Source organism: Nothoprocta perdicaria, unplaced genomic scaffold (assembly GCF_003342845.1).
Source record: "Nothoprocta perdicaria isolate Ctin4 unplaced genomic scaffold, notPer1 scaffold_132, whole genome shotgun sequence".
NCBI lineage: Eukaryota > Metazoa > Chordata > Aves > Tinamiformes > Tinamidae > Nothoprocta > Nothoprocta perdicaria.
The window spans coordinates 1,833,268-1,894,291 of NW_020454450.1; the positions used below are offsets into that span (position 1 = coordinate 1,833,268).

Sequence of the window (61,024 nt, forward strand, 5' to 3'; positions counted from 1 at the left end):
TAACCATAAACTAACAGAGCAATGTCTCATTTTATAATTAATACATATTGTTATTAATAGATTTAAACAAAGCTGGCTTTCATTCCTTTATTTAGTGGTGCATTTGGTGAAGCACTTAAAGGGGGCCATTCCAGTGTACACATATAACTGTTTTAATTACATCCTGTGAATTTATTTTTCCAGGGAGAAATATTTCTCAGGGAAAATGTCTATAAAAGTAACTTTAGAAGCAATGTAATTTTGTGTGTGTTTCCTATAGGAAATCTGTTTAGTTTAAGTCCCAGGTTCTAACACTCTCTTTTACGCAGCAGTGTGACCTGAAGAATGATGCTGACAGCTGTATTAAATCCTGGTATCTCTTCTGCAATGAAATTGCTAATGGATTTGCAGGTTGTATCTTGACAGGACTCCCCTTTCTCCCTCTTGACTGATCTTGTCTACAGGGCGACTCCTTCACAGTTCTCCAAAAGGAGGCACCTTACCCTAATGGACACTCCAGGCATCGATCTACAYGTGCACATCGGTGTTGCATGCACAGGCTTGACTCTTAGATACCRGGGCAAAATTTTTATGCATTTTACAGCCATCGAAGTGCTAGTTCCCAGGAAGTGTGTCCAGGGAGGGTTTTGATCAGGGTTGAGAGTTCATTATTTCTCCCAGGAAGAGARAACGTAGAGTTGGAAACTCCAGGCCACAGCCACTTTTTTCTACCCTTATACATCTCGTTTCCRAGACCTGCATAGGTCATTTTGTTAAGGGCTTGAGGGTAGAAGACAATGTTAATTGTTACTGTCACATATCAGAACCGTGCTCCTTCTTCTCTACTTAACTAAGAGAAGAGCATGTAGCAAGGGCTCTTTCACATATTTTGATACGCTCACAGTGAATTCCTTCAGCTCTTCCTGCTATGAGGTTTTGTCCACCTTGCAAATTATGTTGTTCCAGAACACACAAGGAAAAGGATGGGGTTATAAGATAGAAGGAAAAAAATAGAGAGGAAACAGCTTTCTCCAAAGCTATTATAAGTTCCAATGCTAAGGCGGGATAGTGTCAATCAGCTTTACCAGCCATGAAAACCAATCTTGATTTTTCAATCATTGAGTTGATGGGTTTTTTTCAATATTCAGCTGAGATAGTACATTGTTCCTACTACAAATAAGTCTGTGAGGACCATTCTTTAACTCCAGAAATGTGAATCTGTCAATATCATGAAATGTGGAGCGTACTTCACACTCTTGAACACACTTAGGAACCTGCAGAATACCTTATGTTAGAAAGCAAGTGTCCAACACGTGGAGAGACTAGTCACTATTAACCACTATTAATTTCACTCTATTATTATTAAACTCTATCTGCACTGTTGCCAGACCTTTGCATCGCAGCCTATACAAATACAGTGCTGTATACTGTTACTCGTTCAAATTGAAGTGATGGAAGAGAGATGTCCCTCCCCAGATGACAGAGATATGAGGCAGAACTGGAGGAAAATCCAATATCCCAGTGCAGTGAATGCAACTGTATTCCCTTGGCATTATTCTTATTGCTTTGATCTACACGACTTTGGCAGTAGCTAATGTCTGGTCTAAATTTATCTGGATTTTGGACTAAGCAGGATGGAACAGCAGCCGAACTGATTGTTGTCATATAAAAAAGTCTCATCCGCTCCCACTTAGGTCTAAGAAAAACTGATTATTGGACCCGAAGTCATCTTGTAAGGCTGTATCTTCACCATAGGAGGCAGTGAGGTTATGGCAATGACCAGAAAGTATTGACTTACCTAATTAACTCCTAGCAGTCAAAGAGAACGGAAGATACTGTGTCAAGCAGATGAAATGGAGGACAGCAAGGCTCACAGTTCCTAAATGCTTTCCAGTTGGACTGGTTTGAAGGAAAAAGCTGAGCTTGGAGCCAAGGAATGAATAAATGTCCAGGAGCTCTCCAGAGCTCCAAGGGATGTAAGGGCCAAGGCTGGAATAGAAAGATGGGGATTGGAACATCCCATCCCCCTGCAGTGGGTGACCTCAGAGGGATGYTCCAGGCTCATGCTTTCTGGGAAAGCTTTTTCGGCAGGCTGGGAGGGCACAAAGAGCAATTCTGCTGGTGGGAGAGTTACCTGTCCAATGGATGCAGTGCTACCTCTGCCTGGACCTGGAATGAGAACAGCCATTCTGGGTCAAAAGGAGATGGAAGAACCAGGCCCTGCTTGGAAAGGCTGGTGAGAAAACCTCAGCAACCCATCCTGCCCTGTGGGAATTTGAAATGGGTCTCTGTGACTTCCTAGGTTAAATTAGATCCCTTTACCTCATTAGCACATAGGAAAACAACCTGCTGCTTCAGACAGAAGGCAACATTTTTTTTTTTCCTCCTAGTAAAGACAAGGTTCCAGCTTTCGCTTGCATACATGCTGTGCTCATTTATGAATTTGTTCATGCCTTGGCTACTGGAGATCCAAAAGAACCCCTAAATCTCAAGTTCTTTTTCCACTGCTTCTTGCCAAAGCAAACTGTGGTCTACAACCCAGACATTTGGTTATATGCCTACAACCAGGACTTTGCTGTTCAGTGGAGGAGTCCCCTGCAGAGTCCATGGTGTCCAAGACCAACAGTCTTGGCTACCAGACTTTCCAGAAAGTTGTCAGTGTGCTCCTCTTTACTGGAGCAGAGGACCCTGCTCCAGGGGACTGCATCCATGCTCCCAAAGGAAGATCTACAGATAGAGAAACACCTCTAATCAACTTCCTCTGCTGCTTGATTATTGCCTACTGTGGAAAGGAAAAGGACAAAGTGCTACAGGTTGCAACTCTCACCTTGACTGAGGTCTTTTTTGGTGGTTTTCATGCATCACATCATTCAGGCAACAGGCAAGTTCTCCAGGGCTGGTATGCTATTCCTGGCTCTTCTGACAAGGCAAGAATACTCACCACCTCTGCTGCCTGGGAGAGATAAGAAGTTGGGAGTTAGATCTCCCATAACCATGCTGGTCTCTCCAGCTTCTGGCTTGCTTCTCTTCTTTGTTCCTGTCCCTGGGCAATGACCATCTTGTCACAGTGCTGGGACTTTCCCCGTGTCTCTGCAAGGGGTATTAATTAGCATTGCCATTGTACTTCCAGTAGGCTTCCAGCCTAAGGCATTTTTTTCTTGCTATGAGCCCTTTAAGACCCAGCTGTAAAACTCTACAGACCATATATCATAACACTTCATAATCACACCTACATTTTAGTAATGCAACAGAAATCAGCTCATTCCTCGTGACCGAGATCCTTAAAGCAGTACCTGAGCAYGCATTAATAACAGAGCTGGGTGCGAGGTGTCAAGCTGGAGCCGCTCTGCCCCCCTCACTTCACATCACAGACCTCCTGGGAGGATCCTGGTGGGCTGAGGACAAGGAGAACGGAGTCAGACATGGCAACAGGYAAATGACATCTCATTGCAGGTCCTCGTCGAGCTACATCAGTTCTGCCCAAAGCTGGGCACTCTTCAGTTGYGTGTCTTGTCACTGGGGCTCTGTAGTTAACCCTTGAGATGCACTAGGTTCCCCAAGGCAAGATGGTGGGGTCCTGCATTTCCATCAAGGATGCATGAAGAAAGGATCAAACAAYGAATTGTATACCAGTACAGAAAATCATCCACAGAAAGGGGACTTTCACATACTGAACATTTCACTAATTGAAAAAATAAATGTATTTTCTTAWTTATTTTTACTGAATCCTCCCAGTAGAGGAGTCCCTTGATTAAAGAGGCCTCCGACTTCAGTAGAAACTCGTCACAGATAAGAGTGGTTGAGCTTGGAAGGGACCTTTAGGGATCATCTAGTCCCATCTTCTGCTTAAGCAGGTTCACCTAGCAGCCTGCCCAGGACCATGTCCAGATGGCTTCCGAGTATCCCCAAGGACATAGACTCCTCAAGCACTCTGAGCAACCTACCCCAGTRCTCTGCTACCCTCACAGTCAGTAGCAAAGAGGACAACTTGACTCTGGGACCCTATTCCTACCTTCAGCAGTACATCCACTAGTTTTCAAAGCAATGGACAACACAATTGAGGCTCTCACCTGGTGCCCACAACGTCCTGCAGCACAGCACTGGTGAGCTTTTCCTCCTGGTGCACGTTTAAGGCTCCAATCCAAYGTTGGGAGGAGTCTGCAGACATTTGCCATTGACCGGAGCAGGTTTTGGATCAGGTGCTGCATATAAACTGTGTCAAGATACCGGTCCTGGGGTAATGTTTGAGTTTAAGCATGGAAGCACAGGCCTGGGTTTGTCTACCCYGGTGACCTTTCAGAAAACCTCTTCTCACTTCGCTTGGCTTCTGTACAGGTCCTGGAGCCGCCTGTGGGTTTGGAAGTGGTTCGGGTTACTTGAYGATGGCCTGTTCTTGTACCTGTGCCTTTCAAGAGGGGTTCACTTCAGGATTTATAACAGGCTTTTGGTAGCACCCTCTATACTTAAATCTGTAAAATCGCTTCAGTTTAACCACCTGTTTTCACACGCTCATAATTTCATAAAGCATCCACCTTTTGGGAAAAAAATTTCCATGCTTCAGCTATTGCCCAAGGGCCTTTTYTTTCTCTTTCTTTAAATAAATTTCCAAAATAGAAAAGAGAAAAAAAAAAAGGTTGGTTCAAATCCATTCCACATTTCTCAGCTYGGCCTGGGGCAAGAAATTTCCCCATTCAGAAAAATTCTAACCACACTTCTTGTGGTTGAGGAGAGCTCAAAAGAAAAAAAGCTGGTGCCTGGGAGCTGCCACAAGCAGTGGAGCAGATGACTGATGCCTGGCCATGGGCTGAAAAGCCTGATCCACCCCAGACACTCCAAACTCTGGTGCTGCTCATTCCCTCGCTCCCAGGCCACGGTATGTGCCCAGAAGCAGGGTGAGGTAGCCCTGCTCGCTCACAAGGCTGGCGTCAGCAGTGACAAGGAGGCCAGAGCAACGCCCTTGGGGACAGTGGCATCCTGCAGTCCCACCAGCAACACCAACGACACCTTGCAGTCCCACCCGGTGTGAAGAGACAACTGGAGGTCCCTTCCCCAGCACCGCTGCCCTCCCAGGAGGGGCTGGKGTTGGTGTGACCAAGGTAGCTCCTTCGCCAGGGAACAATCAGCCTCGCTGTGACCAAGCCTCTCCAGGCCTGGTCCAGCATCTCCTGGAGCTAGCGGGAGCTTTTCCACCGAAACAGCCTTTCAGGAATACTCGTCCCAGCGCTGATACTTACGGCACAGATCCGAAGCCCCCTGAAGTCTGTAGGAGCCTTTCCACTGACCTCAGCTCTCCGAACAGCTGCGGTTCAAAGGGTTGATGGGGTCTGGGGGAGAAGCCAGCACAGCTTGTAAAATACATGCCAGGTTTTATTTTATTTTTCAGTCCCTGCTCTTCAGGACGTCTTAGGAAATGAAATGCAAAGAAATAACACCAGGGCAATATTTGGGCTGTAAGATCAAGCAGTCAAAGTAATCAGGAAATTGTTTAAAAAGAAAAAAAGAAACCCTTATATGTTGCTCCAGAAATGTTGTCTCAGCTTCATCAAGCTTTTTCTGTTTTCCTCCAGTGTTTAAGGTAACATATCGCTTGTCTTATTTGAATCTGTCCTCATTTCTATTACCACAGTGCACTGCTCCCAAGACACCTCCAGGGCCCCAGGCATGGCAAACAGAACAGTCCCAACCCCGAAGTAGGRCTCTATCTGCCTCCAGAAGCTTTATCTTTGATACTGCTGCCCTGTACAGGCTGTCCTGAAGAGTTATCCTACTTGTCAGGCCCACAAATTAACTTCTGGTTGAGTCATTCTCTCATCCAAAGCCCTGCCTTGGAAAGCCACGTGTCCAACTTACCATTGCCAGAAGAAAAAGGCATGGGGGAAAGGAAGCCTGTTACCACGGCTGGAATTACGAAGTGCTGAGACACAGGAGCACTCACGAACGACACACTAAGGCAGGGACACAGCAAAGAGCAGCCTGCGATGCTCCTGTGTCCTGGCCAACCCGTCAGCCCACCCTGCCTCCAAACCTAAGGRCACAACACAGCAGAGCAAGGCCCACCGAAGGCAGCCAGCCTTCCTGCAGGGTGCCCACGCAATACACATGGCCCCTGGCCCCTGCTAAAGCTGCTCTCGGAAATCAGGAGGCAGCTTAGCGGAGACAGCAGCACAYCACCAAGGAACATTGCCTTCTTGGATGCCTTTTCTGCCAGGAAAGGCACTGAGTTAATGAYACGTTCATTACACAGCTTCTTCTCTAGGATTTCTGCCTCATAGCTCCAGTAATAAGCTGCTCTTCCAAATCCTGAGATTTTGGCTGCCTGCCTTTGATGTCTGCAAAGGTGTCAGCCTTCCTGGCCAGATAAAGCCGAGGACTATACCCAGCGCCTCTTCTTTTCCTGTTACAGCAAAAAAAAAGTCTGAAGACCTCTAAGACAACTACTTCCAAAGGAGTTCCAGATTATCACATAAAAACATAARGCTGAACGTTGATTAATCTTGGTTTTTAAGTCTGAAAGCAGACTCTGTTTCCATCTACCGAAACGTTGGAGAAGACACATCTCAGAAAAGGACAATTTATTCAACCACTCCAGCAGTCTGCTAGTGGTCTTTACCACCTGTAGATGTCAGAGCAAGCAATAGGACTATGACCAAGCAAGATGCAGCAGTGGTTGAACTTCTCCATCAAGAACTGCTCGCCTTCCCCAATCAAGAAGCGTGTCTACAACCCTGCCAACAAGTCTCCCCAACCCTTTTCTGCACAGAAATGCCAGCAGGCCACTTGGGACCCCAGCCCTGTTGCAGCATGAGACCCACACCGCGTGCAGGCGCTGGAGCAGGACCCCGAGCACATCCTGTCCCCCGCGTCACGCAGTGGGTTTCCCATTAAGCGCAGCCACCGGCGGAGCCRGCCCAGACAGCAGCAGACACGGATGCTGGGGCCGGCACTGGGAGCTCGTGGGCGCCTTTCCTTGYGGGCCGGCTCCCCTCCGCAGCTCTACATTGGAACCACCTGGATGCCTTCGGGTGGTCCTGTGCTCCGCTCGCTCTCCACGGTCGCACACTGAGAGCCCACAAGCCCCGTGCAAATACAGCCCATGATACTTGAGAAAGTGACACTTTAACATAATAACACATTTAATGCACATTCCCACGCGGCTTCTGATCGCTCCTACCAGCAGATATAAAATCCAGCACAATAGAACAGTATTTAGCTGTGCGAGGCCCTGGTCCCTCACCCTCCATTTTGGCTCCTAAAGACAAGTATCCTGTTAAGGCAGGCTCTGAGTTTACAGCACTCAGCCTCACAGAGTTAAACATGAAACCAGCCCTTTCTTGACACTATTGYGGGAACAGTAAAGAAGAACTGAGATCCAGAGAGCACTAAAACTGCAGAACACCTCTTCTTACCCCCAAATTACCTGATGGGTGTCAGTCTGAAAGGCAAAATACTAATTAGCCATTATACAGGCAATTAATCCCTCCCAGCTCAACAGYTGGCCTTTGGGGCAAGCCACCCCTCAGCTGAGATACCCCTAGGGCCACCGGGACCCCATGGAATGGTGCTGAGGCCACTGAGGGGACATTTCTTGTGCTCCTCTGCCTTGTCCCACTCTTCCCAAGYGCTGGGAAACCCACATCTCCATCAGACCAAGAACTTGTTACCATCAGAAAACTTCTTTCTTCTCTTTGACCTACTCAGCAACTCCTTCTCACCAAGGCCACTCAATCAGCCTCTGTTGGGTGATGCTACTTCAAAGCCAAGCCTCTTGGTGCATYCCACTTTGCTCTCCTTTTGGGATATTGGATCCACAGTACACTGTTTGCTGAAGGCCCAAAGTGTTCAGACACAGAGGTACTTTTATTCAGCTCCTGCTCTGCCAGGAGCAACAACAAGTATGAATAAAACTCTTAGTGTGACTAGAACAAATAAATCTTCCTGCTGCATCAAGCTGCACGCCCCAGGGATGGGCTATACATCTTTCGCCAACCTAAATAACATCTATCCCTCCTTGCAGTCCTCTTCAGTCTAAAGATACGCCTGGAGAGGGAGAAGACTGGCCCGCAGGTCAGGTGAGCATAACACAGTGAAATCTGCAGAAGATGCCAAATGGAGGACAGGAAGAAAATCCCTCTGGTGAGGACTGCAGAGGAAAACCCAAAAGCAGTTCGCTTGCACTGCAAAAAGACAGGCTCTGTATCAGGTGCAGAAATATCTTACTGACAGTTAGGAGGAAGCAATTCTTTCCTCTCCCATCCTTTCTCCCCTCCTCCCGAATCTCTGGAGAGACAATGGACAGAGCACCAGGTGTGAGTCTGCAGATCTGACAAGGGCCACGAGGATTTGGTGCTGCAGGTGTGTGTGCTGCACTGGCAGTGAATCAGTCRGGATGAGGCTGTAGGTGACCACAAACCCACGCAGCTATAAAACCAAAGCAAGCAGGAAACGAGGTCTCAGCTTGTTCCAGTAGAGGCTCAAGTCAGATACACTATATGAGAGTTTGCATATGTAAATCTTGCATATTTTCACATTTTTTAAAGTCAGAGCCACCACTTCCCACTACTCCTGGTACTTCGCACATACACACATCAGTGGGGTGACTGCACCTTTAGTTATTTCTGTTGAGGCCAAGCTGAAAGTGCTTCATTCCAACACTGCGCTCTGAAATCCACATATACTTTTACCACCACTTACCTTTACAGGCATTTTGTTCATTTGCCCAAATTTACAGGCTTCATTATCCATGCAAATGAAGGCCAGAAGAAAGGAGTCCAGCACAACCTTCTTATATTCATTCTTGTCCCTTTCTCCACAATGGAAGTTTAGTACATGTTTACCCATGCAATGGCCACACATTTGAGTGCTTTGTTAATAGCATCCATCGAGTGCACTCATCTCTAACGTCATTTATCTCATTGTGTCATCAGACTCACAAGACAGTTCAAGTTGCTGAAGTAATCACTTTGTCTCTGCATCCTCAGGCATTATCGCAGTTAGACACCACCAAAACATCTCCTATTTCTTTCCCATCTGACCTTAAAAACGAAAACTGCATCATGGTATCTATGATGGTCAATGAAGTCACTCACACAGCGTAAAAGGGACCCATCTTGGACCACTTTTCTTCCCATTGCCTCCTCTCCAGGAAAAAAAAATACAGACCAAGCTTGTATTTGTTTAGGAAGATGAGGTGAGACAATGTCCAGCATTTCTTTGTTTAGGCTGTTCATTCAAAGTCTTAGTGTCACTTCTGGTTCATACCTGTCTCTTTCCATGCATTGATAATGACATATTGCCTACCTCAGGTGGATTCCATTTTCCAGCTTTGTAACGTGCACTGCAAGTACCTCCAAGATTGTTTGAATTGGACGAGAAAGACTTCCTCCCTCTCCCTAGGTTAAAGCCAGATCAGCTTGAAGCCTCCTGCTCTGAACAACTACTCCTTATCCAAACAGCTTCTCTTTCCCAGGCAGCTCTGCAATACCCGGAGCAGCCCCAGCTCCTCCAAAGGGAGCTGACAATCCCGTTCCAAAAATCAGAGAGCCCTGAGAGCACAGAAGCAAGTGCCTCTTGTCACCACTTGAATCCAATATGAAGTTGTTAGCCAGAAAGCAGTCCCTGTGGCTAGGCCACAAGCCCAGGAATGGAGAGATACTGTGCAACACCTTTGCTCTGTTTGCCTGCACCATTTCCCATCCATTTCCTTCTAGAGCAAGTCAGGGTTTCTGAAACAAAAACAGTTCTGTTAAAATATGCCTTTTCCATTAACCTTTTGGTTTATATCACGGTCATGTGGAACTGGAACTGGCTCTTCTGACTTTTTGGGGAGAGAGGAATTCAGACGCTCGCTTAGCCTTTCAAACAGGAGCAGTTACACCAGATGGAAGCTAAGAGCCACCCCATTGCAAAGCAATGGTGCTCAAAGAAAATGAGCTATCTTGTGTTTCCTCTCAATTTGGGGTTGTAGCAGTTGTTTTGTTTTGTTTTTTATACAGTTTCTATTGCATGGATTCTCTTTTCTTTTTTACGTTATTGTGATTAACCTTTAACACCTCCTGCAGTAAAGACAAGCTTATGGATCCTCCAAGGTAGATTTGATTTCTGTTTCTGTTGTCACCTATGTGACATCTTATTCGGAGCAAGGGGGGAGCAGGGAGCTGCCTCGACTGCACGTCCAGGGGTACAAACCTGTAGGGTTGTATCTGTCCCCAGCTCTCAGAAAGGAGTTACCTAATGTGCCYCCTGCATACAGGGAGACAACATCCCCATCCCTTGTTCAGCCACCACTGAATGCCCATTGCCTACATGGCAGGGGACCAGCTGCCCTAACACAGCCCAGGCTGCCCTGCCTGGTCCTGTCCCTTCACGGGGCCAGCGCACACTAAGCAGGTCCTGAGAATTAGAATCTTTTTCCCATACRGGGGGAAAAAAATGAAAAAGATGTATACAAGAGGGAGAAAAAAGCCTTTCCACCAGGACACTCTTTTTAAAAGACATTTCCTCTTCTTCAAAAGTCTTAGTATTTCAAATGGAGAAAAAAAAAGATTGAAAATCCATCAGGAAGCAGGTTTTTCTTAGGAATGAGACTTTCCACTGTGTGGGAACATTGGCTTTCCCCGTAGGAGGACACTCTTTTGCAGGACACGGCTGTTTTCTCAGGGCTTCAAGGAGAAGGTTTTTGCTCTCTGTTCAGGCACTGCTTTCCACTGTCTGGAGATGACTTTCTACAGCACTTTGGCCTCTCCAACTCATCCCGTGCAGGGCAGCGTGTGCCTAAACCGCAGTGTGTGGAGTCCCTCTCCTTGAGGGCTGCACGTGCTTTCTGCAGAGGGATTTGGACTTTGCCGTGTCTCCCACACAAAGAGCACACGCATTGGCTTTAAAAATCGCTGTCTGGGAGAAGAAGGGTTGAGCTGGGGGGTGTCTAAGACATGTGGATTATTTCCCTCCCCGAAACCTGCCACCAAGCTGGCTTGGGGATGGCAGAGGGAAAAGCCCTATCGACTCAGTAGCCCAGGGGACAGCTCTCCTCATCTATTCCCAACAGATGCTCCTCAACCACTTCAACAATCCAAACCAAAGTCCCCAAGAAGAGCGAGCTGGGGACAGAAGCAGCCCACCTAGCAGGGGCAAACGTGTGCTCCATGCAAAGCCTAACACAATGCTGCACTATTTGTAGCTACCAGAGCCGTAGAGCCGCAAAATCACACCTGAGCACACAAGCGACCTGTGAAAGCAGCTCACAAAATCAGTTTTCAGCCCATTCCCAAGCTCACAACAAAGTTGAGTCTGTGGGACCAGCCCAGCATAAAATAATGCTAACCCGTGCAACCTCTGCTTCACAAGTCATAAATCTGAAGTGGAATTTCTCTGTCTTTCCTTCCCGGTAAGCATTTCCCTTCTGTGGTTGTCAGGTATAATTCCAGGCCCGGCTGCCATCATTTCAGGTTGGGATTTAGGTATGGGGCAAAGGAGCTGATCCTTTTTTTCGTCACATTAAATTAAACCATAAACTATGTATTTTAATTCTTTCTAATTAAATTTCTCACTGGAGAGAAAAAAAAAAAAAAAAAAAGAAAAATACAGCAAGTATTATTCCTTAGTATTTTCTCACAATACCTCTCGGGAAGCGCTTGGGAACAGGTATGTGCCAGTCCTTGGGGCATTGCAGTGTGGGTCTGTCACTCCCAGGTAGCTCAGATCCCCTCAGGGCTGGCAGCTCCCCGAGTGACAGGGTCCAGATGAATCTTGCTGCAGTGACCTAAGAAGTCTAAGGTCCCAGTGTTAACCCAGCCCCTCAYAGTGTGCTAGTGGAGAAGGATGGATGTCTAAAAGCACTAAAAACGCCCATGCACAGCCCGACAGCCCAGCTCTGACCTGCTGCTTCTGCAGCCCCAGCAGCCGTGCCAAGGGTGGTGGTGGCTTCCTCAGTGGATGGGCACATGGCRCTTTGGTAAATGACTGGATCTGTCTAATTATTAAAGCAAAGCTGTCTGGGAGCCCAGTTCCGATCAGCTTTCAACAGGCTGCATCCCCTAAATCTTACAGGCATTGGCTGGCTTACAAATGCCAGGCTTTTCTTTGCAGATGAAGAAATACTGCTACAGCTTTGCAATTATGAAGTATTTAAAAGTAATTGGCATTTCCCCCCCTTACGTTCCAAGATGTGCTCGAGGGAAGTAACCCAATAGGCAAGAGACTGTCCTTGAGGTCTCTAAACTATTCTGGCTTCATAAAGGAAGAAACCCAATACAGCAAATTGCRCTGAGGAGTCAGCTGAAAGCGGCGTCTGGCTAAGGAGGAAGCAACAGCGTGTCCCTCGCTCAGCCCTCCCGACCTAGCAAGCWTAACTATGACTCTGCGCCAGGAGTTGTTTCCATCTGGTCTTCAGATCCCCAGGAGCAGCACAGCAATCCGGGCTGGATCAGGGTCATTACAYTGCAAGGTCAGGCACCAGGTCAAAGGGATAAAGAAACACACAGGGCAGACTTGATGCAGGGACGTGTGCTCCGTGGTTGTGTTGGAGGTGGCACGTCCGGGATCGCTCACACCTGATCTTCAGAACTTTAGCTTTCCTTGCAAAATAATGATGCTGGTATTCCCTGCTCCCAGGCTGCTGGGGATAATGAAACGTGCAGCGTGGTAGCGGCAACTTCCCGTGTCAGCAGGCAGCCTGGAGCCACGGTCCAGAAAGAGACAAACCGCACAGCACTCACCTCCAAGGCCGAAACACGAGCACTCAGGGCCAGCTCCAGCAAGAACTGCTAATGTGCAAAATGCACCAAGAAAAGAAGTGTTAAATCTGTTTAGCCTTAGGCACCAGTGAAGTAAACAGCTTTCTCTGAGATTTCCACCCAAAGCCACTACTATGGACAACACAAATTATTACTTGTAGGTAGCAATTCATCCCATTTTTGACCTCAATGTGACAATGAGATGAACAAAGCACATCCAAAGTGATGAATATAGAATAAGCCTGCACGGCAACGGCCAGTGTTTCTGGAYATGGGACACCTGGTCCATGTGCCACTGGAGCTGAGGGGTGAGAAGAGCAGGGTTCCTTCTGCACCACAACTGGACCTTCTGACACCTAAACTCCAGCCAAGTCCCTGGAGCTTCACATGAACCATTCAGAGAYGGACAGAAGCCTCTTCCATTCCCACCCTAGGGAAGGGTCTGAACATCTGGAGAACTCACCAACGTCCTCAGATGAGGCTCCTCTAGCACCTACATCAACTAAGAGGAGACAACCCACCTGAGGCAATGTGCAGCCCTCCCATGTGAGCTCATCCCAGCACCTGCCCTCTCCCCCAGGCTCATGCTTGGACTTGAACCCCTTTCACCTGGGAGGTCCCATCCCTGCTGCCCAGCCTGCACCACTCACTGCCCAGCCACTGGGTTTCAGGATGCTGACAAGTGTTGCACCTTTTCATTTGAAAAATAATCCCCAGACCTAAACCAGAGGGGCTGGCAGCCACCTCACAACCTGCGCAAGAATGTCAGGCACGTCGTGAAACACAAGTTCTGCCTCCCAGAACTGTCAGATTCCATTAGCTCCACAAGGACCTGACAATGTAAGGGCTTTTAAACCCCAAACCACCATGCTAGAAAGTTTCCCTTGCTAACGAACCACCCACAAGGTAAAAATGCAAGTCCTGTGCACAGGCAAGGTGCTGCACGCAAGAGAAACTCAGGCAGACCCCCCCACACACACAGACACACTCYGCCCGGGCTGTTTTCACAGAGGCTCTGTCCCTCTGTGATGTGCAGATGCTTCTCTGCTTTTCTAAGTGCTGCCTCTTCAAACTGCTTTTAAAGAGGCAGCACTTTATGCTCTTTATGCTTTTAAAGCAGCCCTGGCTCCGAGGCACTATTTTCATTCCTTCAGTCTGCAATGCAAAAGCTAAAAAAAAGACCAAKGCACAAAGAGTAAGCTAGGACTGCAGGAGATATTATATGTCATTCATTAAACCCTAGCATCGATTGATTCTTGTTTTAAAGTGATATATGATGCAGAAAGTAAATAGTCATGTAGGGAGCGCAGCCAACAAGTTATTATTGCTCATTATCACTGAGCAGCAGCCCAGGGCTGGGATCCTTCCTAAGAGCAGCCACACAAGCTGAGACCAAAAAGGTGTCTCTGTCCCAGTGTCCTCCCTCTCCTTTTCCTGCCTGCTGAATGGAGCATTTACAGCCCCACTTGGGATACATCCGGCCTCACAGAGAGGCAGAGCAGGACTTCCACCCATTTCATCAAGAGAAAACGGGTGCCTGAAGATCCAGACTATGTCCTTGAGGTCTCCCAGAAAGCCTGGCAAACGGGAAACTGAAGCAGTGCCCCCGACACCCAGTTTAATGATGAGCACCAGACTTTCTGCCCCTTTTCACTGGACAGTCCCTTCTAATGCAACTCGCAAAGCACAGACCTCAGAGCTGGTAGGCAACAACATCAAGAGTTTCAGCACTCCAGGATGAAGTGGCTCTAGACACCCAAGTCATGCTAAATGGTGACAATTCCAGTGTCTCCGACTCACCTGCTTCTTCCAAAGCTGACAGTACAGATTACATGGAAATCACACTGTTTATACCCCCACAGTTGATGAAATAACCTGGCCCTGCAGAAAGAAGAAGAGTCCAAACGCTCAGGAGTTACATATCGTCCACCTGTTCCTTCTCCATCAGTTCTGTGGCTCTGGGGCTTCTGATGGACRTCCTGAAGCCCTTTCCCTTCACACGCGCGGCAAGACCAGGAGCACAGTGGACAGGCTCCAACCTTGGGTGAGCAGGAAGGGTGATAACACAGGGCCCAGCTGCAGTTTCACACTGGCAAGCGTCAAGTCTTTCTGAACACGCAGAACACGATGATTTTTGCTTCACACTTGAAGTTCAAATATTGAAATTAAAAAAAAAATTAAAGCAACAATTCAAAAGCAAAGAGTATAATGTCATGGACAGTTAAGAACACAGCCTCGAGTACTTACCTTATTCCTTCCTATGTCCCCTACTTTCTCTTCACCATCCAGGCACCAAAATCCCATGCACCAAAGCATCKTGCCCTTACAGTGCCTGAAGCGAGGACACAACTCCTCCTAGAAGCAATAAACTGCTGATTGCTTTGGGCCTAGAAATGAGTCATTTTAAGCACCAAGTTTCTGTCACAGTCCCAAGTCCTGGTGTGAATTACCTTCAGGGCTGACCCCAGCTCGCTCCGCAGCRACCAAAATAAAAAGTAATCCTCCCCCACTTCCTCGTTCATTTAAACACACATAGAGCCCTTTGAACGGCCATAGCATACTAAACAGTAAAGCTACTTTGTGATTATCCATTTGGTTGATTTTTTTTTTTGACACGTGCTAGTCTCTCTTGCAATGGCTCCACAGTGTCAGCTGAATTCTCACAACATTTCCCAGCATAAAGGTTGCCAGCAAAGTCACAAAAAGCTTTCAAGACAAAGCCTTGCAAAGCTAATCCTCCACCCAAGTCTCCCACCGATGCTTTCAAAAGATGTCGCTGCTGTTCTGTATCCACTTTAAAATGTGAATTTTACAATGCAAACACATCAATTCCTAGAAAAATAGGCAATCATTTTTAATGATTTTATATAAAAGAAAAATAAATGTTATGATACAATCTGATGCTCTGTACAGTTACACTCACATTACAGTGTACTTGCTATACATTTCTACAAAACCAGTCCTACTCATATTTACATACCAAGCAAGAGACTAAGCAAATGTGAAGAACTGCAGGGGACTTAAGTCATGAAATACATTGCAAGAGAATTAATCTGATACTCAACTGCCAAGCATCAAATAGGATATTAGTTACAGAACAACTTGACACTTTATCTAAGATTTCTCTGCCTACTCTTGCATTAAAACRACAAGAGATTTTGGTAGTTTTCACATTGGTTTTCAGGGAAAGTATTCAAATGAATGATTTTGCTTATATTACATGCGAAAAGCAAAACAAAGTGGTATTTGTAAGAGTTATGATAAATGAGTATTTGGTTCAAAAAATTCAACTGTGTTGAAATATCACACCAAAACTCATCAGTGARGAATACATGAATCCAGAAAAGAGTGAACCAATAACTTAAAGCTAACAAGTGCATACCCATACATTTTTTGTAGACAATTTAACTGCATCTGTTTTCATTGGGCTCAGATAAGTGAACCAACTGCTTTGAACTACCCCAAAGTCTTCAGCAAGTCCTTAGAAGTCTCTACAAGTAGCAATATGACAGGACGAAAAGGTGAGATTTACTCAAAGCACTCTCGTTATGCCTACTGAGTCATATTTGAGAGCCCCCATTAAAGCGATTTARAAAGGTCTGATGGACAAAAAAAGTTCCCAATTAATATGGAAAATAGGAGGATTCGACCAGTTCCTACACAATCCAAACAACATGGGAATAGAAGATGTATTTGCACGTTGCAAAAATCTTCAGAGAACAGCCTTGCAAAGGAGTGAAGCCTCCTATTCAGTGCAGCACCATACAGCTGTGTCTATTCTAATATGCTTTTTAGAGTTAGGAATAAGTGCACTGGACTTTAACGTGCCATACACTCAAGAGGTCAGTAGGAAAGCAGTATAGGCAACTGTAGTTAAATAAAAAAAAATCATTAAAATTATTCACATACAAAAAGTTATAGGAACATGCTTTGGGGAGGAAATGGGTGCTTAAATTAATCCTTTCCAAATGAACATATGCAATAAAAGTAGAATTAACACCTGCACAGATAAAATGCTTCGGCTCCCTTACATGGCGATGCTCACACTGCATTTTTAGCAGCTCCTTAATAAGATTCCTCATAGCTCTGAAAACATGACATCATTTTTGTAATGATGCAAAGAAGTGCCTGCTACCCACAGCTTTACTTCTTGATCTTCAGGAATTTTTTTACAGATTTCTTTACAAGACCTTTAAATAATGGACAGGATGATGCAAATTTCTAACCCGAGGGGATCTGAAACAATTTTTAAAGGGGCAAAAAAACAACTAAAACTCCTTTTTCTTGRGAGTATGTTCAAAAGTGACCTCAGTGGGTATGAGGAAAGGAAAGGGTTATGTAAGAGGGCTGGCTCAGAAACTGCCCTGAAGAGGCCAGGGATGAAAAGGGGGCTGCAAAACCCTAGTAAGCAAGCAACAACAGTTCACATCTAAAGAAACAACTTATTTTAATAGTTCTGTAACTTTTGCACTCAAATAAATATAATTTTATCCTGGGCAATACAAACCTCTAAAAAAGAATGTAATAATGGGATTTCATATTCTCTTTAGGCTTCTGGTCCTTAATTTTATATTTGAACAAGGCATATGTTAATTTTTCCTCTGCTATTTTGCTTTTATTTCGTAGAAATGCCAGTCCGTTCCGATGCTTTTTTCTCTTCTTTACCTTTTTGAAGACAGGTTTATGCTRAGAATCATCTTCTGGATTTTGTCTTCGTTCTTTAAAATATTAGATTTTACAGCACAGATCTTGTCTTGTTGGTCTTTAATCAACTGTTCCAGTTCAGCCAGTTCAGCTTTTAAGGGCTCGACAGCACTGTCTGTGATACTGAAAGAGACACAAAAAGCACAATGTTCCTGGGAACTTTAAGCTGCTTTAGGTTACTTATTCCTTGAAGAAAGTATATTCAATACTTGGAAGCTTGCAAAGAATTTAAGCTGTGCCCACCCTTCCTGAAAAAAGTGGAGAATAAGCACAAAGGCAAAGCTAACAACATGGACAGAGAAGAATAWTGTTCAGCAGTGATCACCCACAATTCTACAGCAAACATGAAATTCTTGGCTAACCTTGCTTTCCCAGGAAGATCTCTTTGCTTTGCAGTTATTTCATCCTGCAGTGTGTATCTGTCAGGCACTTCTTTTATTTTACCCATCCAAGAGCCGCAACTGCCTGGCACGTGGATTAGCTGGCGTTCGACTGTGTGGGACATGGCACAAGGGACACCCACCTTCTCCTGGCACCCCTGGGTCCTGCCATCTCTCCCCACAGCCTTCCCCACAAGAGTTTTAAGGGGAGGAGTACATTGCTTAGATGAAGAAATATAAAGTAGAGAGAGTAGTGGTAGRTGTGAGGAAAAGTGAGCTTCAGAAAGTTCAACCACGGAACAGCAGAACGGATCCAGGCTCCCACTTAGGCATTTCCCCAAACCGGGGGGTTAACACTCCTTTTCCTGAGATGGCAGCARTCTCCACCGACTCTTTCTTGGGACAGAAGAAAAACAGCAAAGCTGTTGCCAGTCAGAAGATAAATGAGTCCTGGAGCCACTTCTGCTTATTTATGTTGACCCTAAGGCTAACTAATGCCTGACCACCCACTCCCAGCCACCTATCTTGACAACYTCCACTCAATTTTACTTCTCTGGGAAAGCAAACTGCAATCTACTGCAAAATGGCAAAGAAATGGGAAGTGGAGAAAAAGAAACGCACTCAAAAGGAACTGGGAGAAGATGATAGGCTGCCATGTGCCTTATAAACCTGGGAAAGGAAAGTGCCCAAGACCAGCTATTTCCTACATGACACTAAGGCCAGCAGCTACTACAGGCAGAAGTCTGARAAAGGGCAGATGTCCATGTGAACTGACCCCTCATTAGCTGCTAACGAGAGCAGGCAATCCCACACCAGTAAAAAATGTAATAAAAGGGAATCCTAAGCTATTAAACCACAATAGCACCGGAGTATTTTAAACAAACAGGGCTTTGGCTTTCAGAAACGYGGCCCCTGCCCTCGTGCTTTGCGGATTTGCAGTCACACCTAACAGCCAGGGAAGCGATGGGCTGAACCACCCACACTGTCATTCCGAATTACCCCATTGCTTTGAGAACTCATTAGCCAAGGTCTGCATCTCAAAACCGTTTAGCTTTCTACCRTATTAGAATAAATCACCAAAAAGCTACCACTGGAAATTGCACTAGCGTTTCCCAATGGGATCCTTCAATCRTCTTTCACAGGAGCAAAGAAAATAAGGATGTGCGTCCAAATTCCACTGCATATGGGAAGCATTGTATTCTTCACATCTGAGCTGTGCAATTCTTCCCTGAAGGATCTGACACACTGTAGCACTACAAAGATCTGATCAGGATTCTGTGAAGTGCTGGGATATGTTGCCGCAGTCTTAGCTTATTAAAGGGAACTGAAGGGCCTCAACAAAGAGATGTTGGTCTCTGCAGTATCTCATGAAACAGCTGCCCAAAGCTTGGTTTGACACAAATCCCCAAACAAAATCAGCTGGGCAGTTCCTTCCTCTCCCTCCCTCTCCCCTCCTGCATGAACAGCAAGGATATCTGCCTTGACTAGAGTACAATTTGTTTGGGAAATCAGGAGACACACGAAGCCAGACGGGCAGGTACAGTCACGGAGCAGGGCGATCAACTGAAGGGGAAATGRCTCGTGTGGCAAGTCCAAAGGAGACCCACCAAGCAAGCACACGACTGGGGGAAGTCCTGAGCCTGCCTCGTTTTATTCTGCTACGTGGTTGGGACTTTCTGCGCAAAGGCAAATGAGTCAATGCCTCAGTTTCTCAAAGCATTAACTTAATGTCAAGTAACTTTTCCGTTCTCTTTAGAGGGGCTTTGTGTTCTAAGGTCAGCTGAAATTTAAGAGTTTCACAACGTTTTGGGGTAGAAGTTGCTATGTAGTAAAGGTGCTACAAGGAATTAGCATCACTATAATTTATATGGGAATCAAAACCCTAATTCCCACTCTGGTCTGTAGATGAAGCCAGCAACAACAAATTTCTAACATTTAGCACATTACTGGCTACCAAGACAGGACTTAGCTAAGGATCCCAYCCAGTGGCATACTTTCATCTGTACAAACCAAGCATGTCACTTCAGAGAGGAGCAAAACTATCCAGATCGATTGTGAACACAAGATAATAATTTAGCTCTTATTTAAGATCTAAGGAAATAAAATTGGAGACAATTTCCACTTCCAAGGAGAATAATAAGGGACACTGGTGAGGCATGCCGTACGTGTGATCTTCACTCTCCTGGCTTTCTGGTGGTGTTTTTTCATTATTAACTGACAGGAACGCTTGCTATTAATACCATTACAGAATACAGAGAATTGTTCTGGCACATAGGAATCCACTACTAGTCCCCTTTCCAAACTCAGGTTTTCTTCTGACGTGCTCCTCCTCACTACTCCTTATACATTTCTGAGAGAAACCAAACAAAACACCAAGTCCTTTTGTCTCATACAAACATGCTCAATCTCCTCTCACTCTTGTGACAAACATTATGTGAAAGTGACCTGAAAATTCCTTTACAGTGAATTTTAAAAAGACTCTCAAAAAATTCCAGAAAGCAAATAAGCCAGATGGCAAATTCACCTYAAATGTCTGTAAAAGTCTTCCTTCTCCAAACAGGAACTGATCTCAGGAGGAAAAATAAAACCAATAAATAAAGCTTTCCCTGCACACACTCACCTTTGCTCTTTCTGCAGAGCTTCTGCAAGCTGCCTGTTCTCGTGCCGCCACATCTGCAGTTCGTTCTTCATGGCATCCATGTCCTCCTGGATGTAATCCATGATCTTGCCAAGAGGAAGGGAACTCCGGCACAGAGTCTGAATAGAGACCTGCAACCTCTCGATTTCTTTGGCTACCAAGTCTCTCTCTTTCTTCCTAGCTGCTTCTGACACAAAGGGCTTCTCCTAATGGGAAGGATGAAGAAAGAAATCATGAAAATTAGGTTAAGTATCTGTTAGTGACTGCTTAGCACATAACTGTTTAATAGCAGCAGCAGTATTACACTGCTTTTCAGATCTGCAGTGCATAAAAGTACAGCTAATAACTGATCCCTTAAGTGACCTCCCTCTGCAGTTTTCAGCATGATCATTCCGAAAGCAATAGGTGGCTTGAAGAACATCTCTTGTCCATTCATAATTTACTTTTCTGTATACCTTTCTGTATTTCAAAGGGCAAGTTTTTGTGGCCTAATGTGACACCACTAAAAAGAAGCACACACATGCACTACTCAGCAATACTTTTCTTATCAAGCTGCTACTCCAAGGAAAACCCGAGAGCTTCTCGGGTGCCACAAGACACTTCAAAAAAACAAAGCAGGTAGAAAATAAGTCTCCAATCAAACACCTTATGTCAGTCTCCAATATCAGGTGTAATCATTGATCAAATTATTCAAAACAGTGGACAGCACCGAGAAAGAACTGCCCAAGGTTAGGTCACATAAAAGTGAAGTACAAAGTACAAGCCACTGCACTAAGGAAAGCAGAGTATGTAGGAATAGACTCATCTTCTCCACCCACCACTCACCAGAGTATCGTGAATGTGGATTCACTGTTCCTGCTGGGTGGCTGAGCCACAGAGATGAGCCAGACCTGCTCGAAGCAGGAGGACTAGCTGGAGAATCAGAGCCAAGATATGTGGCCAGAGAAGCACCCAGCTGAGCTGGATGTTCTCCCTCTTGGGCTGACCAAGTGCAGCTGCACACTTGCCTCTGCATAACAACCTGAAGAAAGGCCGTGCTGAGCTCTTGAGGAAGAGGGTTATGATTTCTGGAAGATGCTAATTTTGACAACACAGAGGCATCACAGCTCTTCGTGTTTGGCTCCCAAGCTGGGCACCACAAGCATTCATTGCACCTGCTYGCAAGCGTTCTCCTCCTACTGTGGAGCAACATCAGAGACCCAAGGGCACTTTCAACATATCACTAAAGTTGCCTGAATCATTGTGCTCTTCATCTCTCCACTCTCTGTACGTGGAATTCCATCTCCTAATGTTGCTTCTAATAAYAGCACTTCAAGTTGCATAACAAAAATAGCAAGTGGTTATTCCAGTCCTCGCAGTTCTGTTGACAGTGGCTGAAAAGCATGCGGGCTGCAGATGTGGCCTCAATAAACTGCACTATGCAAAAATAACTTGGTCCTGTGCGCGCTTCCCTCGTGTGCAGCCAGCAGAGCCTCTGCAGTCGGTCACTGGAAGACTACCAGCTCACTTGATGTCAAGTGCAGTGAAGTATCTGCTCAAGTTGCTAAAGTGCTAAGAGCAAAATGAYGCCGTATCACTAACGTTCAGTAATAATCCAATTCCAGCCAGCTCTTTAACAAAAACAACCTTTCTTTCTTTCCTTCCTTCCACGATCTGTACATGTCTGATCCTCAAACTGTGTTTCCTTTGAGATGCACCAGCCTCTCAGCAAAGTATAAAGTCCTTTCAGTTATTTAATGTATGCTAGCGAAGTGGAAAGGTCCTTCTTTGCCACCTCGGCCGTGAGATCAAGCAACCAAACACAGTTCCTAACGGCTACAAAAACACAGAGGTGGCAGCGAGCTGCTCRCACACTGGGACCCCAAAAATATCGACCACACTGTCCCCTCCTGCCCTCCTACTCAATTGGCCCGTCTTCCTGTGTGAGCTGTGGGCTGTTTGTTCAGCTGGCTTTGGAGGCAGCAGGGACTACTGCCAAACACATTTCAGCAGCCCTCAGCTTCCCGATAAACTCTGATATAGATTTTTTTTAGAAAAATACTTCTAAAGGTTGGAAGGCTGAGATTTACTTACTCCCGACGCTTTGCATTTTACCACACACACACACGCGCGCGCGGCMCATGAAAAGCGTGGGACTCCTCTGACTTTCCTGTGATTTTATAAGCTTAAATGTTTAATTAGGAACAGGGCTGAAGTGATGAACGCTGCCGAACTTGTGACCTTGCTTCCTAAGTCAACTCATGAGTGTTGGCTAAACTGTTAAAGCTAACACTCATCTTAATTCCTTCTCGTGCAAGCCGTACCTCTCTCCCAGAAGCAGGTGTTTCACTACCCTGCACTTCATAAAGCAGGGTGTTTAGGCGCTTGCTGGAGCCATCCACATTACAAGGTGAAGGCAAAAGCRCTGCATTTTGCCCCATGGCTTCCTCTGTGAGACGGGAAGAGCCCCTCTTCGCAACACAAGCCATGGAAACCTGCACTCCTGGATCACATATTTGGCCAACCGGTGGGCATCATAACCAGACACATTACCTACAACTTCACCCGTGTCCTTTCCTCTTGGTCTTGCAAGCCCCACGGCACAGATCACAGCCAAAACCAAGCTCTGCACACCAGCACTGCCCGCGCTCACAGACATCCCCTCGGGTTCACGAGAGGTTCCCCACTGTGATTTTTTTTTTAACCTGCCTTGCTCTAACTGGTAAAACCACAGTACCAAAACTGCACCGTTCCAACAATTTAAGTCTTTTTCTAAGTGTCTCTAGTCTGATTAGGTTTTCCTAGTAGAGTTCCTGCTATGTTGTGCTCCACCAATGCCTTATGAAAGTCTTACTCCATGATATATGTACTCCGTGCCACATATACCTGAGAGGTTATAAAAAAAGTTATTTTCAGTTCAGCAGCAGAGCAGAGTTATACCATATTTGGCTTCCCAGAAAAAGAAAATCCCATTGCCTTGTTTTTCCTCTCCTCTKAAATGCACCAGCTCCTTGCCATTTTCCTCACCCCACCCCTTACGAGAAGCCACAGGCAAGAGGTAAGGAATTTGTTGCAAATACAATCATCCCTGCAGCAAGAAAATCCAGCCTGTCAGTTGTTGTAGGGTGTAGCTCTGTGTATGGAAACATGAAGAACACTTCACACTTATTTTACAAATGCTGACTTCACAGGTTTATGCTCTTGCAGTGCTGAAATGACCTCCCCGATTCCTAGGTGGTCCAAGCAGTCACAGTTCTCAACCTCAGGAAATGTATTGTGAAAAGAGGAGAAACAAAATTCCATATTCCAATAAACAAGGGCAAAAGGATATTTTAAAACTACAGATGCAATTRACAACTTGAAATACACTATACTACATGGAAGCTTAAGGAGAAACAAAATACAATGAAATACTATATATTAGAAAGGTGCATCTAAAGTGCATTAGTAAATATACAAGAATAATTTTAGTGTTCCTGTAACTCCAGTATACTCYTTGTGCAGTTCAATTCTTCAAAGCTGATGTTAGAAAGGCAAGATATTTTCACACCCAAAGTCATTTCAAGCACTGAAATATAAAACCACTAACTTCTATTAAATATTAGTTGAGCTTAAAACAGGTACGTCAAAAGGCTTCTCAAAGTCTTTTAAACACATGCTGCCCAACTCATGCAATAGTGAACAAGAGTTTTTTTTAAAGACAGCTTTATTTAAAAGAAGAGCACTTAGTTTCTAAGCTTCTAAGAAAAATCTCCCAACAAGAGCAGACGTGATGGTTTAGCTGGAACACTGTTGCTCCTCCTCACCTGAGAGGTAAAAAAAATAACCCCAAACCTTTCCTTCATTTCCCTAGCATTTCTACTCCAAGATGCCACGTTGCATTTCCYACAGGCTACAGGAAGCTAAGCTCAGACCACAGAATAATCCTCAAGAAAGTCAAGCCTGGGCAGTTATTGCTGATTATAAGTAAATAAGAAAAAAAAATCACATTGCTATTCTCAATTTCGTAGTTGCAGTGATGGGTTAAATTTTACATTGCACACTTTTTTTTAAGATCACCAAGCATTACGGCAGATGGTTTGTTACAACAAGCAACGTGGGTGGTAAGAGTCCTCAATGCCACCTTTGCTCATTTTGCACAAATATGTAACAGGATATATTCAGTTTGAAGAAAAATGCCAGAATCAGAATTGTTCCAGGCTATTTAATTAGGTCACACACCTCCATGAACTCTCCTTTCACAAAGGCCCAAGAATTAATAAATTATCCCCATATAAAAGACTGTATCACTTCTGTAGGCCCAACACGCTTCCTTTCCTTCATGTTTTTTTGTAAGGCACCAAGATAAATGTTTATTTTGGATTCCTGGGGAAAAGTCTGCCTTTCCCATTACCTCAGCCCGAACAGAACACAACACAGGCCTGGATGCAAGAACTTGAGAAATTAAGCAGCAGAAACTTGCTTTTTAATCATTAAAGGAGAAATTATCATCAAGGCCTCCCAAACCACCAGGATTTACTTGTGTTTAATTTCCCCTTGCTAAAGAAATTAGTATAAACATTACAGTGTGTACAGCTCTATAAAAAACATCATTCACTAGACATTAATTTCCAACATCCATGCTGTTGAAYACACGTGAAATGCCTGACATCTACAAAGTTAAAGAGGTGATATGATTTTTTTTTAAACCATTTGAAAGTTTTATTTCTATAACCAATATTTGACTACTTTTATATAGTGTCTCCTTTATTCCCATCAATGGCACTTTTAAAAAAATTAAATTTTTAAAATATGAACCAAATTAGAAGAAACATACATCAAGAAGTTAATAGCTTCTACAGTCCCTTTTAACTATTGTATTATGTCTCATTATGAAAACAGACCCAAGTAATCACGGTTTTATTGAGCTATACCATTTCCCCCCTACCCTTGCTATAAGCAAGGACAGGACAGAAACCTCGTTTTGGACAAGTAATTTTGATCCATTCAATGTAAAACCAACAACATAGGGTATTTTTTTATTGTAGAAAATATTTCTTGATCATAAATGTGTTTTCTTTCCCTGTTGCTTTTTACAGAGCCTGTAYTTTAAGCAGATTGTAACTCGCCACTAGGGATTATCAAAAGAAACTCTTTCTCAGAAGCACAAGGAAAACCAAATGTTAAATCATTTCAAATGAGCAGGACGCTTTTGCTCCCTATGCCAGGTACTGAGTTCAGAAATAGGCCAAGGAATGAGAGGTACAATGTTCTTTACCATTGGCTTTACCAAAGTCTATTTGACCTACTAAAGTTAACAGACATCAAAAAAAGAAAAATTAAAAAAAAATGCTGGGTGGGAAGGTTAAAATGTTCAGTTTGAAATTCATACTTACATAGAAAATGGAATTTACAGGGTTGGGTGAACATCTGCCCAACTCCTCTGAGCCAGCCTGCTTAAGTTCACGTTCACTCTATTTTGCAAAGCAGTCGGTGTGTAAACCCTCGGCCGTTTGGTGCAACTCCCAGCACGTTTAGCCAAATGCTACGAGTCTGGCCCTGCGCGCAGCAGGAGACAACGCGAGCGGTACCTCCCGGGCGGGTAACACGGCGGGCAGCGTCACCTCAGACCTGCTGGGAGCCAGTCCTGCACGACCCTGCCCAACACGGCAGCTCTGCGCTTCTGCRCTCTCCTCGCATTCACACCGCTGAAACTTTGGGCTCGTGCCCTTCCTTCCTGGGAACAACTGCCTCTCTGCCATTCTAACGCGTCTTCCTGGTGCTCACAAGCTGCTATTGAGGCATGTGCCCTGGAAGAACGCCCTRGGCAAAGTCATGGAGAAGCTTCTCCAAGTACTTAAGGATCACCTACACTGCGTCTCCTAAAACCTTACTGCTGCACAGCTGATACTCCACATCAGTATGGAAATAACAGCTGTCTTACTGCACTCCTCTATATTCCTTCTGTTTAACTTATCCATCTGCTGACTCATATTGCACATATACGWTATCCACGCGGGAGAACGTTTTGTGGTTTTGTGCACACAGGCTACAGCAGTGGGACCATAACTCCAGGAACATCACAAGAGCGTCAAAACCTCACTTGCCCAGCTTGTAACGCAACTACGTGCTGACGATGGGGTGTTTGTGAGAGCTGCTGGCAGCGACGAGGGCACAAGGACATTCCAGTATAATCCACCCAACTGAAGTTCCACGACGCCTGAGCGGAAGGTTAGTGGGCTGCCACGTAGGTATGGGCCAGATTAGAGGAACTCTGTGTTGCAGTTTGTCACGAAGCTTTATTCAAAGCGCTGCGTTGCCCTCACATCGTCATAAACAACASTGTCACACAAGAAAGAAGGCATTTCTGCAGGTAATTTCTACTAAATCTCAGTGTGAGCATTTATTCTGCCATATACATCGTGTGCTCTCAAATAGTGAGTCTCATCAAAATACCTGCCTGGCAGGACATACAAATGCACAGGGGTAGCATTACATATTCCTAACTGCACTGATCAGCAGGGGACACCCAGCCTTGTTCAGCTGATGGATTCATGTAAAATCTGTGACCTGGAGAACTTCAAACAAACAGAATCAGCGACAAGTATATTTGTTCTGGACTCAGAAATACCAACTTTATTTATAATATTTGTAATTAAAATTAATATTATCCAGGTGCTAAGCTATTTAACATTACTTGCTCCTAGCACAGACCTCAAAGCTGCCTCTTTTTTAAAGTCTGTGAACTGTATCGGGTAGCGCAAAGATGGGAATTCTGTGATCCCACTTGCTTAAACTATTTAATAACCTGCCTACATTTTCTGCATATCAATAAATGAAGTGGAATACAAAATGTAACATCTGTTTCCTCCTCTGTTTAACATAAGGAGGTCAGATTCTAAACAAATACATTGAGGAAGTCTTTTTTAGGAATTTGTTAAGCTGAATTCAGCTAATCAAGACAGCAAAAATCTTGTGTATTTCCAGAATGACCTCTCTGTTTGACCTGAAAATTGTGTATATTATTTTAAGCTCTGCACATGCAAAATCTACATGATGAAGCCCCAATCTTCTTGTCTTTCCTTTTATCTTTTTCTTCATAAAACTTTTAAAAAGCAGAAGTGYGTTTGTGAAACTCAGCACAAAGAGGGCTTCAGATGTATATTTGTAATGCAAACAAATGCTTCTCAGCAATCAAAAGTCAGGAGGTGTGAAACATCCTCAAGATTTCAGCAATGTTATGTTTTGAATAAATACTAATTTATCGGCTTAGCTGATTTCTAGTTTACTCATTCACAGTAAGTCAAGTAAATACATTCATCAGCTTATTACTGAACATTCAATAAAGACAGAAGATCCAGCACTCACACTACAAAGATATCTTTTTCTCTCTTCATTTTCCCAAGTCACATCTTAACTGACTGCAGAATTAGGCTTTAATGATCAATGAATAGGTTTTCTATTTCATTTTTAGAGCTATGGAAGAGTTTAACAAAAAACAAGGCAGATATGCATTCTTATCCATAGGCACCAGGATAATTTGCATTTCATCAGATATAATTCCTCAAATTATCTTATTTCAAAATACAGAAGTACAACTGCAGATTATTCTGCAAAAAATATATTTTGGAATGCAGTCGCATACTGAGGTAAAAATTACTTCTTCTGGAKAGTCTGATGGAAAACTAATTAAATAAATCAACAAAAACTGTTGGAGAAATAGTCAACACTGAGTCTGATATCCTTTCCAACAGACTGCAAAATTGGACCTGGCCTCAAATCTGTGGCTATTTGAACGTGACACCCTGTCCAGGTCACCATCCTCTCAGTTCCACCAACACAACAGGACATGGTGCCATTTGTCTGCTCAGGGCAGGAATGAGCCACTYTAAACTTGCCTTTTTAATCACTTTTGCTGCCTTTCTACACAGAGCTTCTGCAGAGCAGTAACATAACTACTCTTCCCACCACGCCTGGTCTGCAATCTCCCAAGAATGAATCTGGCTCTTCCCTTACCCGTCATCTTTGTAACATCCCTTGGAGATGAGACACACTCATGACCCCAGGGCCACATGCGCATGCCAGACACCCACCTGCTAGCCCAGCATCTCTCTGATCCCTGAAATATTCCCAGAGACGCAACCACACTGGAAATGTATTTTCTGCTTTTACCACCTCCTGCACCACAGCGTCTTTATCCTCCAAAATAAATTCCCAGAATTAAATAACCTTTCCAGCTTGTGTTTTCTGACCTACAWCTGTCAAGCTCCAAAAGCTCTTCAAATCATCTTTTCCAAAGTTTTTTCCTCTGTTCTGAAGAAAACTATGATTCTCCTCTCTGGATCACAGTGATTTCTTCAACCTAATTTGAAAAGCAGTTGCAGAGCAGAGAACTAGCATGGCAGCAGCCAGCTGCTTGCATTTGAGGTCAGATGATATTCCAGCAGTTTAGAGTTGCATGCAAGTTCTCATGTGATGAATTAGGAAGTCAGCATGTTTGGGTTTTTTTTTTCCAGAATTAGCTGCCTATTATCAGTGCTGCTAAAAGAGAACAGTGCTTCAAAAGATGCAACAAAAGCAAGCACTGAATGGATGTTTTAGAGACTGAAAACGTGCAGTGGGACTAAAGAGGGAGTGTAAAAGGACACAATTGTCCAYGGGCATTTGAATTACCTGAGAGATGAAAAGGGAAGAATTTTAATTAGTTTACATTTACTCAGAAAAATAAATAACTAAAGTTTACAACAAGCACCAAGTGAAGTTTGTCAAGCACAAAATCCCTGAGGTTTTGTAAAACGTAGCCAYTGTCTCCTTCTATGTCCAATGCTTAAGTTGCCAGTGATAATAGGGAAGAGCGTAGCCTAAAGCACAATTAGCTACTAGCAGAAGAAATTATTAAACGAACAATCACGTCCCAAAATTTAGCCTGAGGATTGATGATTAAACAGCACCACCTAGTTATAAAAACAAGAACAGCACTTGCTCAAGTGCCAGCTCAACACACACCCGATTAACTGGCCCTGCAGCTACTGCATAAACACAGTAGTAGTATCACCTTCTAGCCCTTSCCTTCTCCAAACGCTTATATGAAGACAGCACTTACTAAAGCAGTCAAGTTTTCACATCAGACTTGCTCATTAGAGAGCCAATAACAAGAGAAACAGATCATTCGAGCTGCACATCTGCAGTTCAGCTCTCTGGATGAAGCGGTATCTATTCACCACCATCAGCAGGAAAACAAAAAGCATTTCCCAATTTTAACAGGCGCTCGTTTTCTTCGGCATCAGCTCTTGCCATTATGCACAAGGAATTCTTTTTGAGTCGAGCGGGTCTGATCTCAGCCGGTGCCAAACTTCAGCTAGGAAGATACTCCCTCAAGGGCCTGCTCTGCCTGCCTGCCTTTCTCAGCTCGCAGGGAAGGAATGAGAAGGCTGGTCTCCGTGACACCATAACCCTTCACCACTAGACAGGAAAGCATTTGGGAGTGTCTCCGTTTGAGGCAAGAGTCTGTTGATTTTACCCTCCCAAAATTCCAATCCTAGAAGTTAACAGCGTGCCACTTTTGCCGCAGATTGCTACAAGCCGTTATAAGGACAGGGAAGCTTCAATTTTTTAATTTATTTTTTTTAATTGTCTACRGTCTACTATGATTTTTTAGTCCCTCAGGGACTTTTTTTCCCCTCTAATTTTTGCTCCTAACCTTGCAGTATCATTATTCATTGCCAAATAATTGCACTGGGTAATGCAAAAAGAGTCAATCGAGTGGTCAAGGTTTCAAAATCAACTACTGATTTCAGACAGTTATAAGAAAAAGCTTCATGCTCAGCACTTTGGCTCAACTCTTGAGAGTTTCAGCAACTAAAAAATATCTGCTACATGTAAAACCACAGATCAATATTGAAAAAATGTAACCAATTAAAAAAGAGAAGAGATTCGGTATGAAGATGTAAAAATTTGGGAAAGCATCTGTTTTTCCAAAATTTTATGAATTTCTCTTTATTGCTGTACTATTCCATACTTCTTGCCATTCATAGGGCCTGTACAAACTACCCAAAAACCTTCCCAAGATCAAGAAATTCATAGTAAATTAAGGTAAAAGGTAACATAGAATCATAGTATCATAGAATTATTACGGTTGGAAAAGACCTTCAAGATCATCAAGTCCACATAGTGACATGAAGATATCCACTGTACTTTATATCCACACCCAAGTTCCCATATAGTGACAACAATAACATTTGCTGGCACTAAGATACCACCTTTCCAATGCCTGGGACAATGACTGAAACAGTAATGTACAAATGCACTGCTTGTTCATCACGAGAAAAATCACACTTTGTTCCAGAAAACACAAGAGWAGGCAAAAGGAAACTTACTGGAAGTGCGCTGAAATACTAAAACAAAGCAAAAGAGAGACATCAAAATCAAATCCCGCTAGCATGAAAAACAAAATAAAACAAACAAAAAAAAAAGCAGAAAAAAAAAAGCCCACAGAATATACTGTCCAAGAGACAAACAATAACAACAACACGGCACAGCACATCAAGGACTTTATTCAAAAATGGAGAAAAAAGGTTAAGATAGAGAGCAAAGGTCACTATTAAAATATTTTAATATTCACAGTTATTGAAAGGTCATTTGCATCTTACCTTTTCTGCAGACTTTAAAGATTTTTGAGATGCCTCATAATCTTTCTTTGTTTCTAGGATTCTTTTTACAAGTCCACCTGATTAAAAAAAAAAAAACCAAAACACTTTCAACATTGGCTGGCAATATTTTAGAGCAGTATTTTAGCTGCTCTGAACATTCTGACAGTAAAATCAAAACCCAACCATTTAAGTTTCTTTCAGCTTTTAGAGCAACATTTATTGCATGCTATTATGTAATATCTATACTATTGAGATACAAGGTGTTTGCTATATGATCTATTTTCTCCCATCTCCTATAAACCACATTATTCAAAACAGTACAGTTTACTGAATGGCTTTAGTATCAAGATACACTTAGGAGCTATAGAAACCCAATGACTTTTCCTCTGTACTCCTCTTTTGGAAGAATTCCTCTGCTTGAAATTTTTGGCTGCAGGGATTTCCGAGAAATATGTCTGTCCAAATCACATCCAGTGTGACCATAACAAATTGAAGCTTTTGAATCAGAGATTGGAGGTCACAAGCAAGAATAAACATTGTTAAGGAGAGGTCCATTAGTTTTTCTGGAAGCTCTTCTGGAAGCTCTCAGCTTGCCTTGATCGGCCAATTCCATCTCATATCTCAGAGCTGACAAGCTGTACCTCGCATAGTAAGAAAAAATAATTGTGTGGTTTTATGTAGCATTTTTAATCCTGCTGACATTAGAAAACGTGTACTCAACATCAGTTGTTAATCCTGCTGCTCTAACAAGCAGGACTACTTTGCTGAACAATTTCTAGTGTTTTTGTTGCAGAAGTCCTGCACTAAGGTTGTACTTTCCTACCTCATTCTGCATTTTTTCAATGCTCAACATTTGGTTTATACTTTTGGGAGGTTTTTTTAATTAAAATACAAAACAAAGAACACCAAAAAAGCAAACATACCATGCTTCTCATCCTCAACCAGCTGCACTTCTGGCTCCTACATACACATGAAGAGAGCTTTAGTTGCAAAAGGTTGGCATTGGTTTAACATAGAAGTTCTCAAAAAAATTTCAATTAGAAACTAGCTAATTGAATAAGTAACTGACAACAAACTGTGGGGGAAAAAAAAAGGTGCTAGAACTTGCAAAATTAACAGACCGTTTCCATCTCTGGTATTTCTGGCAGTGGCAGCGCTGCCTCCACCACAAACTGGTCATCATCGTCATCAGAATTTTGATGGTCTGTGATCAAATTTGAGACTGTTTTACCACTACTATTCCTGAAAGACAAACAGTGAACAGGAAATCGTATTTAGGATCTGTCCACCTCCCCAAAACAGAAAAGACAGCAGTTCCCTCTCCCCCTTCCCAAAAAAGTATCGCCCAAGAGCACACCCAATTCGGTCATTTCCCGGCACAGCCCAGCTCTGAAAACAGCAATTCTTCTCTCACCACTGGAACTTATCAGAGATCTCCCTTAAACCATTTTGGCAGGATTTTTAAATGGCCATTTAAGACTTTTTTGAGCAAAAAAAAAAAAAAAAAAAAATCTCTTCTGGCTTTTCTTTTTGAGGGTTCACAAGGCAGCAAAGCTGAACTTTTATTTCTGATTTGCAGAAGCTATGACCAACTGTAAATCTCAGATAATCTAAGTTTTAGACAATGCACTTGCAGAAACAATAAAACCAGTAAAGGAGGACTGAATTTTCCAGTCTGAGTCAATGAGCAGTTCTGTGATCTAGCCTAGCACTGTTCAGCAGCAGGCACCTCAGAGAAGACTGGAAAATGGCGTAAGAGCCAGAATTACCTGCTCTGCATCTCTCACACCTGCCCTTACCTTTCTGGAATTAAGGCCTCTGTGCTTTCTTGACGTTTTATTCGTGGTGGTGCTGGTCTTGCACTGCCAGGCCGTGAAATTCGTCTGCAATAAATGAAGAGACCCTTTCACAGACACTGTCCCCCAGTGGAACAGATACACACCTACGGCCTGAGCAACTAGGCCAGGGAACAAAAACAATACCAAAAGCATCCCTGTGTATAATCTAACAGCAATGCTTGCTTTCATAGTAAAAGAAAATCTAGAAAATGTCTCACTAAAAAAATGTAACCTGGGTTCAGTACAATTATTCAGCATTAACAACAAGTTTAGCATTAACAATACCGACTGCCATATGGAAAAAAGAAATTGTGATGTTCATGATTCAATTACACAAGCCTTTGCTGGGCAAAGAAAAAGCACATCTGGATTTGAAAGGCAAATTCATTTTAACCATAACAGCACATTTCAGAAATGCATGGCAATAATGAAGAACATTGGCCCATATATGTGAACTGAAATATTTTTTCATATTCTATGTGTACTATTTATTTTAATAATATTGCATAATGCTCTTTGTGGATCACAAAAATAAGTGAGAAACATTTAGCAATTTTAAAGTTTTCTTTATAAAAGGAAATGAAAGTGAATAAAACGAACCATACATGGTATAATATTTACTTTTTGGTATCATAAGCAGAAACATACTGCTCCAGCTTTGCCATTTGCAAATGGGCTGCTTTCTTCCTCCAGATTTGTCACTGATTTGATTCAGACGGAACAAAGAGCAGGAACAAACCTTTGGACAACTGGAGGCGGAAGATCATTAGGTGCTTTGTCATTTTCAGATGCTGCAGGCTTTTCAGGAGCAGTGTTCTCTGCTTCTCCTTCTGCTGAAGGAAAGAAACATGCAATTTGGCTACAAAATCTGCATACAGACTAGTACAGAAGAGTGGAAAATACACAGATATATTTCAAGGACGGCTGGCGCCGGAAGGGATCATCTAGTCCAACTCCTCTGCTTAAGCAGGGTCACCTGAAGCAGGTTGCCCAGGACCCTGTTCAAACAGCTTCTGAATACCTCCGAGGATGGAGACTCCACAGTCTCCATAGGCAGCCTGTTCCAGTGCAGACTTTTGTTCCCTGATTAAACTTGGTTTTCTATAAAGACCCTGCTTGGTATCTACACGTGCAATCACAAAAGCCAAGACTGGTGACCCTGAAGATTCAGTTTAAATGAAACTGAACAAAGAACTCTTCCCAGGAAAACATACCTGCAAGAATCACTATTTTTGCTTTCAAAGAAACTGCTACCACTAAGTAAGAACAGACTGCTAAAAGAATTTTTTGAAGATGAAAGAACCATATTCAAGGTCTCAGCTGACTTCTTGCTCTCACAATGTCTCAGTATGCATTACACTTTCACATGACAGCAGCTCACAAGAGGGAAAAGCAGCAATTGCAAAGAGTTCTTCAAGTATTAAATCACTTTGCATTAAAAATTACTCTAAAATCCAACTTCCTTGGCTCACCTTAGCTCAGAGCACCAACGGAGACAAAGGCAGCAGTGAARCCACAGCACAAGGCTGTGACAACTTGCACAGAGCAAAGTGAGAGCAGCATCCCGGACCTAAGATACTTCAGATTTCCAGATTTACTGCCTGCAACTGGTCTAATTACCCAGCTCATGCTATTTGGGGAAACGATTTGTGGATCAGTTTTTATATGAACAGAAGCCACTAATGCAACAAGTAATAGCAGGAGAGAAATAGTATCTTGTACTGACATTAAGAAAATGGAAAAAGGAAGTTTTATTAAACTAGCTATTGCAGTAACTACCTGTAATATTTTGCAGGAAGCTCCCCATGGGATCTGCTCATTTTCAAGTTAAAACCCATAAAACACTCGTAAACTACTTTTTTTTTTTTTTTTTTGGAAAAGCACTTAACCCAAAGTACAAAGTATTTTCATAGATGGCTTTTTGGTATTCATTTAACCAAAAACTGCTTGAATAAAGTCCAACCAACAAATTACATTTTGTTACAGTTTAAAAAAAAAGCACTAAACTACAAAAGTAGCTTATTTACTAAAAAAYACTATCTTTTCTAATAGAAGTTTTCAACTATCACCGGTATGTGCTGAGCAGGTCTTTGTCAATATAAACTACCTGAATCACTTGCAGAGTCACCTGGAAATAATAAATACACTGATTTTTCAGAAAAGCAGTTATATAAACTCTTACTAAAAGAAAAGACTAAATTAGACATGAAKCCCAACAAGAATTATGGCTAACTTGTTACTTGGGGGCTACTACTGGGAGTGGGAAAACAAAGACAAAAACACTAGGAAARCAAAAACACTAGGGAACCTTGCCAACAAACTTACACTTCAGTGCTCAAGACATAAAAATTCTAGTAACTAAGCAGAATACACTAATCACAAGTAAAGCATTTTAAAAGGGCAAAAAGACAGATGATCTATCAAGATGATTCTATCTTGATGACAGAATATCTGAGTAGAAATTCCTGAAGGGACTTAATGAGATGTGTAAGAAAGGTAAAACAGATGTTAAGAGAGGCAAAGCCATGCTGTTCTACTTTGAACTACTAAACACAGGGATTGCTCTCTGCTCAAAGAGATATTACACAGTCCACATGCAAATAAATGAGAAGTACAGAGGAAATTCAGCAGTTGATCACAGAATGGAATTTTCTTTTTCATCATCCTCCCTTTTTTTTTTTTTTTTTTTTGAGTAGTCACAAGTACCCCCTCCTCCCTTGATAGCACTGTAAAAGAGCTCACTTCAGTTCTTCTCTTACACAGATTACTCCAAAAGCACAAATTTGGTGGCAAGACACTAACTGTGATTTTGCAAGAGGGTTCCAAGGCAATTTCAACAACCAATTTTCATTCAATTCCCCTCTCGTTAGTCTGAATACAAATCTAATGCCAGACAGACTTTAAGCATGAGCCTAACTGATAAAGTCTACCTAAGGCAAACAACCGGGTACCTAAGTACCTGCAAAATATGTGCCATTCTGTGATATTTCAAAGGGAATGGGCAAACTAAGCAGAATCTCAGTAGTTTCTTAAAACAGTTCTTTTTACAGTTGTAAGATGAAAACACGAAGTGGAACTCGCAAATATTTGTACAAAAAGGCAGCCTGCAACGCTGCAGTTCAGACACAGAACTGTCATCAAGTCATCAAGAGATTCGGCTGCAACAGGCTTGCGTTTTCCCTAGGGCAGCATAACCACTCGCCTCATTTTGATCCAGGTAAGGAGAAAAGAAGGTAAGAGCAACCATTTTAAACCAGGGAACAAACATTTTCAAAATAGGACATTAACAGATGAAATGCAGGGAAAACAGTGGATTAAGTGTAAATTACCCTCCTTAAATCATTCAGCTACACGGATTCAAGTGCATGATACTCCAGTTTCTTCTTCTTACCTTTCTGTTTTACGGCAACCGCTGGTTCCGCTTTCTCTTGTGGTTTAGCAGCATTGTCCTCCGAAACCTTATCTGCCAAGACGTGAGTTTCCACTGTTCCTATAACAAAACAGTTTATAATCAGTGAAAAAAAAAATACAGTAAAAAATTTGAATAGAAAACAAGCTGAACACACTACTCTTACTACTTGAGGAATATTCTGATTTCTTAAACAATCTTGACTGCAAATAAGTAACTTTCCAAGTCTGCAAAGACTTTTTACTTTACCACTAGGTCCTTAGTTTACTGAAGCAGTAAAGCCAATTTCTTCACTTCAGAAGCACTTTATAGATATTGCTGACTAGCCTGACAGTGAAACAATACAATATTTAGCTAATAAAGTTTAAGTAACTTTGTAACACTCTTCGTATACTATTTAGAAGGCATAACGTATCAATTTGTTTCAAAAGCTTTCCCTTTTCTTGCATTTCATATTAATGCTATTAATATGAAGCAAGTAAAGCTTGCTACTAGTACCTGAACTCCACATTTGCTGTTCACTTTTCATGTTAACAGATTTTTGGGGTGTTTTTTAAGCAAAAATAAAAGACTAACCGTTTCAGATTCTTTCATGTTCTAATTATCTTTAACTGCCCAAGATGCAATAGGACAATGGTGACAGAAGCAAGGTAACATAAGCTAGAAAAAGAAAACTTACATATTCAAGTATATAGAAAGTTTCTAAAGATACATTATCTGGAGAAGAAAAGAACTAAGATGATGCAGACATCATTCCTGAAAACACATCTTTGCACTGAATACATCCATGGAGAAACTCCAGACTATTCACTCAGTTTGTTAGTATATATAAAGAATGGGTACAATATTTATTTTTGGTCTTGTCATTAGAGAAATCAAAAGTATATCCTCCCTTGGAGTACTATGTTCAGTCCTCACATTCCTCAAAATACAGCAGAAGCAGAATAAATGTAGAAATAGCCAAGAAGAAAAAAAAATGATTCTAGATACAGAAAGAGCACTTCTCTTCAAAACAGAGACACCCAGATGCATCACTCAAGAACTGAACCTAGCTTATCCACTGACATCTAAAAGGGCCCCTTATCCATTGCCAGGATATTTGAGGCGATGTTGTCATCATCAGAACAAACACACACAAATCAGGAAACAGTTTTGAGCATCCACAAGATTTACTAGACAAAAAATACACAAAAAGCTGCCTAATGCATGGGGTAAAACATGCAGTGCTTCTGAGAGCAGAGATGAAGCTATGGTATGCAGTACAGAACTGAGGCTTGGGAATGTTCAGCTCAGTAGTCCTGATCTATTTATCCACCATTGCCACCACACAAACATCCACAAAACTACATGATCCACCGCAGCAGAGAAGCTGAGTTTTGCTAGCTTAGAAGAGTAAAGCACATAGCAGAAGTTAATCAACGTTTTTATTTACCTTTGYTGACAAAGCACCAAAGGAGGAGACAATTACTAAAACCAAAACCAGCATTTAGAGATTCATCACCAACCTACACAACTGTGCCTCAAATTACCTACAGAATCTCATCATGGAAAGCAAAGCACCTCACTGCCTCAGAAAAGGTTTTCATTTAGAAACTGATGAAATAATACAATATATTAAAATATTACTGAGGCAGGCCTCCATTGGTCAAAATAGTGCTGCCACACTGCACAACAGTTACTGGCAGTAATGGACTGGCTACCAGGGGCAGGATATTGGCTAACAAGATAACCAACAAGATTTCATGCAGCAATCCATACATTATCTTCTGGCAACATTCGTACCCAAGCACCAAAGCTGGACTCAAACCTGACATGCTAAGCACTGCTCTCCTTACCTGGCTCCTGTACTGCAGAGCTTGACTCAGATGTCTCTCTTTGCAGACTAACTGTTTGCTCAAGTGCACTACACTCACTTGCCGCTGTAGCCGTGTTTCCTAATATAAAATAAGTTATAAGTGAGGTATGCACTATAGACAGTGGAGGCATACAATAAAACATCTCAGAATGAGCCACGGCTCTCCAGCATGCTTATAGGTTGCTCACTCTTTAATGACACATTAGATTTTTAGGCATKATTTCAAAGTAAAGGCTCAGTTTGCCTCCCTACAGGGTAAACAAGATGAGATCATTAAGAAATCTGCATATGGGTTGTGGAGTGCAAACCAAGGGTATTAGCTCCAYTTTTCAAATGTGAAGGAATTTTGCTGTTTTTCACCTCACCCYACTCTGTGACGTTACCTCCTTATAACTTTATAAAACTGGCTTTTGACATTCCCAGACAGGCATGTGTGTTTGTGGGCRCTTYTCTTCCAACACATGGRCACCAAGTGGGCATTACCTCYGCATAAGAAAGACTGTTTTAAGAGGCATAATATTCAGTGTCTAAAGGAAAGCTGTTCAGACATCAATTAACTGTGTTAAAGTAARAACAATAATAAAACAMAAAACATTTAAWKTATAAATCAAGGTTTTGCTCTAGTAACACTGGAAATTTGTTCTTAACGCACARTGAWGAACAAATGCTGGTTTATATATTTAAATATATATATATATTTGCTTTGCTAATCATTCTACATCAGTTTTGTAGATACAAGAATTGACATTCAAAAGCTTAGCTATGACACTAACCTCTTTCAGTTCTGTTAGGCACTTCTTTATCTCAATTTAATATTAGAAAGCATAAAAAGCTCTGCTCACCGTTAGTAGTGCTTAGAGAGAACAAATGTGCAACAGACACCAGCACAGCTTCCAAATATTTTAGTCTGGGCTATGCAGTGGAGCACATATGAGCATTAATCATCTATCATAGCCCCTCTATGCTGGAACAAAAAGAGGGCCAGTGCTCTGAAGTATTTATCATTTAGGTAAATGGAAAAGTGTGCTGGCCTGCTGCTTTGTGAAAAGAGGAGTATTTCTAAACATTTACCTTAAAGGCAAAACATAGGATAAAGGCAAACCATATTTCACTGACCAGAACAACTGGATACTGATTTTAAAGAAAGGATGATCCYATAAAATGCAGCATGTCTGGTCACTTCAGTTTCACTTCAACCCATGAAACMAATATTCAATTCTTGCAAAAAAAATATAAGGAAAGCTAATGGCTTCTGTGTAGTGAAAAAGATTATATTTAATGGAATCCAGATTTTTTTCAGTTACAGAATTATTAGAATCTCACAGCACATATTCCAAGTGCTAGATTTTTTAAGAAGGTATTTAAGGTGTATAAACATCTTCTAAAGTTTACCACAAATGCTTYCTAAAATGAGGCTGTTGACTGTTATAAAAACGTTACCTGAGCTCTGATGCAACTTCAGTGTTTCACCTCACATGAAAATAAAWTGCACAGCCAAGAAACAGCAAAAAAGGATGGCAACTAAGCGTAGCAAGAACCTCAYAGTTAATTGGTGCAAGCGATATCAGTCTTTAGCCTGAATTAGTAGTTTCAACGGGCATTAATTCACAGGTGTTACTGTATCTTTGTAACTGAGATGTTAAAGTAATTTATGTACASAGACTTCTTCATTTTGGCTTAGAAGTTCTGTGCTCTCAAGTCACAAAACAACTGAGGGAAACCTTGAATCACAGTAAATAATCAGATGGTGGAATTAAAAGCAGAAGGAAAAGTGGTACTTACTCAAATACAGAAATTAGAGTTACTCTGCCATTATATGAGCTCTACTTAGAAGCTGTTTTTATTCCTTACCTATGTGGTCATCTAGGCTTGCTGTCTTGCCTTTCTTATACAAAGGGCTAGGCTTCTTTTCAGGCGAATGGCTAGCTGTACTAAGCTTAGATTCCTTGCTTGCTGATGTGAAAGTTGCAAGACAAATATTAGGGATATTCTGAGGAGAGCCTAGTTTCCAGTCAGTATGCAAATACGATATTTAATACACTTACAAATAAAGGTCACTTACTTAAATCAACTGCAACCTAAAAGATAAATTAACTTACGTATTTGCCAAGCATGGCACATGGGTTTAGTAGAATGAGCTACAACTATCTATAAGGCTATTACCTTAATTTCAATCTTGTCCAAAAAGATGAAGAGAAACTACTAATATAAAGCTACACAGTAGATGAGAAGGGATGTTACTGATGATTGTATCATAAATAAATAGCTTCTTCTGAGTCTTTGTTGACTGCAGCTATCATCCAAAGGCTCATAAATCACCCCATAAACACCACACTTACATTTATATCAATCCACTTATACCTAGCGGGCACATTATCACAACTGATGCTCTTGAGACACTTCACACAGAAGTGAGGACAAAATGATCATGGAGCTACCTCCAGCCTGGTGTGTGGTATGATTCATGCAGGCAGGTTTCACTCTAGAGACCTAGCACACATGGATCAGAAGGATGATTCTGTTGCTATCAGGAGCTGCTCTTGAACAGCACAAAGAAAATGGCCTTTCACAACTACTCATTTCCTTCTCATATGTCCTAGATGACAAACATCTGGCATTTATTCCCTGCTGATGGCCAGCAGGAACACCACAAAGTTGGTTCCTACCACCTGGTCAAGCTACTGTAGAAGATGATGCGAGGGAAGAATTCAGTACCGATAATACTCAGCTTATCCTTTCTATCTCAGCACAAATCACAAGGTGCTAAGAGGCACCAATCCAGGTAAAATTAGAGAGCAACAGGATAATTCAGGGGAAAAAGAATGTAGACCAACAAAAACATTATTCTGAGACAACACAATAYTGAAGTGTCAAAAGCAGAAAAAATTTGAAGCTGGAACTGATCATGCAGAAAGCAAGCACACTTAACCAAGCAACACCATCCATGTAGCRAATCCATGCAGAAAACCTGGCTACTGGACTCATAAATGCAGGCTATGCACATAGAATAAGCACAGAAAATAATAAGCAAATATATCTAAGAATTTATGCTATTCTTATTCTATAACCCTCCAGCAAATTTAATATAAAGAATATCCTCATTCCAGTTACCTTCTCCCCCAGGTTTGGTGCGCTGCCTTGATCCTTTGGTTAAAGGCTGCCTTGTTATTCCTGAAGGACTTTCACTCTTTAAAACAAAAAAACAAAAATACCCACCTGTATAATTTAAAATTATATATAAATGCATCCATTGCTTAGACATATGTGTATGTGTACACATGCGCATACATTCATTTACAAAACTGCTACAAACACATACGAATAAAAACATGTCAGGTCTACTTTCTCAGAAAAGTCAGCAAATTTTTAACCAGGATTAGCAAGTCACTCAAAAAACTAAGATGCCTAAAATTACCTTCACTTTGGGACAAAATTGTGTATTTTTAACAGATACATGCTTCCTCTTTGATCATCCTTCATTCCTAAATAGAAATAAAGAGGTCATGACTGAAAACCAGGGTCACCAGACTGGCCTGCTCTTCTACTCAAACGGCAACTTCCCTGGATAAAGTCCTTGGCCAAACTAAGAAAATGGGTGCGGCCAAAAAGATCATCAAATAAACAGCAGATCATCTGAAAGAGGACTTCAAGCCCTGATGAGAAGGATCAGCTATTTTTCCAGAAAAAGGCAATGCCTGAAAGGAGGGCTTTGTCTGCACCTTGTACAAAAAGAACATGAATGGCTTGAACGTGGAAAAGATTGAACTGGAGGAAAATTGAAGAAAGTTATGAGGACTCTGGACAAAATCCAAAAGTAACTCAAAGAAGCCAGGAAATGAAGGCAAGCAAGCATTATTTTGTTTTCTCTGGATATACCTTGCATTGCCTGAAGCGAAGAATAACTGCCTGGCAATACTCTCAGTAAAGGCTCTACATTAAATACTTCACTGGTCACATGTTCTTGGAAAGGAGCAGCTTAAACCAGCAGGTCCATTTGGCTGCAGGTTGGGAAAAAGATGGGTTTTAACAACAAAAAGGCAAGACAGGAGCTCACACCAGTGCCAGATGAGGTCATCTGGACTGCAAGGTCCGCTGTGTGTGAAGGGATACCTGAGCCTATGTTCACGTAGTGCTAGAGAAGCCTAAGACAGCTACAGCACGTCCATTATAAAAATGCTCAGCAAACAGGACTCAAAGTTTAYATCCTATGCTGTGCAAAATCTAGCTAAATGAACAGTGCATAGTACTGAACAATGTAACCAGTTTAGACATTAATTGCATTTGGATTATCACAATTTATATTTGAACTATATGAAAAGTTCTCAGGATTTSCATTGCACTCTCGTTATGAAAGACTGGCATTTCTAAGGATAAAAAAGATAAAAGTCCAAAAAGGATAAGTAACACTGAAGTGCTTCATTTTAATTACTACCATCTTTCACAATCATAACACTACACAAGGAACAAAAGTAAAGTCCACGAAGTATCAGAGTCTTGCTCTGAAAGCCTGCAGGCCACATCTGGTATAGTCAATCATTTGCTGCTCTTTGGGCATTTTAACTATTAACACAGGTGCAGAAGGAGCTGAGAATAAGTACTGAGGTTTCTGGAGGAGTTGATTTAGTCATTTATGTTAGGTAGTGACTGTAAACACAGTTCAACATTTTTGTAGAGCCACATGTGAATCCTGGCAAAAGAAACAAAGTAAAAGCTAAAATGTAATCAGTAAGGTAGTATACAAAAAAATAAACCCCATAATACCTAGGAATTGAGTCTTTTTGAAAGGAGATAAAATAGTAATTTTTCTTGTACAGAATCAGTGGCTCCAGCTCTTTGAAGAACAATCACAGAGACAGTAAAAAAAAAAAAAAAAGGAAAAATATTTGTAGTGCACTTCATCTCACACGACTGAAACACATCCTGAAAACACAGTGTGAGGTGTGTGAAAACACACACATCCTGAAAATAAAAACAAAACAAAAAAAAAATATTCAAGTGGAATCCTAGATGTACAAACACATACTTCCTAGTTTTGTGCAGTTGTATTTCTGTTTGGAAAGGCTACAGCAGTCTATTGTCTATATCATCGAGTCTGCTGCTTTGTTCTCATTACTGATTTCTATGTTGAGAAACGAAAATAGCTATTTCTAATAACTGAGCAGATCAAAGAGAGCAAYCTACTGTGAAAAGACATTCTGCCAAAGGGTTAATTCCCCTCCCTTTCTACACAGGCTGAACAGCTTCTACTCGTGACATCTATGCACTGGTCCTCAGGCTTCCACAGACAGAGCTCAGGGAAGATTTTGCTGATGTCTGGCAGAGGATGCACACAGTAACCCTCTGTTTTTGTATACAACATATTGGGCAATAAGTGATCCCGCAAGAAATAAACAGCTCATTTCTAATGTCTTTACTGAAAGCTTATTTCCAATGCCTTTACTTTTTATTCTTTCTGTGAAACTGTCAGTATTTCCAATATTTATTCTTGAAAYGGTCATTACTGTGATTAAGATGCATAATTTATTAGTGTGCAAAAGTAACAAGAGCTGTAATTGCTAAGGTCATGACGACTGCTGTTATTATCAAGTTTATTAGAAAAACACTGATTAGCTATCTTTTCCTGAAACAAAGGCCGGTGGGATCATGTTCTACTGGTGCTAACTTCTACTAATTAAAACCTTTCAAAATAAGAGAATTCTTAGAAAAATCCTRATTTTTAACGTTTGTTTTCTTTGCATGAACCACTTATGAATAGTTGACAACCTGAGAGAGAGAGATACTTATGAGACATGTTCAGGAGGTTTCCATGGAATGATTATTTCTGCAGCTTGCAAGGTAATGTCTTTTTTGGATTCAGCAGGAGTTTCATTATATATTCTAGACCAGTTCCAAAAGAAATAGGAGAGCATTAGATGTGACTTAGAGGATGACATAAATGACCAGCTCCAAAGCAACATAGTTTGTGCCGCAAAAATAAAAGCCGCTGAAGATGGGGCCAAAAGTGACAGGATATTACAAAAAACTTTAGCCAAGAGTTTCTGAAGCCATCTGTAAAATGGAAGAGACTTTTTCAAGGTGTTTTGCCTTAGGGGTAGCTGACATACCTATTCTGCAGCCACTTTCATTTAAACACCATATGCTCCAAAGGTCTGTCTGCAACCCAAATGCTTTTYTTTTTTGTCAAACTGAAGTTATCTTTATTATTTAGAAGGTGAATCAGTCACGCCATGAGGTGTTTCTTTTTACAAGACAGTTACTTGAGCTGGACTGAGAGCTAACAAGACACAGTTCTACCTCCTTCAATTCAAGTGTTATCTGCAGCAACTAGCACTTGAATCAAAAGCTACTCTTCACAAACACGTCTTAGCCTGCTTGCAGTGTTTTTGGTCATCTAGTAATCAAATGTTTCTTTTAGATTCCTATTTAAATTTGCTTTATTTCAGAAAATTATGAATATTTGTGAAGACTGTTATCAGCTAGCTAACAGGTTCCCTAATACTAGAAGAATATATTATTTTAAAAAAKCAGAGAAGAGAGGGTCAACCTATAGAAACTTGAATGTCATTTTAAGGTCTTGACAGTTAGTATCAAGTAGCACTACCAGACATTCAAAATATTCAAAGTTTCTAAACACATTTGTTCTCCGGAACAGATGCAGCATACAAGCTGTTCAGCCTGAAATTATATGGACATTGCAAATGAAAGAACACTTTCCATTTCCCCCAATGTTACTATGCTTTTGTGCTGCTAAAAGGAACAGCACCTCTGAAGAAAGGATCCCACTCAAACATGGAAGAAGAAAGATCCAAAGCCAAAGAGCTCATTGTGAAATCAAGCTATGTCAGACTTGGAAAGAGAGAGAGAACCTGTGATTAGGAGTGTGGGGGCAAAGAGAGCAGGACTCCAAATCTGGGATGGTAACTGAGCAGAACAGAAACAAGTCAGAAGAGAAGACAGGGCCAATCTTTAGGGGAAAGGAAAGCAGGCGACGTACACACTGTCTTACGAGTCACTGACTCGTGCCTGCTTTCTGTAGCTTTTTGTGCCTACTGTGCACAAAAAGCTACAGAGAGATGCTGCAGGTTTATTAACTATGCAGCACAGACTGCAAAATAATACAGTTCTATACTCCGCATTTRCACAAACACAGAAATGACTTCCCTTCTGTTTAATGTTTAATGTTCACTGTGGTCTGAGTTAAAAGGAGTTTGGGTAGTTTAAAAAAAAGGAGAAATCCCTGGAAGTGAAGGCATGACCCTGCTGYGAAACAGCAGGAAGATGACAGGAAGATCAGCCCCAGTTCATTAAGATGCACTTTCCAATTATTTCACGTTGGATTTTCCTCTAAAACACTTTGTGCAGTTATCTTGATCCCCCAGCTCTAAATATTCATTGGGAACATTTTAAATTCATTCTTCCTTTCCACAGTCTTGAGGAGGTGACCATTTATCACAGGTTTGGACTAAAGTGTGTGTTTTCATCACCTAAAGGCTAAGCAGCATCTACTGTAATGCAAGCAAGTAAAGGCAAAGCACATCATGTAGATTTAAAGTAGTAAACGAACATGCCTTGGATTCAATCCCAAACGCACTTAAGATGGAAAATGGATCTCTACTGCACCAGCACATTATGGTGGTGCTCAAGAGCACTACGATCGCTTGGGACAGGGCTCAGAATTTCCACTAGAGACCCGATCTGCAGGAAGTTTGACTTGACTATGAACATTTGCTTCAGGCTTAAAGCTATTTCATAAGCTCTCACTCCAAGTGCCAATCCTTTAAAAAGGTTGGTTGGATTTCAGTCAAAGAACGGCTATAAAAATTTGTCATCTACTGTAGAAGACATGATGATGTCAGTAGCCCACTGATTCCCTACAGAGACTCCTGCTAGACTTGGGATGCTGCCTATATGTTCCTAGCTTGAGCTGCTTTAGATTCATTTACTGAAGTATCCCTCTTTAAACATTTAGCCATATGGCTTTGTAATTCCCCAAACTGCCTCAGGCTATCAAGAAGCAGCAGATGCAGACAGTATCACAAGCAACTGCTACTGTTCAGAGACAGCCAGTGAGCCTATATCCTGTCCTACTGTCATGCAGCTCCAAAACACACGCCCTGGGCACATCATTCAACTCATTTTCTTTCAAAAATGGTAACTTCTGTTAAAATAAATAAAAATCAAACAGATTTCAAGGAAAGATTCACAGGAAGAAAACAGATGGTTCTGAACAAATARTTTCTTGGCATACCCAAAATGTGGGTACACAGAATCAAATATCTGGAAAATGAAATTAACTAAGTAGACTTTGTTTGTCCAAGCTAAGAGAAATTCAAAAACAAATACACAGTAGAAGTAAAACAGCAATATCTACAGTGTAATAAATCTATTACTCTCAACAACAAAACTGGCAGAGCCAAACTGAGAACTCTGAAGTTTGCACCTACTTATTTTTCAATCCTACCTACTTATGTACAGATTCCCAAACTATTCTGAAGTGCAACACTTGCAGTATTTCACCTTCCCAGATTTTCTATACTACTAACCTCATTATCTGGTTGGTACTTGCTGTCTTTAGACGGCCTTTCCGTTTTTTTAAGGGCAGGTTCTTCCGAGTCTGTGGACTAAAAGAAATAAMTGCTTTACCCTCAAGTGCTCAAACATGAAGCCAGGTATATGCTGAGGAGCAAGCCACGTACTCTGACTGTGGCTGGAACCACCACGTGTTACTGGGGAGACACAGGAGGACACGGACATGACTCCAGCAGCCTCTGAGACTTGCCACTGCCCAGCATAAGCTAACGCCATCAGGGGAATCCAGACAAACACAGTGCAGAAAAGCAGCTACTTATTACATGATCAGAAAGCAAAGCCAGGGGAGCCAAACAGCTCCAATGAAGATAAAATATGACAGAAGGAAGCTACATATACAGCCTCAGTCATTGATCTTATCAGAACAAGCCTGTATTGAAACTTTCACTTAATAACAGCAATTGACGTTAAAAAAACTTCTGTTGTTACATGAACCAAGATACAAATACACAAGCTCACTAGAAAACAAATAAAACATCACAAAAAAAAAAAAAAAAATCAAATCCTTCAAACCCCATCAGAGCATGTCAAAAGCTGTACTTTTTTTTGCCAAGTAAGGTTTCTCTTACCTTTTTCTCTGCTTTATCCTTTCCATGTTCTCTTGAGTGTTCCCCATCTTTTCCTCTTTCCCGTCGCCTATCTCTTTCCCGGTCTTTTCCCCTTTCCTTGTCTCTTTCCCTAACCTTTTCTTTGTCTCTTTCTTTCACTCTGTCTTTTTCTCTTCCTCCTTCTTTTTTTTTCTCCCTTTCCTGTCTTTTACCATGTTCAAGATCTTTTTCTCGTTCTATGTCTCTCTTTTCTTTGTCATCTTCTGATTCTCTTCCTTCCTTAGTTGTTCTGCTTTTGTTTCTTTCCCTTTCTTGTTTTTCCTCTTCCTTAATGTTGCCTCTTTCAGAGTCTTTGTGCCTGTCTTCATTATCCTTACGTTTATCACTTTCCTTTTCTCTTTCTTTGCCCTCTTCTTTCAAATCTTCTTTAGGTTTCCTGTCTCTGCTCAAGCTTCTGTCTCTAATTTCAGAGTCCCCTTTTCCCTAAAAAATAAAGCAAATATTTAGCTCCAGTATATGGTAACCCTATCACAGGTTACTTTACAAATCAAAAATGGGGGGAAAAAAAAGAGGGAAAAGAAGGAAAGCTGCAAATCCCTACCTCTTTGTCCCTATGGCTTTTTTGTTCTTCTGCTCTGGATGCTCTGTTTTCCTTATCTCGAGATTTCGACAAGGGAGGCTTTCCTTTGGCATCAGCCCTTTCCCCAGCTAAGATCCTTTTTACAGCATCATCACTGGACAGCTGCAAGGAACAGAAAAATGTCACTGAAATGTGTATAAGTTATTTTATTAAATATTTTTCTTTTTACCTCTGCAATCACAAGATGTTTTTTAAATAATGCTTGTTTTTGTTCTTTTGAAAATGTCCTAGCATTTGTATTTTAAAATCTCTGTAGCTCTGTATAAGCAAAGATTCCTTATTACCTTTAATTCAACAATTATTTTAAGAACAAAATGCCTCTGAAGTTTTAAAGAACAGGTTATTAGACTCCCTGTTCCCTGCATTCTTGTATCCAAAGAGAGATACCTTACTGTAAAAAATATTTTCATTAGAGAGCTAAAGAACTGAGGAAGAGATGTTGCTACCTTTGATTCATTCATATGAGAATGCACAATTGTCTGCATTCAAATGTTCAAACTTCTGAAAAGTCATGTTCTGTCTAAAACGTAATAAATTGTATTATGTGACCAATGAATTAAATAAAAAAATAGAAAAACAGTATACATTGAAAGCAATCATCCATCCAAGACAGATTTGTGCTACAGATCAGGTCCGAAATATCTGTCAGGTGACCCGACATGACGTATTATTATATAACATAATATTAACAGAAATGGAGGTAGAATACCAATACAGTCTGTCCCAAACTGAGCTCTGGTAATATACAGAACAGCTCAATAAAGACAGTACTATACTGGGGACAAACTCTTAATAGCAACCTCATACCTTATTTAAGCAACACTTCCCAATTGCTTGAAGTAACTCATTGGTTTTTTCAGGTTCATGTCCAGCTACGACACGTGCTGGTTTTACTGAGAGTGGCTCTCCTGTTACGAGTACAACAGCATCAATTGCCTTCTGAAGAAAGCTGATTTTGGCATCTTTATCCTGGCAAAACAGTAATTAGGAATTAATACCGACACTTTAAAATAATTCCACCTATCAGCTGAAAGCTAGGAAACCTCCGCAGGGAGGAACGCTTGCAGAAAGCATCTCTAATAGCAGAGCTGTGGCTCTCCAGGAGGTTCTGTGCAAGTTGGAGGAGAAAAATTAGAGCTGCTTTATCAGCATCCTTGGGTTGACCTGGGTTGCTGCAAGCCAAGCCCAGTGCTGCCCAAAGMAGAAGGACGGGCCTCTTCTGAGGCCAAATTCTGTATCTGGGTTGAAGGACTGAGGCCAGAATAAAGAGCAAGTTCTCTTCTTGAAATCTCCGTACCTCTTTTCAACTCTCCAAGCCATTTGGGGGTTGTCAGGCAGGTTAAGACATGTTTTGAAAGGTCAGGAAAACTGGCTACCACCCCTGCTTTACAGTTAAGTTGCTTATTTTTGATTAAGAAATGACAGATTTGATAATGGATGTATACTGAATTAGAACAGCCAAGTTAAAAMCATAAATTCATCTTTTTAATCAGCTTGCTATTTCACTCCAGTATGTTAAGACTACTGTAAGATTTCTGGCATGGTGTTTCCAAAAGAGACATACTAAAAGAAACATTTGAACATTGTGAAATGCTTTGTTTAAATAAATAAATAAATAAATCTTGCAAATATTTCCCATAGAATCCTGCAAGTTGCAGCAGGATTATTACTGCACAGATCCTGCATAGGATACTCATCAATACAGATGTCTTAAAATTACAGGATTTATATGATGCTAAATTGTGGGAGTTAGTGCTTATATTTATACTTTGCAAACCAGATGACAGCAAGGAAGAGATATGAAGGACTGTAAGAAATGAAGAGAGGCAGATATTAACACATGTTTTAGTTTTAAATTTAGACTTTGCCAACAATATTTCAGTTACTTTAGGAAAAAGAGCAGCCAGGATGATCCAATAAAACACCCAACTTTMCGCTGCACTTACTCTCTGGGTATCGCAGGTACAGAACCAGAGGGAGCTGCATCTCTTTTAACAGAGGTACCGATACAAAGGGAAGGGAAAGAAGCAAATATGATGTCAGCTGTGCAAGGCTAATACYCTTTAGAGGGCATCTGGAAGCATTACCTGGCACTGGAGAGCAAGAGAACAGCCCATGTGATATCTCAGGCGCCAAAGCTAACCCATAAATAGAAGCTGGGTTCCACTGCATGTGCATGATAATTAAACACGTGGGAGGAGAGTCTGCAGGGCCAGGGTGCTTCCCATCTTTGACTCTTTCAAACAGATTAAAACCAAACAACCACATTTTTAGGATTTTGAGTTTGTCTCCATTAATATCAAGAGTGTTCATCAGTGTCTCCTTGCATTCAGCAAGGAAGGAAATACTCCAGCCTCCTACAGAAACATTTCTTTTACACGGGCCAGTTTGTTTGCATCCGTACACTTAGCAACACCATGGACACAATCTGCAGGTATTCTCCTGATGCACGGCACAAAACAACCACCCAGCAACACCTTCTCCTGTACGTTCACAGCATTAAAGACCGTCCCTTGAAAGCAAACAGGGAAGTGACGAACGGAATGCATCACAGGGCAAGTATCAATGCAGATCATTCTTGAAATASGGAGGCCAAACAAAACAAAAAACAAACAAAAAAGGGGATTAATACGCTTTTACGCACCTTAACATTCTCTGATTTCAATTCAAAATCCGTATAAAGTCCTTTCATGAAACCCGTCACTCTAATTACCTTGGAAAGAGAGGGAGAGCACTGGGTTAAGAGCACGCGAATAAAACCAGACCCAACAGCTTTTCCGGACGCAACATGAGAGGCCTTTGGGAGCCCCTGACCGCGGCAACAGGTCGCCGCTGCACCCCCAGGCCGCGTCGCTTAGCAACGGCGGGCGCCGCGGCGCGGGCCCCACCTCGGTGATCACGTCGTGCAGGTATCGGAAGGGCGGCTTGCTGAGCAGGCGCTCCGTGAGCGGCGGCTTGCGGATCACGCGGCCCAGCGCCTCCTGCGTGCGCCGCACCACGGCCTCGTTCATCGCGGCGGCGGCAGCGGCGGCGCCCGCCGCGCACCGCCTTCCCGGCCTGCCCCGCCGCGCCGCGCCGCACTGCGCACGCGCACCGCCACACGCGCCGTTGCCAGGCGCCGCACTGCGCACGCGCACCGCCACAGGAGCCGTTGCTAGGCGCCGCGCCGCACCGCGCACGCGCAGCGCCCCACGTGTCTTTGCTAGACGCCGCACTGCGCACGCGCAGCGCCCCGCGCACCGTTGCTAGGCGCCCCGCCACACTGCGCAAGCGCAGCGCCCCCTGCGCCGTTGCTAGGCACCCGTGGTGCGGCCCTAGCAATCGCCTCCCTCCAACACGTAGCCATGGTGGGCCTGGCCCTCCGCCATGCTGGCCCGGGCCAAGGTGCCCAGTCTGCTTTATGGGAGACCTGTTTCCCTTTTAACATGGGCTAGTTCAGAGTTGCCTGATGAAAATCTATGGATTTTCATGTTCATCATGTTTCATGATGAAAATCTATGGTGCAGCTGTGAGCAACGAGGATCGATGAACACACACAGTCCTGCTCCTCAGGAGCCAGATGGTTTCAAAGCATAAGCAACCTGAAAAAAAATGGGGAAAAGCTTTGGTGCCTGGGTCAGGCAAAATGCAGCKCTGTACTGGGGGCCTGCTTATAAAATAAAAGTGCAGTGAAGCAAGTGTAAGGTGTGGCAGCTTAGTGCATGAATAAAATTTAAGATATCAGGGTGCCGACCAGTGTGCACAAAGTAGAAGAAAGTGGGAACRAGGCTGGAAAGAAGAAACCATCTGAATTTTCTGATCTCATATCCCACTTCCCCCAAAGTCAGAACAATCCAAGTGAAGGGGAAGAGCAGCAGAAGACCACGAGCAACATCACCGTCTCCTATGGGGACACTCCACCAGGCAGCAGTGACAAGCAGACAGCTTGTGGGCTGGCAGAGTCACCCCCAGGGCTGCCGGGGCTCCTGAGAGCAGGTATTGCAGGAGGAGAAAGGCCTTCTCAGTGCRACACATTGCAATACCTTCCCGGTCTGACACACTTGTAATCCATGAGGTTCCCAGACTTTTCCTACAGGATCTGGGGAGCCTGGGAAGAGCAGGAGGTGTTGACAGCTTCCACATCCAAGGGCTTCAGAARGGGTCTCAGAGGAAGCAAGAAGACTGGGAAGAAGCTGCTCTGGGGAAGATGGTTTGTTTATTTTGGAATCTGGAATTCTGCCACCAGTTCTCTGTGGARTGTCTGTCAAGCCCGAGAAGAAACCTCTGGGGCTTTGCTAAATTTGACCTTTACCATGCTAGTTTCACTAAAGAGTTAGTACCCTGTGGAAGTACGGCCCAATTTAGCTGAAGAACTACAAGCTGGCAACTCACAAAACCTCCATGAGTCCCTGTAGACCTAAAGGGAGGCATGAGAACCAGAAGACTTATCCTAAAAACATGAAACATTGCTAGTACAGGTTGGGCGAGTTGACACCTTGTTACATGGGGTGAAAATATGGAGAGTATATCTAAGACATAAGCAAACATGCCACAAAAGCAGCTACAGTTAGGAAACTCTGTAAACAAGAGAACTGCTTGCACATCTTGAATACTGCAAAGAAAGTCTCACACAATCCTCCAAAAATGCTGTCAGGAAGTGCTGTTGACCACATAGCATCAGCGGGAGATGAAGCAGCCTACAGACTGGCTCATGTCAAGATTGACAGATCTCTCACCTATAGTAAAACTCATCCTAGCATCAAGAAGGTCACAGAGAAACTTGCTGTTTCAAATAGACCAACACTGCTGCAAGCAGGAAAAAACACAATGCACACTGCCTTTTCCTGCACGTTTTATCTCCTCCCATAGAGGGGCTACCCAACCTTTACAGACTTTTAATTTGACTTGATACCACCAAATTCCTTTGCCGAAGGAAAGCAGGCTGGAAAGCAGTAAGATAGCACTACGTTATATATTGCTGGCCAAATAATCAAGATCTAATGGTCGAGCAACTGCAATGGAAAGCTACCTAGCTCTATTTTTCTTTATGCATCACAAACAGTAGGATRCTACCTCCACCCTTAAATGACTTCATTATCTCAGTAGCATACACCTAGAGATACATATTTATATATAYGTATACACATATACACACACCACAGACACATATATCTGCAGTTCCCAACTCACATCAACCAAACTACCAAATGCTCCTGAAAACCACAGATGCAGCCTGACAAGAGAAAGTACCAACATCCCATCTCAAAGACATTATTCCTGCACAGACTAAATCAGAGGTATCAGAGCATTAGTAACATGGAGGCACACAGAGCCTGCGAAATCGGTGAACAACTGCAGCATTTGAGGATTGTAAACAGCTGAGCAAAAGTCCAAATTAGTGTGTAGTCTGTTGACAAAAAAAAAAAAAAAAAAAAAAAAAAAAAGAGGCATTTTCTTGCAGCATAAAAATCCTCCTTCTGCATAGCTCTGGCTTTGCACTTTTCCTGGGATACCACTTTTTTACTGCAACCTTGCAAAAAGCTGGAAGATACACACCAGATTGATAGGCAGCAATAACCTCTTACGAGATTGGAAGGTGCTGTTTCAGTTTCCTAGCAATTAAACTTTGCTTTAGCTTTTGAGTTTAAACAGATATAGACCCTTTGGTTATTTACCAAAGTTACTGAGTTTACTGAGCCAAAGTTGCTATAGGAAGCAAAGCATCCAGTTGGTTCCCAGCCCCATAGAATAATTTCTGAAGCCAAAATGAAATGTGAGGTGATTCGCTCAACTTTTACTGCCATCTCTGTGATAAATTCTGCAGTTTGCCACGCTTCACTGCATTTCTAGATCTTAAGACTATTTTTAAGATATATAAAAGAAAATCTGCAGTGTGTACATAATTCAAGAATTCAACAAGTTGGCATTTCTCCAAAGATCTCCACAGTATGGGATTTAGGAAGTTTACATTAAAATCCATCCTCAGAGCAGGAATAAACATTCATGCAGTGCCYCTTACCCTAATATCATGAGCAGCAATCAGAGCAACTCCACTGAAAGTGCCTGAGAAGGGGAAATGATTGCATAGGCCTGGGAAACAGGCTTCCTTCGAACGTGCTCTCATTCTTTCTCCTCCTTTAAACAGTGATGCTTTTTGCTTGGTTTTTAAATTACTACCATCCTTTATAAGCCCCATTTTGCCCTTTGAGATCTTGGGAAATGCTTTATTCTCTGGGGGACCCCTGTGCTCTTGCCACTAAGTCCAGAGCAGACACCAGCTCTGCTGTGCAGCCTCTCCCCAGGAGAAGTGCAATGGCTGAAATTACAACACTACCAGGAGTATGTCTTTGCAAAGAGTTATCATCCCTTCATGGAAAGGGATAGTTGAAGGGGCAGAAACGCTGCTATCATTGTATGCCTGAGAACGGGAGAAACAGTGTAAACTTTTCAMACTTGTTTAAGCAGAACCGAAGTCCTGGCAGATCCGCAGTCCGCCTCCAAAGACTTAGGTTAGGCACCCTCTAAACACTGCATAAGTGCTTTCATAAATCAATATACCCCAATTAAAACACACATATTACATTGCTGGACTGGTTGCCCCTTTTTTTTTTTTTTTTTTTTTAAAGCAACGCTTTTGTAAAAAGCTCATTCTGCACCTGGGCAGGAGCAGGATATCCTGGAATTTCAGCTGAAGTCCCTCCTCGGCTATTGTGCAAATAGAGGTGTATAAAGAGACCTTACCTCAGTGGGGCCACAGTGGAGACCCTGCAACAAGGACACTCACATCGAAACAGCAGCAGCCAGGGGAGGGATCGGTCCCAGGTAAATGGCTCTTTATGCCACTGTCTGCTCTCTGAGGAGGACAGGGCGCTTCTTTTCTACCAGTGTGCCTGTTCTTTGAGGCTTTTCTTTTTTGCTGGTGTTGCTGATGGTTAATTCACTCCCGAATAGCAGCCAGTTCAGGCCTCTAGATGGAAATGGCCTGATTTGAATCACCCTTATTGATATATCCCCCATCAAAATTAAACAGATGGGCTCGATCAGTTCCTGACTGAAAATGCAGGCCACGCTGTAGTGGACTGAGCAGAGCTGCTGTTTTACTGTAGACAAAAGCATCTGCTTTTCCTGATGAGCTTCCAGCAGCTGGAAGAACGCTCAGAACCACTACAGAGCTGTCCCAAGTCTCTGCTATGGCATCCTGTAGCTTTAACAGGCAGATTAGTATTTCCTGGGCCTTTCTTCTCCCCRAGCTTTGGGCTATTAGTCAATCTTTGCCTGAACTGATCTTTTCTCTCGCAGTTATCGCCAGCTAGAAACATGCACYGCTTTCTGTTGCTCTGCTCCTTCCTGCTCTGCAATGGCTTAATGGAGGCTGCACAGAGGAAGGTCCAGGAGCTCCCTGCTGAAGAGGAAGAGGAGGAAGGTCCTCCCCAGATACAGACCCCACAGACTCTCTCTCGAGGTGAGTGACCAGGGTGCACGAGGCCGTCCCAAGGAACCAGCACTTCCTGAGTATCRTCCATCACAGTGTTTAGCAGGTTCTTCCACCCCTGTATCCACACAGACAAATATCTGAGTACAGTGGCTGGAAAATCTCCCTGAATTCCCATGCAGAAGGAAGTGCCACTGTGGCCAAGAGCACTGGTGCATTCAGTAGAAGTCCTCACACCCTGTACTTGGGAGCAAGTGTAGATGCTTTGCTTCAAACGTGGCTGGGGACACAGACTAATCCCCTGGCTGCTGCTTCAGCTCTTGAGGTGCCAGCCAGGAGGCAGCCCCAGCAGCAGCCTCTTCGTAGAGGGGCTCAAGATGCTATGAAGCTGCATCAGCACCAACAGCAAACCCACTGGGCTCTTAGGAAAGATGGATGAGTTCAAGGAAGAACTCCCGGCTCCTAATGTTCGGTGGCTGGARATACCTCTCCATAGTCCTTGTCAACCATCTGAGCTGTAGGAAGGATGGGATTTCATTCCCCTTCCCCATCATCTGTCTCTTCACACATTTCTGCTCATGGGGCTCCTGGTACCCAAAAACACCTAGAAGGCCTGAACACCCTGTGAGAAGGCAACTAGTATATGCTGCCCACTCAAACAAGTACCCTCATCCCTCCTGAAAAAAGAAAACTAACCAAGGCCCTTCTCAACAGGCTGGGGAGATGAAATCGAATGGGTGCAGACTTAYGAAGAAGGTTTAGCAAGATCAAGACAAAGGTAATGCTCAATTCTTGTTAGGCTGGCACGTAGATTGAACTGTGGGCATGAGCTGTGTTCATGCACAGAGCTAAAAAAKCTGAAATGATGGTGTGAAGTACAGAAGGTTCTAGCATGATGCTTGGGCTGTGGGCTATGCTTTGCAAGCAGTGCTTATTGATACTGTACAGAAGCTGAACAATATTGCTTCAAAGATGCTCACCAGCCTCTTCTAGGATTCTGTCATATCTCTCTGCAGCCTTTCATTCTTGCTGCCCTGGCTGATCTTCTGGCAGTGCTGAGTCGTTAAAGCAGCACGGTGGCAAGGAGTGTCTGTAAAAGGTCTGACTTGCCTTCCTCCTCTCCTGCAATGTTGTTTCAGCAAGAAGCCCCTGATGGTCATTCACCATCTGGAAGAGTGTCCTTACAGCCAAGGTGAGCAAAGCAAATCTTTCCAAATGATCCGATGATCTGACCCTGTCAGCACTGATTCCCTATGGAGCACTTGGTGTGAAACCTTCCCAGATCATGCAGGGCCAGACACTGCTAAATAAAGCCAAACCACACCACATGCATCCTCCAGTGCAATGGAAAGATCTCAGTACAACAGCATTTCAAGTTTCTCTTTTGCCTTTTCCTTTACTATAGCCAAGTCCTCCAACCTTTGGGACACGTGTGTTTGTCAAAGCTTTGTTGGTGCATCACCAACAAATTTGGTTGGTGGGTTTAGGATCCATAAAAGATCCTGAAAAATCCTGAAAAGCAATGATGCAGATTTCCATGCCCCTCTCCCCCAGCCCCCAAACATATTTCTCTTTCTTTTAGCTTTAAAGAAGGCTTTTGCTTCTAGCAGAGAGATTCAGCAGATGGCTAAGGAAGACTTTATCATGCTTAATCTGGTGGTAAGTTTGAATTGAAAATAATAATCTACATGTTTATTGTGGAGCAGGATAAACCATCTTAAAATCTGAAATAGAATCTCTCTCTCACACACACACACTTTTAAATCTTCCTGTGGATATACAACACCATTTCAAAACATCAGCACAGTTACTCCTTGGAGAGAGGCCAGAGAGACACTTCCATAYGGACACACACGCATGCCTATCAGTATGGGAATACAATTTTGCATTCTCCATCCATAGGCAAAATTCTAATACAAGCAAAACAAACCAACCAGTCATCAGGCTGTCTGAGTTACACACGTGAGGTATCTGTGCCCTGTCCCAGCCTCTTACATGGCACCATGTAAGAATCTTTGGTTGGTGGCAGATGGGTATGTGAAGCAAGGTGAGCTCGGCTGCCGTGCTAAGGCAAGCTCAGCTGATGGAGCCTGTTTCTAGGGACCCGCCTCACCATGGGCCTTTCTAACTCTCCACCAGCACTCCAGCAGCGACGAGAACATGGCACCCGACGGCCACTACGTTCCTCGGATCCTCTTTGTCGGTAAGTCTCTGCGGCTGGGACAATGGCCAGAACAAAACCGCCCGCTGGCAGCATTTTGTTTTCCTGTATGGTCCCCAATGAATCCACGGTGCTCCAAGTAATAACTAATACTCTTCTGAACACTTTACACTGTASGAATAGCCCAGGCTTTCAAAAGGTAAGTCTTAACTGGAGATAACTAAGTCGGGCCTTATACTCCAAGCACGTGCTCCAACAACTGATAAAGGCTTCACCCCAGGACAGTTAAAAGGTCCTCATGAACCATAAGCAATAGCTATAGGTTAATCCTTCACCAAACCACTGGGTATGAACAGAGCAAAGGCCCATTCTAATGAGCCACCACACCAAGCTCATGCATAAAGAGTCTACTCGTGGTGGGTTTCAGAAGTAACTTCCTTCATTAAAATAACAGCTGCTGAGTCTCACGCTTCAAATATATATCTTTAGAGCCACAGAGACCAGCAAACACTGTTTTCAAATCTCATTTTTTCTTTGCTTCCCACAAAATTAACCACCTCTTTCCCACCCYGCAAACTGTTTATCATTAATCACTTGGACTTTTTTTTCCTCCCTCAAGATCCTTCTATGACAGTGCGAGCTGATATAACTGGCAAATATGGGAACAGGATGTACACCTATGAGCCACAAGATATTTCAACCTGTGAGTGATCGGGTACTAAATTGATCTGTTCTTGGCCATCTCAAGTTTATAGAGAACAAATATGGATAAAAGAATTAGGGCACAGGAGAACCTTTAGAAATGCCATTATCTGTTTCCGCCATAAAGTCTGTTCACAGCACTTAATTCACACAAATATGAATGAAGTTATAGTGCAAGTCCGCCCTGGGAAAAAAATAAATAAATGGCAAACATTTCTGAAAAATGAGGCTGTGAACTATGGGAAATTATCCTCGGTGTCTGAAGCCCTGAGGGCTGCCAGGAAGCTGGTGTTTCCCAATATGGTGCAAGTTTGGCCCCCAAACCTCAAACTGCTTCTGTTCAAAGCACTTGGAGCCTCCAGCATATTGCTGTTCCCCTTCATAATCTGAAACAACTGAGCCACTGAAGTGGTTTCCAGTTGCAATACTTCTGGACCTCGGGGTAAATATAAAGCTTAAAAATAAATAATCCATGAATACTGTAATTAGTTCCTAAGGGTTGGTGCCTCGGCTCTCCCCTCTCTTGGCTGCCCACTTCAATAGCATTTCAAGAATGGCAATTTTCTGAGGCCTTGAGCCCCAGATCACAGCGGACTGAAATGAGGCAGATTCAAAAGCTACGGGGCAACCAAGAGAGAAGAGAGCAAAGCCATTTCCATGGGCAGGCCAAAMACAGCACTGCTACTTAGGTTCAGTGTCTTCCTCCTCTAGTTCTTTGCAGACTTCTGTCTGACATCCTTTGTGTTTCTCTGGTGTTTTCTCCACAGTGATTGAAAACATGAGGCGAGCAAAGGCCCTTCTCCACACAGAACTCTGAACGGAGGGCGCCTCTGATCCGCTCACGGACACGGGAATGCTGGAAAACCCAGCAACAGCTGAGCCAGGATGGATGCTGCCATCTCTGCCCACTCCTCCAGGGGCCTTCACAGACAAAACATCACTAGGGGAACTCAGTGCTCCTGATGACACAGGGACTGATGCACTACCTGGTCATTTTTTAAACCAGCAATTTATCTTAATGACTTTATGATTATCATCGATGCACAAGAACTTTCCTTGCTTGTGTTGACAAACTCTTCTTTACCTCATTTAGCATAATTTTGGAAAGGATCAGATACAGCAACTTCACTATAGGGCTCAATACCTACATTATAAACACATTTTGTCTTGTGCATGCCTAAGCTAGATCGTACTTGCTGCAGTCAATTTTCTACATTTTTCTTCCTCCAAGCCACAGATGTTTTAATTCTATTTYCTTCTTCCCACCAGCACACAGAAGCAGCTAACAATGCAGCAACTCAGTGCATCTCTTGATTGCTTTCAAATGACATCCGTGAAGAAACCAAGAGGATTATAATGGATTATTTGTGGCATTTCATTATGAACCACAGCCTAGGATTACTCTAATTGGGCATGCTTATTATATCCTTATTTTAACTTTCCTATTATTTAGTTTATACTTTTACCTCTTTTTTTTTAATAGAAAATTAGATTGAACATACCTTCACTGTTTACAGTGTAAGAAATAAAATCATACAACCCAAATATAAATTAAGGCCCACCGGTTTTGTGTTCTACCTTTGGTACCTTTCACTGCTTTGTGAATTACCAGGCTCACTAATATGTATTTTAGAAATGTCTTATTTTTATTAAAAGCTTTTTGCTGTGTAATCCAAAACAACACAAATAAAGCACTGACCTATTTCCTTTGCAAATCAACTTGATTTCATGTCATTTTGTGTGCAGAGCCATGATCAGCAAGTTGATAATCTGCAAGTCCTGTGTCTCATCATCAGCCTTTGAGCAAATTTCACTCTGCTGCCAGCCATGCAAACTAAGTCTGATCTGAAAAGTCAAGGATTCATACATGATTAATAAAAAATGATTCCTCAGTCAGAATTTAAACAGTTCTTTTCACCAAGGGAGAGCGATTCTCTGGCTGCCTTGGGTATAGACACATAGTTTCTATATCAATAAGGTTAAATTTACTACTGTTAAGACATCTATTAAGGAACCCAACCAAGYGTCAATTGAACAACACTATGTTGGCCATACTGGGCCTGTCACGCAAAACTAAAACAGAACCTGTCCATGTGCCAAGCATCCATGAGAAACAGTTCCCCTCCTGCTTAAAAGCAAAGGGACTAAGAGGGTTAAACTTCACTAAGCATTAAAAACACAGGTATAATTCACAGAAGCCACCCAGGAGCTGTTTTATAACCACAAGCTGCTACACATAGTTGTGCCTGCTTCCCGATTCCCTTCTTTTTCTTTTTTTCCCTCTTTATTAAGGGCAGGAGCAGAGCACAAGCCATAGCTGAACGGAGCCGCAAGGGCGGCCTGCAGGAAGGGGGTCACATACAGCACAGAGGCCCACGGTCATCTCAGGGGCTCCTGCACTGCAGCCCCCCGAAGGGCTGGGGGCACCCGAAACAAGCAGCGATACCCGGTGGTTGCCAGCACAAAGGGGATTAAAAAGGAATTTGACTAACAGACCTGTGGCTGATGGGGCCTGAAACGCAGTAGTCCCTGGAAGAAGGTAAATGAGAGGGAGTGTAAAACTCAGAGTGTACAGCTGAGGTTGAGCCCCATCCAGTGTCRGAAAATAATCTACCCCTTTCCCAGCCAAAGTATGTCAGTCAGCCACATACAGACCAACCAAATAGACAGATATAAATGACTCTTTATTTTGTGAAGTACACTTGAAAAATAAAGATGAAAGCTTTTTCCCGGCCTCGGAATATAACCACAATAAACTGAAATCGCAAAGACCCCATTTTAAAAAGGTATTTCCTCTCCCCCCATTTTTAACAAACCCTTTCCTTGTGGAGT

General features: G+C 42.6%; 2 protein-coding genes across 3 annotated transcripts; one reads left to right on the forward strand and one right to left on the reverse strand.

The window, feature by feature from the left end:
- Window positions 1-15,786: 15,786 nt before the first annotated feature.
- On the reverse strand, window positions 15,787-50,972 carry TRAF3IP1 (TRAF3 interacting protein 1). 2 transcript variants are annotated; one of them, XM_026033752.1, is made up of 16 exons: window positions 50,807-50,972; window positions 50,563-50,631; window positions 48,726-48,887; window positions 47,880-48,020; window positions 47,300-47,761; window positions 46,685-46,762; window positions 41,253-41,328; window positions 38,122-38,220; window positions 36,269-36,367; window positions 33,617-33,710; window positions 32,839-32,922; window positions 32,161-32,281; window positions 31,963-31,999; window positions 31,040-31,116; window positions 20,415-20,638; window positions 15,787-17,537 (listed from the first exon to the last, which is right to left on the reverse strand). In XM_026033752.1, the coding sequence occupies exons 1-16, from the start codon at window positions 50,927-50,929 to the stop codon at window positions 17,372-17,374; spliced, it is 2,112 nt and encodes a 703-aa protein (XP_025889537.1). In that variant the 5' UTR covers window positions 50,930-50,972; the 3' UTR covers window positions 15,787-17,371. The 2 variants fall into 2 exon arrangements, with proteins under 2 accessions (XP_025889537.1, XP_025889538.1); XM_026033753.1 differs by lacking the exon at window positions 38,122-38,220.
- A 4,242-nt stretch (window positions 50,973-55,214) lies between these two features.
- Window positions 55,215-59,018, forward strand: LOC112942760 (anterior gradient protein 3-like). The gene is made up of 7 exons (XM_026033754.1): window positions 55,215-55,359; window positions 56,044-56,107; window positions 56,469-56,521; window positions 56,912-56,988; window positions 57,469-57,532; window positions 58,110-58,193; window positions 58,960-59,018. Exons 1-7 carry the CDS (start codon window positions 55,215-55,217, stop codon window positions 59,007-59,009), a joined length of 537 nt encoding a protein of 178 aa, XP_025889539.1. The 3' UTR covers window positions 59,010-59,018.
- The last annotated feature ends 2,006 nt before the right edge of the window (window positions 59,019-61,024 follow it).